Consider the following 72089-nt stretch of genomic DNA (forward strand, 5'->3'; position numbering starts at 1 on the left):
ATATATCATTCAAATAAATTGAGCAACAATTGTTCTTTATTATAAATGAAAAACCAAACTTGTCCAGACAAGAAATGGAAATAATATTCCCGCTAATTGCAGGTACATAATAACAGTTCTCTAACTGAATTATAAAACCACTAGGTAAAGTCAATACATAAGATCTTACAGCTAAAGTAGCAACCTTTGCTCCATTGCCAACTCGTAGGTCAACTTCACCTTTTGCCAAATCTCTACTCCTTTTCAGCCCCTGCACATTTGTACAAATGTGAGAACCGCATCCAGTATCTAATACCCATGATGCAGAAGTAGATAAGTTAATAACAAAAATACCTGAAGTTGAAGTCTCTACTCCATTCTTCTTATCTTCCAGGTACTTTGGGCAGTTCCTTTTCCAGTGTCCGGTCTTACCGCAATGGAAGCAGGTGCCTTCTTTTGCTATGCCTCCACTAGGCTTTAAAGCAGCAACAGTGGGTCTGGGTTTGGCAACTTCCTTACCTTTCCCTTTATCACCCTGCTTGGTGGGCCTTTTGTTCTGTCTCCTTCCATTTCCGATCATCAGAATGGACTTCCCTTTTGACTTCAGATTCTGCTCGGCAGTTCTTAACATGGCGAGCAATTCAGGAAGAGATTTGTCCATATCAATCATATTGAAATTTAGGACAAATTGACTGAAACTATCTGGCAACGATTGCAAGATCAAATCAGTCGCAAGTTCCTTTTCGGGGGGAAAACCCAATCTCTCAAGGTTTTTCACATACCCAATCATCTTGAGTACATGGGGACCTACAGGGGCTCCCTCAGCTAACTTGCTTTGAAAAAGGGCTTTTGAAACTTCAAACCTCTCATGCCTTGCTTGCTCTTGATAGAGCATCTTCAAGTGTTTGATCATATCGAACGCTGACATGTTCTCATGTTGCTTTTGCAATTCTGAGTTCATGGTAGCCAGCATGAGACAAGCAGTTTCATTGGCATCATCGACATGCTTCTTATAAGCATCTCTTTCTGCCTTAGGTGCAGAACTAGGAGGTTCCTCTTCAGGAACAGGTGTCTCCAAGACATACAACTTTTTATCATGTTTGAGGATAATCCTCAGGTTTCGGTGCCAATCCAGAAAATTTGTCCCAGACAATTTTTCCTTGTCAAGGATTGATCGCAAGATGTTGTTAGAGGTGTTTGCTGTCATGGTTATCTACATAAGGACTAAGAAAATATAAGTATCATTGACATATTTAATTAGGCCTTTAATCAAATATGCTCCCACTATTTTACTCAAAACAAATGACCCTCATCATTTGATTCGGAAAATCCCGTTGGAAGACTTTCTAGTGGGTCGAGATCCATATTTCACTTCGTTCTAAGTCCGCGTAGGCGGATTACACAAAACTAGGTTATTCAGGTAGGAACTCCTTCCAATTGTATCCCATACAACTCTCGAAAATTTCAGTTGGGTGAATAACTCCTTATTCCAATCCATCATATGGATCATTCCCAACTCTTGCTTCAAAACATATATAAGAAATTATAATTAAGTTTGACTCATCGTTTTAGCAGTTGGATATTACAATTATCCCATCGCATCTTAACTAATACAAAACATGCACCTCGCGTAGGCGAAACCTACATTATTCGATACCAGTCTTGATGAGTGCTAAAACTTGGAAAGCAAACATTTATAATATTCTCATAATTTGTTTAGTTAAGTTTGACCCATTGTTTTAACAGTTGGATATTACAATTATCCCATCGCACCTTACTAATATATAGATCATGCACCTCGCGTAGGCGAAACCTACATTATCTGATACTAGTCTTGATGAGTGCTAAAACTTGGAAAGCATAAACTTAATATTTAGTTTGAGGGAATTGCAATTGTTCTGATCTCACCGGCTTATTTATCATATAAATCGTCTCTCACATGCATCAACATATATTCACATGCATCAACATACATACACATGCATCAACATTAATAATGAAACACTTATGGCCCCTAGCGCAATTTTTCTCCCAAGCCAATGAGAGAACCTAAGCTAACCTAATAACGATCTAAGCTTCTCCAAGCAAGATCTTCAAGGTTGTCTTCCTTTGATATTGAATTCTTCTCTAAGCTTCTCCAAGCAAGATCTTCAAGGTTGTCCTCCTTTGATATTGAATTCCTCTCTTTCTTCATAACATTGTCTTCTTTTCTTTCTTCATTACATTACAGAAGAAACTCGTTTTACATACGAGGGATTGAGATGAGAAAAGAAGTTACATTAAGAGATTAAAAGGAGAGGCACGACACGCAGGTCGTATTTGAAACCCAAAACAAAATAAAGGACAACTAAGGCCATAACTGATCACCACAAGGCAATAATAACAAACACATTATTATTATTATTATTAATTTTTAATTCCTTTAATTAATTAATACCAAATTAAATTTCGGTGACCGATCACACTACGCAGAGTTAGCCGGGGGTTCCGCTGCCCTTGTTTTGAAATGGACATTGTTTTGCATCAACACAACCCTTGCGTAGTCACAAAACAGAAACCCCAAAATTTTGACTTTGTGAGTGTGACGACCGTCACAGGCATGTTACGACCGTCACATGCATGTTACGACCGTCACAGGCATGTTACGACCGTCACGCGGCCAGAAACAGAAATGCCTATAATTTTGGATTTGTGAGTGTGACGACCGTCACAGGCTTGTTACGATCGTCATGGGCTTGTTACGACCGTCACGCATCCAGCTTGTTACGCTCGTCACGAGCTTCACGCGGCCAAAATAACAGAACTTTGAAACAGTCTACAGACCTCTTCCAAAAAGCCCTAAATTCACAACTCCTTGACGGCACAACCCTTGTGCCGTCACCAACCCTAATGCGCCAATTTCAGACCGTCAAACACACCTCGATTGTTGATTCAGTGTGATTGATCAACAGGTCATTGCTTCACCATACTAATGTCGGATTCCGAAGCAAATGACCATTGATCGCTCAAAGGAAAACAACCATTTAGTGTTTGAATGAACGAAACAGAAACAGTATATCACATATACCGTACTTTGCATTAGGATTACTTATATCATATATAAGTTTATCGGTCTCAATTGCGTAACCTATGGACGATCGATGTATCGCTGCTTCACCATACTAATGTCGGTACCGAAGCATAGTCAACATCAATCATCCAACTCGTACACTCATGATGCCAAATTTAATTACCCGTTTAATTAATTGATTCATTCTGTCTTTTAATCATATTAATACAGAAATTAAACAGCTATCCGAGTCATGGTTTCGTAAGTGGCTCTGATACCACTGAAGGAGAATTGCGGTCCAAAACGCAGCGGAAATTAAAATTTTCTCCTTTAGAGATCCTTACGAATGGTCATGATCAGTGATAGAATATTTACCTCTTATGACGATTGAAACCTTTGGTGCAGATCTCTTGTGACGATCAAAACCTTTGATGTAGATCTACGAAGCGATCACGAACGTTGAACGATGACAACGTCTCTACTCAGTCCACACGAACGGATTCCTTCAATCTCAGTGCTAGCTGGTACGAGTGAATGCTTTGAGTGAGAGAGAGAGAGAGAGAAAACGAAAATAATGCAACCGTGCTCAATGTTTCTGCACAAGGGTTCTATTTATAGAACCACTTGTGTGGGCTTCAAGCTAAAAAGCCCACTTAAGTGTATTTTGGCTCATATCTTATAATATGCCCAAAATCACTTAAGCCCATGGTACCTTACCATATTTCGTATTCTCCTCAAGTACACCGTACCTTACGATGTTCTATAATTCACTTAAGGGCACCGTACCTTACGGTATTCCTTAGTTACTCTATCTCTCATCAATCCGTCATTTGTGTGTGACCCTGTAGGTTTTCGTGACGTTGGCAATTATATTAAATCACGCATTTAACATAATAAACAGTGAACGGTATTTAGCAACACATCACTGCTACCCAAGACACGAAAATGTCATGTGATCTGACAAAACCTTCTGTGATAATAATTATGTGTATAATTACCCTTTTGCCCTTATGTCTATATTGAACACAAGGCATAGACCATGTCATCCTTGTCCAGTTCAATATTGGGCCCATAGACATTTATCCTGTTATGCAGGATGGGCAAATTCCATCTAGGTCACTCATGTCCCTCAGCATGCTTCGTGGAGTACCCATCAACTGTCTTTATGGTTATCCAGTTACGGACAACGTTGGATCAACAATAAAGCACTCGACTCTACATCTAGGGTCCATAGTGGTTTCAGGTCGAAGAGTGGAATACACTATTATCACCATGAGAATAACTTATGACACTTTGCATAACTTTCTATATAGTATTCTCATAGCGGGTCAATCCGGTATAAATATTACTCATAATATTCATACATATGTTTAAGACTTGATAACTCTTTATCCATGATCCATGAGATGTGATCATCAGTCTACAAACATAATAGTCTTAATGCTTTAATGTTATCCCACTTCACACTAAAGCTCGACTACGGATACTTTAAGAATAGTGTCCTTATGTTTAATGTGTTCTCATGATTAAGTCACACTTAATACATTAAGCGGACCAGCTATTCTAGGGACTTTATTAAACAAACGTAATAAAGAAAAGCCTTTTATTATTCGATACAAGTACCAAAAGTATTGGCCTCTAGGACTTACACCAACACATATACCATATTGGACGATCGAAAAGATTTCAAGCATTGATGGGGTGAATAAATGTAGTCATCAATGTTTTTGGTTTACCAGTCGATACTGTACATGCGTGAGCTAAGATTTCCATGGTCAGTACTATAATTACATCATTACAACTGTTACAACAAAGCATATCAATACACTATCTCAATTGACACTATAAATATACCATATTTTACAATTTTCAAAACATCATTTAAAATAACACTTCTTAAACCAATATCAAATACTCTACTCTTCTCATAACTCATGGAATCAATTGGACTTCTTCTTCATTCAACTCTCATAGACAAATTTTCAATTGTTAAAATAACTATCCAGCTAAGTGTTTTACAAGATTTTACACTATTTTCATTTTTAATTCTGACTTTGTAAATTTGAACCAATACCTATTTTTAACTTATTTTTTCTCCCCGGTCATATGCTGAAATTGATCTTGCTTTTATTAATAAGTATAAAAATGAATTCAAAAAAGGGTGGACAATTTTGAACAACCAAGGACTCCATCACGTCATAATATTTAACCGAGATCATGATTATCCACTTATAATAAATGGTTGCATTGTTATTGTCAAATACTACAATTTATCGGATAATGTTGTTTCTTCAAGTAAAATATTATGGTGACAACAATTTTGAAATACAAGACGTTAATCCAGTATCATCTCTGACTAAACTACCATGGTTCATAGTCGGTATCTCTACCATCACAATATATATTCATTTGATATTGCACTAACCCCTATTCATAGTTCATTACCAAAATTAGTTGAGTATCGACTTTTTACTTTTTCTTCTGTATTGAATAAATATATTTAATTACGGTATTTATTATTTAACTAGTACTCTTGGGACACTAGTTAGAAAAAAAAATTACATGATGTTACATTATGTTTATCACACTTTGCTTAGCAGACGTGTTTAATCTTTCAATTTGTGATGATTGGCAATTACTACTAGCTACCACTATAATATGGTAATGCGTATATTAGCGAATTATTTTTAAGTGAACATTTAATAAATGGAAATAAAAGGGGAGTTTGAACATTAACTTAATAAGTTTGATAAACCAAATCAAATTTAGTTGTTGAATTTTCGATTAGCTTAATTATCTACTTAAATGATTGCAAAATCATTTGCAAAAATGGAATACAAGGAAAGATATAGGATAGATGAAAGAGGAAAATATATTGTCGTAGAATCTAATTCTTTAGTGGATTCTGATTTTTGCACCATAAAGAGGGTACACACCTTATTGTTAATTTTTATATTTTATTTTGTAAGGTTTTATGGTATCATTAGACATTATAAAGTCACTTGATTATTCGATTAAACTTTGTTAAAATTGTTTTCCACTTGAACTTCGTCTTATATGCAGCATAATTAATTATAATGATGTAAATCCAACAGGAATAATTTGAATTTTCATAGGGCCCCATTTTTAACATCATATTTAAAATAAGGTCTCATCATCAAAACTAGAATAATAATTAATTTTTTCTTTTTAATTATATTTGAGAATATAAGAGTCTCCTATCACTATCATCAGATAATATATAGTTCTAATATATCTTTATAAATGAGATAACTCGTATTTTATAAACTGGTTTTGTAGGATTGAGATAAATCCGATCACATTTTTTACCAAAATATTAGAGTTTGATTTAAAATTTATTGAGTCACCCGCTATCAGGTTTTCGCTATTAAATAGAGTTGAAATTGAGTCGAGTCGAGTTGAATTTGCCTAAGCTCGACTCGACCCGATAAGAATTGACTCAACTCAAAATCTGACTCGGATTCGACACAAATTTTTTTTAAGCTCAAACTTGACTCATTTTAAATTCATAAACAATTCGGTTCAACTCGTTATTAGGTTCAACTCATTTGTTCCCCGGCCTTATAAATATTTTTTAATATATTTAATATTTTATTTTAATAATGTTTTAAAAGAAAAATAATAAAATAAAATAAAACTTATAAGATTGAAAGAAAATAGAAATCTGAGATTTGAAATCTTCTCTTTGAGTATATATATATATATATATATATATATATATATATATATATATATATATTATAATATATATATATATAGATATATATATAGATATATATATATATATATTAGAATATATATATATATAATATAATATATATCTATATATAATATATATATATATATATATATATATTAATATATATATATATATATATATATTATATATAATATATATATATATATATAATATTAATATCTATATATATATTCTATATATATATATATAATATATATATATATATCTATATATATATATATATATATATATATATATATATATATATATTATATATATATATATATATATATATTCAACCATTTGATTTATGAATCAAGTTTAACGATTTAGTTGTCAAATTGAATTTCGAACTATTCGAGTTAGTTCGGTTCATTCACTATTACGTAAAAGTCATTTCACCACGGTTAGAAAAGGGATACCACCACGGTTGAACAACCATGGTAAGGTAGGGGTGGTTGTAAGTATGATGTTTTCCACCACGGTCGTGTGACTGTGATTATAAACTAGGTAGTGAACTACCTATCACAATGGCTATAATGAAATTCTAACACTTAAAATTATGTGATATATATACCTGAGTTTATTATAAATTATGTGAAATGTTTATTTCTCCAATATTCACTAAACATATAACTTTTCAATCTGATAGAGAAATTAATAATATGACAAATTAAGTTAAATTAATAGAAGAACAAGTTAGATTAATCAATGTTATACAAGATTTATTCATCTCATTATCCATATTTCGCTCTTTAACGATTAGATTTTGTTAGAATGCTCCTAGTTCTTCAACCTCCCATTCATCCACCTCTAATTTATTGTGCAAAATATTATTTAATTTACAAAAAAAAATTATAGGTAGAGAAATGAGCGGTAAAAGAACTAGAAGAATTAAACAAATTTCTGACCGTTAAAGAGCGAAATGCGGACAATGGACTGAAGAAATCTTGTATAACATTGATAAGTGTAATTTGTTTTATAATATAACTTATTATCTCATATTATAATTTTCTATTTCAATATGAAAAGTTATATATTCGGCAAGGGGTTGGAAAAACATTCAAACCACAAGATATCATAAATTTATTTTCTAAACAAACTTTAACAACAACATTCATCAACAACAAATTTTAAACGACATACAAGATACAACACACAATTTTTATTAACAACAAAATCATCAACAACATACTTACAATTTGTATTACTAACAACAAACAACTTTTACCAACAACAACATATCAACTTATAAAATGTTTCACGAACGTACTTGTCCCAAAATGACCTCCACAATGAAAGGATGATGAAGCTAAAGTGAGAGCTAAAAACTTGTGTTAATTTTGAATGGATGTCATTTTGCGTCTTTCACAAGTTTGCAGCGCTCATTTTAGCCTAATCCTCCTTATATTTTTTTCTTCTTAGCAACACAAACCATTTGTGAACCACACCCATAGTACAGAGTTTTTTGAGTTAATTTTTTTCATTCAACTTCCCTACCTACAAGTCAAAATGTATTAGCATGACATTGTAATTATAACAGATACAGAAAGTTCACTTCTATAACCCACACACTTCTATAATCTATAAACCAGCAGAAAGTTCACTCATCTTAAGTTATACATATCATATTATCCTACAAACAGAATGAAAGAAGCTATTGAAACATAAACAATGACACATAAACAACATAGTTCACTTTTTAGGTTATACATTCACTCATATTAAATTACTTCTAAACAAATTTGGAAACATAAACTATTGAACCATGTAAGAACCTATATATACTATATTGTGAAGACTAACCTGTAACGTAGCCATTTCCTAAGATTTGATGAAGTTAAATCACATTTCGTAAGCCTTGATGCAACAAAGGTAATCATTCGAAGAAGACGAGTTCGCTGGATGAGTTTAGTGTTTCCATTTTGCATGTTTATGAAGAAAGGTTGTTGAAACATTAATGGAGATTAGGATATATGAGAGAGACGAGTGAGATAGATGTTAGAGTTTTATTTTGAGAGAGGGGATTCTTATGTATTGAAGCGAGATAACTTCGTTATTATATATATATATATATATATATATATATATATATATATATATATATATATATATATATATATATATATATATATATATCTATATATATATATATATATATCACCACAGTTGATAGTAAGAACCGTGATAAAATGTTAGTATCTTACACCATGATTGATAAAATGAACTGTGATGATAAGGACAAATAGTTTTTGTAACAAAAAAATAGAAAATTGTTTGTATTGGGATTCAAACCCTTACATTCCAGGTAAATTTCACCGCAGTTGTTAACATTGATCGTAGTGAAATGAATTTTAGTAAATAGAAAAAATAAAAGGTGCCCAAAAAATAAGTTATTAGTACAGTTAACAGAACGATCATTATAATATGGTGTTACGAAAGATATATTTTATAGTAGTGATTGATAGTCCTACTATTACGTCACCCTTCATTTATTTCCACTATCTAGATGTTCAGTCCTGAGCATGAGAGTGTGTATTTAGAGTCTCACATCAGACAATATATGACATAAACATATATTTATAAGTGGAGACACTCTTCATTCTACAACCGGTTTTATAGTGTTGAGTTAGACTCAACCACATTTCTTAGCATAAAAATATCTAACAATAAATTTAATTACTTCTTTAATGACATTTGAATCTTAATTTGTTGTATGGTAGAACTCTAGTTTCTTCTACTATACCTAACATATGTTACTTACATTGTACTTGGAGTTTGTATAAAAATTATATGTTTGATCAATCGTTGATCAAGGATTTTTATTTTATTGTTGACTAATGGGCAAATAAACACTTGAAGGGAGATAAAAGTATAGTGATTTAAATTCAAAATTAAAATTTTAAGTAAAATATTCTCATAATTAAACCACTAGCAACAATGTTTTTTTAGGGAAAGACTTATTCATTCACGAGGAAAAAGGATCATGATGATCCAACAAAGGAAACTCCCTATCAAAGGGGAAATGTCCAAGCCAAGTTTTAGAACCTACTTCATGGCCAAGGCCTACGAGAGAATGTGCACGCATGTTAAAGGTGCGAGTAAGGTAAAAATAATTACAATCCTTAAAACTATTATAAAAAGAGAGGCAATCCAGGATAATAGGCTCTAGCTCCGCTGAGAAATCAAGACCGTTATTGCAGTCAACCACCGGGAAGCTTGGGATTTTATACTTTGGGACGAGGGTTGTGAAGGTTTTGTTCATCTCATTGGGATCATAATTGTTATTCAACACCTTAAGCACCATTTACTTAACATCAAAGCCTACCACATGCCAATATTTCTTGTAGAATAGAGCTGGAAGCCCATCTGGGCCTGGAGACTTAAGAGGATGCATCTAGTCTAGGGCTTCTTTTACTTCCTGCTCAGTGTAGATATTGGCGCACCAATTCTTGTGTTCATCAAACAACTTCCTTTCAACGGTCTCACTATGTCTCATAATGTTGGTTGTATGGGATGTGGCAAACAGATCAGAGAAATAAGAGTTGAGAATCAATCATCTCATAGTTTCCCTCCCCTCTCTTCCAACCCTCGTTAAAATCTTTGAGCTTAAGGATAATATTGGTTTTTTTTTCTTTGAGCAACTTTACCGTGAAAGAACTTGGTATTTTTGTCTCTTGCATTAAGCCAAATTGCACGACTTCTCTGCCTCCAAACAATCTCCTCAGATTGAAGAAGCTTGTTCTTCTGGTTTTCAAGAGCCTTGGGCTTCCTGATATCTTTCTTACCGGTGGACCAATTTCCTTACTCCATAAGTTTTTCTTCTATTCTAATAATCTCCTTCCTAATATCATTGGCCCTATATTCTTTAAAGAACTCCCCCATAGTTCCCAAATCTTTCATCTTTTGCTCTCCCCTTTTGTTAGGCCTGTTCCATATGTGTTTAATTGGATCCTCACATCTTTCATCCTTGGTGCGTGCCTCCTCAAACCTGAACATACGATAGTGACTTGAGTCTTTGGTCTCCTCGTTAAAACCTAGATCAATCTTGATTGCCACATGGTCAGATCCAAATTTAGCCAAGTGTTGGACTCTGATATGGTTGAAAGTCTGGATGAAGTTAGAGGTTGCAAAAGCTCTGTCAAGTCTGCATTGAATATTCGCCTTCTTCTGCCTACCATTAGTCCACATGAAAGGGTATCCCACAAAGCCTAGATCTTTAAGCCCGCAGTCCCCCCGTTACTACCCTCCCCAATATCAACTGGTTAGAAGTTCTGTCATTGCCTCATTGTTTTTCTTCTTCAGTGAGAATGTCGTTGAAATCCCCGAAACAGATCCAGGTATCTCAAACTTTTCTAGAAGGAGCTTGAAAAAATTCCATGTCTCTCGCTTGTTAACTTCTTCTGGAAAATCATATACACCTGCAAAATTCCACGAAGGTTTATCCTCTTTAGCTTGAACTGAACCAGCCACGTGGTTTAAAGAATAAGAGTTGATAATAATATATAACTATTCATTCCACAAAGGGACAATCTTCCTCTCCTACTTCCACATAGCACACATTCTTTTAATATTTTTGGACTCATGAGTTTTTAATGTGGTTTTCATGAGAAAAACCAATAAGGTATTTTCTAAACGAATGAGCCTCTGCAAGGCTCGAACTGCATGGGGGCTCCCTAAACCCCTGCAATTTCAGCTGAGGATTTTCATTGGGATAGGCAGTGTTGGTTCTCCAACACCACCTCTGGTATAATGGAATTTACTTTTTCTTCAGTACCCACCCGCTTCCTCTTCTTAATATGGTTCTCCATATCTTCCATTGGGCAATCTGTAATCAATACTTCCATCATATGACGTTTACCTTGCCCTATCCATCTTGTTTGAGTTGGATTTTTAGTGACCTTCTCACCTGATTTTTTCCTTCTCCATTTCTTCCTTGCACGTAAAACATTTGGGAGATGTTTAAGTTCTTCCTCTGCGTTCCCTGGAATGATGACGATGTTTAACAACAATATTTGTTAAAAACTTATATGAGTAAAAAAATGTTTTTTTACTTAGTTTTTGTATTAATAAAACAAAAATAATTGGATGGATGAGATAATTCAAATAATATATTAGTTGAATTAAATGAATGTAATCTATTTATTTAAGACTTAATAATTTATTTATATTAATAAATTAATATAAATAAATTATTGATATTTTGTAAATCAAGCTTTTAAAAAAAATGAAAATAATTTATTCAATATGACTTTGCATTTTATTTTTTATCCACAAGAAATATTTACTATTTCCAATTAACTATATATTTTTATATTTAACTTTAAGTCATCATAAAATTATTTATATTCTATATTCTTCTCTATTTTATTAGATTTATATCATTTGTCACTTCGTGGTACATCATTTGTCACTTCGTGGTTACTAAGGGGGACAAACTGATATGCCTATTATATTTAGGTTTGCCTTCTAATAATTTGTAAAAAAATAATATAGGATGAAATGAAACGAATATAATTAAGAGTATGGACATAAAACCTTATTTCACTATGAGACCAGCCACAATTACAAAATTTTAGGTTAATATTCACGAAAGCTTGCAAAATATAAGACAGAGTGAATCGGTTATATTAGAGAGGACAAATTTAAATCTTTAGCACATTTTAAAAAAAAAATACAGATAAAATGGATATTTTCGGTGGACCGGATTGCCACGAGCTAACTTCTCTTTTACCTATTGTTTAAACTATTAAAATTAAAAAGAAAGAAAAAAAGAAGATAGTTTTTTACAGAAAAATAAAATAAATAAATGAATAAATGTGATGAAATTGTAAAGTATAAAAGAGAAAAATAATTTTTAAAAATAAAATTAAAATTAAAAATCTAAAATAAAATCTAAAATATAATTAACCTAAAACAAAATTAATTGAAAGTAGTAAATATCACACGTAGATAAAAACAACTTATATTTGACAGAAAATAAATTTCATGTAGTTTAATTTTAATTTAATCGATGTCATCTATCTTTAAATAAATACTACCTTTAAATAAACATTAATATAAGTGAAAAAGAAATAAGTGTATTGATAATATAAAATAATATTACACAATATAATTAATAAAAATTTATAAATTTGTTATGTTATATTAATATTTTATTTGTTCTCTTACAATTTAACTTAAATAAAATATCAAAAGATAGTATTTAATTATGGTTGAACTATGTCAAATTTATTATAAAATTTTATTTAACTACACTTTAAATTTAATTCTGACAAATTTAAATTGTGTTATACTCTATCTTACCCTCTTAAAAGATAATCATGATGCTCAATAAAAAAAAACTCATCAATAATATTTAAAATTTTCAATTTTTCAATAATGTAAATGGAGTTTTATATTTAAAGATTGGTTATTAAGTTCTAAAATTTGCCACCATTAATCTACCCTTTAATAGATATCATTTCGTTAACCATTCAAAATGGGAATATATGAATATAACAAGAATCAACACAAGGGTCAATTCTTTAATATTATCCATTTGATTGATATGTAAATCGACTAAGATTTTGAAAGTTGTTTGTTCTCTGCTATTAATTGATCAAACACAATTTGGAACCTTGGACTACCCCCCTTTTGAGTCCTTGTTTGACAACTGGTTTTGTTCCAACTCAATGAATGAGAATAGGGTCTAAAAAGATAGAAAGAATGGCATGGTGGGTATTTCCATTTGTGCTAAAAATAATAAAACCTCATTAATATTTGTGAATCATTATATATTTTGTGAATTTTACAAATTTGTTGTTGGCTAGTTTTCAAATATTGAAATGAACTTTGTAATTTAACACTTAAAAAATAATTATAGTTAAAAGCCTAATTGATTAAATTTGATATTTGATGAAATGTAATTATTGAATTAATTAATGACTACATTATGGCATAAAGACTTGTTTGTATGGTTTTTATATAAGTTTTACTATAGAGATATTATTTATTTTGAATATTTATTACTTTTAATATTTTAACATTTTAATGTGTTTATCATATTAAAATTAAAATGTTAAATTTATTCTAATTTTAATTAAACTAAATGAGATGAAATAATGAAACGACAAGTTTTGATATAAACATATTTGATTTTAGTATAAAAATTGCATTAAGCATTTTTATTTTTAGATTTTTTCTTCTTCTGCACTCTGGTTCTCAGAGGGAAAGGACCATAGTAATTCATAGCTTGTGTCCGAGAGGTCATGCATGACATTGGTCAAGTATTCATCTCATCAGGAATCAAACTTGGTATTCCTTGAATCTTCATTCAAGTAACTCGTCTACCATTCGAGCCCAAGTGCTTGGTTAAAATTTATTATTACTATGCACCTACAATTATTGTAATTAAAACCTACAATATTTTAAATGAACACTCAATCCTACCCAATAATATAAATCTTTCTACATGTATCTTAGAAAATAGTACGATTATGGATGATGATGATAAAAAAACTATGTGGAAGAGGAATGTTTTGTACTTGCAATATAATAAGATGAACTTTGCTTGTGTTTTTGTGTGGGCATAATAGGGCTTATGTTATGATATTTAAAAAGTAAGTGTCTTTACTCAAATGCCTAATTGGGTATTTATAAATGCGAATCTCTGATAGAGGAGAGAGTGGAGATATCAGTTCTCATGTCTACAATACTGGTTACACGTCCATTGGGTTTAACTCGTTTTTGAAATGACTAGGGTGAGTCATCCTTTTATGTTGGAAGTGGAACCGGTTCAATGAATACTTTAGTTTTTTCCGTTGAGGAATCTCATTCAACACTCTTAACATGTAGCTTAACACATTATCCCACAAGATATATAATTGAGAAAGTGGGTCAGACTCGATCACATGATCGTCATGTGACCTTGCCATTACTGTCCAGGTATCTCTTATGTTATTTATGAGTTAAAAATTTGGTGGTCCGAACTCTTTGGGCTTTGACTAGATATCTTAGTCCACAACTTCTCAAGTACAAGGCCTCTAAGAGGAAAGTGATTAAGATGGGATATTTTGGCACACAGTCCCTCAAGCACGAAGCCTAGAAGGAAGAAGTGATTAAGCTAGGAAGTTCTAGTACACAATACCTCAAACACGAAACCTGTAAGGGTGAAGTGATTAAGCCAAGATATCCCAATACATAGTCCTTTAAGCACGAGGCATGTAAAAGATAAGTGATTAAACTAGTATACCCCTTGAGGCATATTCCAAGGCGACAACAATTGACTTTCTTACTCGACACACTTATTTGGATTTAAATGTGTCACATGAATTTGGTGGCAACTTGTTTAGGACTGACAATTAAACTTTTGATAATATGGTATACCTTGGGATTAACGGTGCAATTAACGTGGTGAAATGATTAAAATCACATTAGGAATTATTTAACGATTATGACCATTTATCTGTTGGCTTGCTTGTGATTAAGACGATTGATTTTATGTTATAGAAATGATTCATAGGACCCTATGGGTGCCTACTCGGTCTAGGAGGACATTCTCCCTTCACAAACATATGACCCTAAAATTTCCCTTTTCACCTTTTCTTTATTACTCTTCTTTTTCTTATCAGATATCACTTTTCTTTCATTAGCTCATCTAACTCCCTCAAGCGAATCTTCAATAGGTATTAAGTTGTGTTTCTCTTTATCTATTCCCATTTTTCAAATGTTTAAATAATGGTGTTCATTAGAGAATGTGACGAACACAATGGTTTAATTCATCCTGAGATGTGTGAGAAAAGATGCAGGATGCAAAATCATTGTTTATCGTGAATAGGGGGTTTATTTGAAACTGATTGAATTAGGGATGCTTAGGAGTTATGACAATAGTTCTAGTAGCTTTGATTATGAAGATATTAGTGGTAATGAACTTATTTTATCCTCTTCTTTCCCAAGACAGATGGGATTGTTAATGGAGACTACAGGGTGGGGTTAACACCATTAGTTTTGTCTTCAATGGTTCGGTCAGTGTGAATTCGTTTCGTAAAAGTTTGGAGAGGAATGCTAGAAATGCAACAAATAACTAGAGGAGGAAAGGTTGGAGATTCTTACCTTAAAAGAGACTATCAATGTTGAGACTACCTCTAAGGGTTTATTATAAACTTATTTGGAAAAATATTGTACAAATATTTTTCTTGTCTCCGACCACATGTTTGAAAAGGCAAAATCAGGTACATTTCATGTATCTCCACTTGGATTTGTGCGAGTTCGATCAGTTTAAGATCGTTCGGGATGGATATTTAGTTGAGGAAGAAGATGAGCCTGAAGAAAAAGACATGTCTCCTTCTAAGAAAGATGATCCTACTATTTTGAGGTAAGGTGTTACTCATGTTATTAATGGCAAGGACAAACTTGTTCTTGAGGAGAGTGGGCCTATCTTGCTAGAGAATTAGATTTGATTGTTTATAATTTGGATATTTATGTAATATTGACACCCCTCATGAGAGTTTTATATAAGATGCCCCCTATTTAGCATTTTTTATTCATATAACCACACCTTTTTTAGGGATTTTTGACTTAAATCAACATTGCAATTTTAGCAAGTTATATTTGGCGTTTTGTCCTTTTTTTTTTAGTTTTCTTGTCTCATTTAGATTTACTTAAGAGTTTCATAGTTCCAAGCGAGCTCATGCTTATGATATTCCATAGGAAGTAAATGCCTTTCATTCGACGAAAGGTTGCTTCTGAGAGCATGATGTCACCATGAAGGATACAATGATAATCCAAATAGTGCAACAATACATCAGAGGGAGCAACAATACCTTGGAAGGAACAACAATACCATAAAGTGCACAACTATACTCTAGATGGTGTAGCAATACCCTAGAGGGTGCAACAGTATTCCAGATGGCGCAATAATACCCCAAAGGGCGCAACCATATCTTGGAGAGCACAATAAATATTCATTTTCTTGACAAAGTATAATCTTTGTAAATAGGGAGCCTCATTAAGAAAACCATTTCCCTTGTATGGGGAAAAGAGTGCCACCATATTCCTTTTATTGATGCATTGAGTCAAAAATACAAATTGCAGCGACACGAATCATCACCTTATTAGTCCGGTAACATGAAAAACAAACTAGTTGTAATAATGCCTTAGATTAACTGAGTTATAGGACTTGGGAATTGGGTTATCATCCAATTCTTCCAACTTAGAGGTGACATGTTTTAGTGTCTCTCGTATTTTGTAAAGTCCTTCCCAATTAAGGAGATGTTTTCAATTCTAGTTGGTGCTACGATATGTATGAAGATGCGCTCTCCTCTCTTCATGTCCATCGAAAACACTCGTGAGTTGTATACTTTTTTTGCTCTTTGTTTTGATGCATATTGTTGGATATGGACGATCTCGTGTGCATCGTCGAGTATATCAGTAGCGCACTTGAGACCTGTTTCATTTTTTCTTCAACAAAATATTCTTATCACCATATGGGTGTATCAACTGCCACTAGTAACATGTAGTGGGTGTCGTATACCATCTTGAGCGGTGTTTCCTTAGTGAATGAGTGTGATGTCGTATGATACGACCATAAAACCTATGGCTTTCAACAATGATACTTATAACAATAATTTAAAAAGTGAGAATACCTCAGGTAGTTATTCTGGTCATAAGCCTTTTGCCTCATCGAGCTTATTTTTAATTCCACGGAGGATGAACTTGTTGTCAGACTAAAATTTCCCATTGTTTTTAGGATGTACGACAGAGACAAATTTTGTTTGAATTTCAAGTTGATGATAGACCTTGGCCATGGTACACTTGGAAAACAGAGTTTTATTGTCCTAAACAATGTACTTAGTTAGCCTGAACGTACAAATTATTCACTTTCAATACAAGCACCTTACCTTGTTTGCAATGATCTTAGATATCACATACGTCTCAACCCACTTGGTGAAATAATCTACGCCCACAAGAAATAATTATAGTTTCCTAGGTGCTAAAGGGAAAAGATCGAGTATGTACATGCCACACTAGTAGGTCAATGAAAGGTTATTGAATGAAGAATCTTTGTTGGGGCGTGATGTAGGTACTAGTGTCTTTGCATTTGTCACACTTGTTGACATAATCAACATAATTCTTCTTCATGCTTATCAAGTAATAGTCAGCCTTCAATAGTTTCTGAGACAATACTCTCCCTCATATGTGACACATATAGACGCCTTCGTGTACATTCATCAATACCATGGTAGTTTCACTTTCACCCAAGCATCTAAGCATTCAGGTGGCTTTTCCTATCGTATACAACTTATTTGCAATCATAGTATATTTTATTCCATTTCTCTTATCTCCGTCACTTCGTCTTCATCCGAGGATAATTATTTAATCACCAAGTATTGTACAAGGTGCATCATCCAACTCTTGGTGTCTGGGACTTTAATGGCGTACACTATTATATTTTTTGTCTTATGGATGAACAATATTTCTTGGATAACTATCTTGTTATGATTGAACTTCTTAATACTAGAGAGCTTGGAGATCAGATTGATCATATAGTTTTTCTCTCTGGGTACATAGATTATTATGATAAACTTAAAGTGTTTGGCCAAGTTCTAGATCTTCTAGAGATATTTTACAAGTTATGTCTCTTTTTTATGATAATCACATGCAAATTTCATTGTGGCCAACTAAGAGTCACTTATGGCTCTAAGACTGCTAATTTTGAACTCGAATCTCAAAGATTGCTCTATGAGGATGTCCCTAAGTCCTTCTAATACAATTCAAACTCTACTTCCTTTTAGGTTGGATGCATCATCCACTAACAGGATTTATACATGTCAGACTTCCTCACCGGTTAGGGAGATGAACTCGACTAAGAAATCAACTAGCATTTGGAATTTTATAATGCATATAAGGAGGAAGTGTATGTCTTACTATGATAACTCAACAAACCACAAGATCATTCTTCATGCCAGGTTGAGATTGGTAAAATATACACACACACACTCAATTTTATTGATGATTTCCTCACCATCACAAAGTTTTCGAACTAGAACGTCTATTAAATGTAGGTGATGGATTAAATATGCATAAAAACAATAAAACAAACAATATTTTTTTTTATGAAATTAGCAATATTGAAGTATTTTGGACTAAAATCATAATTTAATTTGATTTAATTAAGAAACAATGAACATAATTGTTAAATAATATAATTGACCTTTTGTTATAATTGCGTTAAATATAGTTTAGTTTATTTTTTTTAGTATGTAATCTCCTTGTAACATTTTTTTTCTCTACCATAAATCATGTTATTTGCATTATTGAAGCCCATATATATATTATATATTATAATATATATATATATATATATATATATATATATATATATAATATATATATATATATATATATATATATTTATTTATTTATTTATTTATTTTCTTTTCCACTATGTCATCTTGATTGTTAACCTGTTATTTAAAACTTGATTCGATCCTCCTTTAACTACTCGTCTCTTTCTCTATAGAGTTCTCAAAAGTTTTGAAATATGTTTGCTTTATTTTTTATGATCGGTTCTATTTAAAAATAAGATCCTTTAGTTGAATTTCTATTTTTTTTTTTGCATATCATTTTCTATTTTGTGTGCTTAAGATTGAGATTGGATCATATATGATTTTGGTTGATTCTATCACTATAGGTTCTTGTATTGGTCATGTATACCTTTTGTTTGTGCCTCTCTCCTTTGTGATTTGGATTTCTAGTTTGTTTGATTTTGTCTAGTTTTATTTCATTTGATTTCTCTCTATGTTGGTTTGAATTGATTTGGTTATGTTTGGATGATTTTGATTTGATTTGATTTTGTTCCGTTAGTCTGATTTAGTATGATTTGGTTTGGTTCAAACTAATTTGGTTCAATTTTGGATTAATTCTATTTTGTTTTATTTGATTATATTAGTTTGGTTTGGTTCCATTTGATTCATTATGTTTGATTTAGTTTTATTTCTTTTTATTTGAATTGGATTGATTGATTAGGTTTGATTTGGTTCCTTATGTTTGATTTGATTTCGTTCCTTTTGATTTGGATTGGATTGATTCGATTTGATTTGATTTTTCTGTCAGATGGTTCTTCTTTGAAGATTATTTCTCTCTCATTTGACTCTTCTATTTGTTTGTTACTTCTGCCTACGACTATTCTTCTTTTTGCTTATTATCTCTGTTGGTTATGATATTAATTGATTTGATTTGATATCTTATTTTTAGAGTTAATTTGTAGCAAATTTAAAGTTTAGAAAATTTTAGTTTGATGTAGACTGTTAGAATTTTAAATTTATATTGTTTGTTATTGAATATGTTTTCGTTTGTCAAACTTCCCATGAATGTATTATGAGTTTGAGGAAAGCGGTTCGACAATATATAATTAATTTTTGTTATAATTGGGATAAAAATACTATAGTCTATCTATGTTTTTTTTGTAACATTTACTTTTATAAATTATGCTAGTGATATTATTGAAACTCTAGCCTTTATTTTTTATTTTCTTGTTAACTATAGCTACTAAAAATGAGTAATTTGGGATTCATATTTTCACACAATCTTATGAATTTTAAGAGTCAAATTTAAGAAAGAGTAACTTAATTTTCACACCGCTAATGTAATATTTGAATTTAAATCACTCATGGAAGGTTTTTGAAAAGATCAAAATGGATGGACCTATCTCATCCATTATGAAACTATCTTGATGAATTATTGCTCTATTCGAATTAACATTAATGTAAAGTTAGAAAACAATAATTTTTCTAGATGTGATACTTATTTTAAGACGGAATGAGTAGTTGATTATAAAAGATCTCGATTTTTAAATGATGATGAACTCCTTTACAATGGTGTTGTATGTTAATTTCAATAATGGAGGAGTATCTGCAAACATTCTTACAATGAAGTTAGTAGAGATTGAGAGAGTAAAATTTACACTTTAATGTGTACCTAAGTATAAAACCTTCTTTAGACTTTTACATTAATAAAAATGAAAAAAAAGTTATCCGCAAGAATACTCTTACTCTTGCCTTTCATTTTCTCTCTTGTTTTTGTTAAACAAACACAATGATAACAACAGTTCCGGGTAATTTTCTAACAGTAATCCAGCGATACGGTAGAACCCACTACCTAAAAGTGACAACGATAAGTAGATAAGAACCTCACTCCTCAATACTCTCCCCTCCAAGCCGAAAGCGATCACAAACTAACCTCATTTCTCATCTCACTCTCACCATCAATTTCTTCATAATTCTCCACGCAATTGCAGAAACTAATTCTCGAATCAGACAAACTCTCCTCCAAAAACAATCATGATCATTTCACCATCAACCTCATAATTGCTGGTACTATACTAGTACTACTACTACTATTCTACTATCTCCATAAATAAATCATAAAAAACTCATTATTATTATTATTATTATTATTATTATTATTATTATTACTATTATCAACAATGGAGCATCCTTTCTTCAACGATTGCACTTTCTCTTCCGCTAACCCTTCTTTATCAGAAATTTGGCCTCACTTCCCATCCCAAAACAAACGAAACCACTCCCTCTCGGAAAATCACTCTACCACTAAGCATAGAAAACCAGCACCACCAAACAACGATCAAAACGCTGCGTTTAAACCCGAACCAAACGCAATTTCAGCAAACAAACAACAACAACAGAATCAGAAACCTTTTTCTGAACTGTCACCGTCACCGTCACCGTCACCGTCACCGCCGCCGAAGCCGAAGCCGAAGCAAGATTACATTCACGTTAGAGCCAGAAGAGGCCAAGCCACCGATAGTCACAGTCTCGCTGAAAGAGTAATAACAGTTTCATTATTAATTTTATTTTAATTTTATTTTCAACGCGTGAAAATATTTTAATACTTTTTATTGATTATTACGACAGGCGAGAAGAGAAAAGATTAGTGAGAGAATGAAAATTCTACAAGATTTAGTTCCGGGATGTAACAAGGTAGTAAAAATGAGAACAGTTTTTTATAATTTTTTGTATATTGAATAATTGAATTATTGTTTATATATTAAACTTTTTTAGGTAATTGGTAAAGCACTTGTGCTTGATGAGATAATCAATTATATTCAATCACTACAACATCAAGTTGAGGTGCTTAATTATATCTTTTATGTTTTTATTATTTTCTCTAATTTAGGTATTGTTTATCTGGAAATTAACTTAATTTCTTTTTTCAGTTCCTTTCAATGAAGCTTGAAGCAGTTAATTCAAGATTGAATATGCAACCTTCTATTGAATGTTTCCCTTTAAAAGATGTAAGTCTAACTAATTGAGCTTAATGTTAATCTATTATCAAAGCAAATTTGGGGTTGGATGAGGTAGTTTAATTGATATGTGCTAGTTGAGTTAAATGAGTATAAACCGTTCATCTAGAGTTTCAGGGTTCAATTCCATTTTTTTTGACGGATCATTGCTTAGCACTGTTAATATTTATAGTCTGATCTGTTGGTTTAGGTTGGTGCTCAGCCATTGGATCTTTCTGGAATAGTATTTGGATCGCAAGCAGGAAGGGGCTATGCTCAGGGATCACAGCCAGGATGGCTACATATGCAGCTAGCTGGTGGTTTAGATAAAACATCGTAACAAAAGGACGATTCGTCGAGTATGACACTGCAATCAGTATGGTTTGTTTTTCATTTAAAAATACGAAAATTAATAGGGGTTTGTTACCGTGCTCTATTGACGATCTAGTTATTGTGTAGAACATTGTACGACATCATTTGTAAAAAATACATATAATCTCGATTTGCATTATCAATATGGTAGCAATTGAAATAATCTTATTGTTGTTTTGATTTGAAAACTATGCTCATCTGCTGTGATCATATGTAACTGTTAGTATATGTATTCATTCGGGTATGAAAGTTACCCCTTGTTAGGAAATTTGAGTCATTGTAAGAATCAGATTATTAATAAATATGTATCAGATTTCTGTATCTTATTGTTCACGAAAAATGATTGAAATTGATGTATTTAACGATTCTGTTCATTTTGATGGAAAAGCTGTTTGTATTCATAAGAATGTGAAGTTGCAAAAAGTTAGTGAAGCATCGAGGCAGTAGTATAATTTATAGTGCTTGCATGCAAGACAGAAGTATATACTAATAAAGATATCTTGAAAATGATCATATCAACATTAAAATTCATACAAGTATCCAAATTATCCTAGAAAAGACTACTACAAGCCTAGTAATGGGAATGTTAATAAGAGCAAATAGAGAGATCAAACAGCAGAGAGATCAAATAATTTTACTTGCTGCTTCCGTTACTTGAGTGGCCCTTTCGCGAAGCATCTAGTGTTTAATAACCTAGTGTATTCGGCAAGAGCTAACTATTTGGGTTTGAACACACTCAATAAGAGAAAATAGAAATAAAGGACAATGTTACAGTATTAATGTGTTATATTCCACTCTCTGTCAAGAGAGTTGCAGTTTCCATTTTCTTCTTGCCAAGAATATATGTTCTCTCCGTTCTAAAATCTTTTAGTGACTCCTTGATTTTCCCCTCCCCATTATATGCCTTTGACGAACCAGGTTGTTGAAGATCGAGGTATTGTTCTACATCATCCTCGCATTCAATAGACTCGGTTGAAAAGCTGTTGCCACCATGAGCCTTAACATCATCTTCTGTCAAGTATCCATATGTAGCTCTGTAAATCTCTAACTCGGTATCTAATGTCTTAACTTCTTCCTCTAGTTTGAGAAGAAGCTCATTAGTTTCTTGCAGGACTTCTTCATCATGCTCTATCTGCTCCTCCATCATTCTTTGATACTGTGAAGAATCCATCTGCAAAGCTGCCTTCTCTTCATGTAAGCGGGTGATCATAGCCATAGCATTGTTGGCCGCAACAGCTGAAGCACTTCTCTCTTCATCCAGCTCCATGTACAACGCCATGAGTGACTTGCGATCCAGACGAACTTGCCTCTTCAAATTGTTTAAGACGGGATCGTCTTCTTCATTTTGAGAACTAACCTCGCTAGAGTCAGAGGCATATTCTGTCTTTTCTAGCAGTGATTTCTTGGTCGGCACAGAAGACCATCTTGGACTGTTGTTTGGAGAATCTATAAATGGAACTCCGAAAAACCTGCTGCTCCATGGTAAAGACGGGGTTTTCGGGGACTCTAAGCTTAAATCATTGGATCCTGTCAATAGAGGCATCGTGGCTTCTTTTGGTACTTCCTTGACTGCATAAAAATTGATATGTTCATTGTCAATGTTTCAATGTAGTTATGCCACATTTTGATTCATTGATAGCATGTAATAGGTTATAGCTAATTAAAAACTCAATTCATGTTTTTATATGCACTCACATTTATTGTTCTGATTTTTAAGGTTGCTGTCATCCTCATTCTGTGGAAGCTTTGAATCTTTTTTTGCAGACAGGATTTGAGGCGAATCTACACCGCAAGATTCCTCAGACTTTGGCGTCGCGGTTGGATAAGCTGGTGGCAAAGCGGCTGGAGATTGTGAAATCGAGTCTGAATTCTTACTTGAGATGGAAGATTTGAGTTTCAATGGTGCTCCACAGCATGCACACATCTGAGTACTTTTCTCGGCCTGCAAGACCTTGCCGTCCTTCAGACTCAATAGAATGTTTTGTCCATCCTCAACAAAGCACTCGAGATTCTTATTCAAAACCCCTACAAGAGACTTATAGGTATCACAATCTGATTCCTTCTGCGTTGCGAATGAAAGTAAACACCCTTCACACATCTGTCTTATATCAGAAAGCTTCTTGTGGTTGTGACAAAACGCCATAGATGAAAGGTCTTTCTTGTGAGCCACACATATGGAATTGTTGTAATAAAAATTAGGCGTATTGTGCGCCAGAACATGATTCATCTTCGCGCAGAGCCAGCACGGAATTTCCAAATCAAAGAACCTTGAAAGCTCAGTGGTGAAAAATGCTAGAAACCCATCAATGAAGAGTGAAATCAACAACACCCATTCAAGCACCATGCACAACATTAAATGTGAAAATTTCCCTAGAAGTCGCCCACCAAAACAAGTAACCAATCGACACGCCATGTTTCTTTTCTGATTTTTTTCTTTCAAGAACCAACAACAATAGAATGCAAAAGATAAGGATAAAACCAAAATCTTTTCAATCTATTGTGTTGGTGAAGATTAAAGATAAAAGCTAGCTGGTGCAATTATTTGAAAATTTGGCAATATAATGTGGAAGGAAAGATCATGACCTTGTTTGGATGAGGAGGAGATCACAATCTTAACTTCTCTGTGTGCTTCTCTGGCTTCATCTGCATGCATTTGCAAAGGATAAGAATGAGAATGTTTTGGGTGGTGGAACTCATTTGGTTATAATTAGAAGAAACAGTTGTTTGTCGTTGTTGTTGTTTTTTTGAAAAACCAAACACATTAGTTATCCTAAAATAAAGGTTTGTCTATCAACTTAATTTGTTTCATAATCTGTCATATATGTTGCATGGAATCCTACAAACTTATACGAACTTATCATGATATAATAACTTACGTGTATCTATCTATATTATTCATCATATATCTGATTGGTTAAATGTGCCAAGATTTTTCTATTAATTAACTATCAACATTCTTCATAATAATATATGTAATAAAGTAGGAATGATTAGATAATGAATTAAGGATAGTAGACTAACAAATTATTATATTTAAATTAAAAAAATCTAAGAAAATTGTAATCAATTAAACTAACTTGAAACAAAATCAAAATTATGACCCCTAAGGTATCGTGAAACCAAAAAATGCAATCTCATATTAGTAGTTCGTCGTGAAATTTATCCTTCAACGTGAAATCGTGATCGTGTTCTTGAACTTCTACTTCAACATGAGTAATCTGCTGTACATTGTCATGTATGATTGTGTCATAAGAATCATGTTTTTATTGAAATATCATTGTCTTTCTCTTCTGTGTACGAGCGGGTTTCCATTGAAACACATGTGTTTTCTTTGAAATGCTTGTGTGTTTCTTTGAAATGTCAATGTTTTCTTTGAATTGGTCTTGCCAATTTTAATTTGTCCATTTGTGTTGTGGTCCTTTCATTGAAGTGGTTTATTTGTTATGGTTCTTTTGAAAATGCTTTAGTTATTAGTGTACTCATATGACTTGGATCACTTTTGACATAGATTAATAGTTTGGGACATCTATGATTCCATATTTTAATAAGTGGTTAGACTTAGAATTCATCATAGGGGTCAACATGTATATACTTATGTGAAATGGTATGTAGATGTCATTATTTCTGAAAGGGATTGGAATTGGAATGTAAACTTAAGATCCTATATGCAAATTGAAAGAATGATAATAAAAAGGTGTGATAAGAGAAGACAAATCAATTGCAACTTCTTCGTATTTTCATTGAGTACAATTTTGGTCTTTATACATATTTAGAAACTTTTGATATTCTAGGGAACACAATTGTAAATACTATTAATTTTCCCACTGTCTATTGACCTTCCAATTCTCTCCACTAACTTATTATTAAAAACCCATTAACGGTAACATTTAAAGTTTATTCAACAAAACTCCTTTGTAAACTTAAATGTTTCTTCTATTCATCATCCCTATCAATTTCTTGCCTCTGTCGAAGATTTCTTTTGATAATGGTTTTGTGAAAATGTCTGCTGCTTGGTCCTTACTTGCTACATGCTTCAATTCGACATTTCCTTCCTTCACGTGTTCTCGAATGAAGTGGAAGCGAACGTCGATGTGTTTGCTCCTTTCATGGTTAACTGGATTCTTTGCTAACTCAATTGCTGACCTGTTGTCAACTTGTATTATTGTAGCATCTTTCTGTTCTAGCTCAATTTTGCTCATCAATCTTCTGAGCCATATTGCATGACAAACACACCAGGATGCTGCTACATATTCTGCTTCACATGTCGAAAGTGTCACTATTAGCTGCTTTTTAGAAAGCCAAGTGAATGCAGTATTTCCCATGAAAAACACATATCCAGAAGTGCTTTTTCGATCATCTATGTCTCCGCACCAATCACTGTCAGAGTAACCAACCAACTTGTATTTCTCTGACTTCGAGTAAAACATCCCAAATGACACTGTTCCTTGGATGTACCTCAGAATTCGCTTCAATGCCTTCCAATGTGTGTAAACTGGCTCCTCCATGAATCGACTTACAATGCCTACACTTAATGAGATATCTGATCTTGTACATGTGAGATAGCGAACACTTCCTACCAAACTTCGATATTTGCCTGCTTCGACACGTTCTCCTCCATCAAATTTCGACAATTTTGTTCCTGGTTCCATTGGCGTCGAAGCCGGATTGCAGCTTTCCATCTTATATTTTTTCAAGATTTCTTTTGCATATTTTTCTTGTGAGATGAAGATTCCTGTTTCTTCTTGTCGAACTTCCAGACCAAGAAAGAATCTCATCAGGCCTAAATCTGTCATCTCGAATTCACGTGTCATTGTGCTTTTGAATTCTTCTATCATCTGATCATTACTGCCCAGAAAAATAAGATCATCAACATAGAGAGCAACAAGTAATACATTCATTCCTTTTTTCTTCACATAGAGGGCATGTTCGTACGGACATTGCTCGAACCCGTTCTCCTTGAAATATGTGTCGATACGTGTGTTCCATGCCCGCGGTGCTTGCTTCAGCCCATATAGCGCTTTCTTCAATTTCAGTACCTTCTTCTCTTCTCCAGCTTTCATGTACCCGAGTGGTTGTTCGACATAGACTTCTTCTTCTAGTACACCATTCAGAAAAGCTGTTTTGACATCCATTTGAAATATTGACCATTTGAATTGAGCAACTTGAGATATGAGTAGTCGAATTGTCTCCATTCTTGCAACAGGTGCAAATACTTCGTCATAATCAATTCCTGCTTTCTGTTTGTATCCCTTCGCAACAAGTCTCGCTTTGTATCGTTCTATTTCTCCTTGAGCGTTCATCTTTTTCTTAAATACCCACTTTACACCAATGGGTTGACTACCTTTTGGCAATTCAACTAGCTCCCAAGTGTTGTTGTGGATAATCGCCCTCATCTCTTCGTCCATGGCACTTTTCCACTTCTTGTCTCGTACTGCTTCTTCAAAACTGATGTTTTCAGCATCTGCCAAGAGACATACAAGGTGCACTTCACTTGTCGAGTCATACAGATCTTGCAAACTTCGCATTCTGGGTTGTGTAGGTTCATCTTCATCGTCAGAATCTTCAAGTTTTGTCGAATTGTTTGATGGTACAGCGACAGATGATTCTTCAACTTCGACAACAGCTTCTGTCGAACTGTTCCAGTCCCACTTACTTGCTTCGTTTATTCGAACGTCTCTACTCACTATCACCTTCTTTCTTATGGGATCAAATAGCTTGTACCCTTTTGTTTTCTCATCATATCCAATGAGTATGTATTTCTGACTTTTGTCTTCAAGTTTCGTTCTTCGTTGATCTGGTACGTGTGCATAAGCAACACTTCCAAATACTTTGAGATGAGAGACTGTTGGCTTCTGTCCGCTCCACGCTTCTTGTGGTGTTTGATCTTATAACTTCGAATGTGGACATCGATTTTGAACATAAATGGCACATTGTACAGCTTCTGCCCAGAATTCCTTTGGCATGTTCTTGCTTTTAAGCATTGAACGGACCATGTCAAGGACTGTTCGATTCTTCCTTTCAGCCACCCCATTTTGTTGAGGTGAGTATGCTGCAGTTAGAAATCTCCTTATACCCTGCTCTTCACAATACTTCATAAAAGCTGTCGAAGTATACTCACCACCTCTATCAGATCGAATTGCTTTAATGTGTCTGTCAGTCTCCTTCTCCATCATTACTTTGAACCTTTTGAACACCTCGAATGCTTCAGACTTTTCTTTCAAGAAATAAACCCATGTCTTCCGTGAGTAATCGTCGATGAAGGAAATAAAGTATCTTTTGCTACTGAAAGATTCTGGCGTGATTGGCCCACATATGTCGGTGTGAATCAAGCCAAGGATATGCTTAGCTTGATATTCTGCCTTCTTTTGAAATGAAGTTCTTGTTTGTTTGCTAAGCACACATTCTTCACAAAACTTTCCTTCAGAATCCATATCTGGTAGTCCATGCACCATGTTCTTTTTCGCCAACCTTCTTAAACCAGCATGATGTAGATGACCAAAGCGTAGATGCCATAGTGACGCTTTGTCTTCGACACTTACTTGTAAACATTTTTCTCGAACGTTTATCAGATCCAGTTTGTACATTCGATTTCTCTCCATTTCGACACGAGCAATCAGATGTCCCAGCTTGTCCTTTAAATACAGTATCCGTTCTTTCATCAGTATCGAATAACCTTTTTCTGTAAGTTGTCCCAAACTCAAGATGTTGGTCTTAAGATTTGGTACATAGTAAACATATTGAACTGATCCAATCAGCCCATCCTTCTGCAGGTAACGGATCGTTCCCTTGCCTTCTACCTTCACTTTCGATGCATCTCCGAAAGACACATTGCCATCTTCAATCTTTCTCATTTCTTTGAACAAGTGTTTGTGACCACACATATGGTTACTTGCTCCTGAGTCAAGATACCAAACATTGTCATTTGTGTTGATCTCATTTCGAGCCATCAAGAGAAAGCCTTCATTTGCTTCAGCTTCCAGAGTTAGATTGGTTGTTTCTTCTACCTTCTTTTCGATTCGACAATCTTTTGCAAGATGTCCCACTTTATCACAGTTATAGCATTTGAATGAGTTACAATCCTTCGCATAATGACCATACTTCCCACACTTGTAGCATTCAAAGTTGGAATGGTTCGACCTACCACCTCTTTGACCACGTCCTCTGCCACGCCAATTTTGCTGTATCGACTGTCCTCTGTCGAAGTTGCTGCCTCTACCACTTCGACCACTGTCACGTCCTTCACGACCACGTCCTCTTCCTCGAAAGTTTTGAGAAAAGAGTACCTTTTCGTCTTTGATTTGCTCCTTGGTTTGATTTGCATCCTCTACTCCTTCTTCCTTCTTTTTCATCTTACGTTGTTCGTGTGCTTCGAGGGAACCAGCGAGCTCTTCGACTGCGAGCGTCGAAAGGTCCTTCGACTCTTCTATTGCACACACTATATTCTCAAATTTATCTGTTAAAGATCTCAAGATCTTTTCGACAACTCGTGCATCAGTGACTGTTTCGCCATTTCTGGTAAGTTGGTTCACCACCTTTTGTACACGCGTGATGTAGTCAGATACATTTTCTGACTCCTTCATCTGCATCCTCTCCAATTCGCCACGAAGTTTTTGGAGTCGAACTTGCTTTACTCGATCTGCTCCTTTGAATACTTTCTCTAGCGTGTCCCACGCCTCTATCGATGTAGTCGAACCGGCAATCTTTTCGAAGCCGGATTCATCAACAGCCCTAAACAGCATGTAAAGTGCCGTTTTATCCTTCGATCGCGTCTCTTTCAACGCCTTGTTTTGAGCTGCCGTATATCCCTCAGCATCTGTTGGTTCTTCAAACCCATCTTTGGTCACCTCCCACGCGTCTAGAGATCCGAGAAGAGCTTTCATCTGGATACTCCAGTTTTCGTAATTCAACTTCGTTAGCCGTGGCAACGGCATTTGATTCATCATATTTGCCATTAGCTCTGATGCCAATTTGTGATAAGAGAAGACAAATCAATTGCAACTTCTTCGTATTTTCATTGAGTACAATTTTGGTCTTTATACATATTTAGAAACTTTTGATATTCTAGGGAACACAATTATAAATACTATTAATTTTCCCACTGTCTATTGACCTTCCAATTCTCTCCACTAACTTATTATTAAAAACCCATTAACTGTAACATTTAAAGTTTATTCAACAAAAGGAGAGTCATGGTAATATAAAATGTCTATGGTATTGAAACACTAGACTTTTATTTGTTCGTGGACTTAGGCTAATGAATAATGATATGGATCTACTAAAATTTGTTGATGATATTAAAATATTTGAGTTGATTGATGTATATATAGAGAACAATGTGGACAGTCTGTGACCAATGAGCCTGTACTAGAAGATGATGACTTAATATATGGTGAAAAATAAAAGGTTGGACACAATGATGATGGTGGAATTAACGAGGAGCATGGAGAAGGAACTGATAAAGAGGTTGATGAGGAGGACGATGATGGCGGTGAAGAAGTCAATGTTGAAGAATGAATGGATAAGAAGGTTGATGAGGAGGTTTAACATGGTGGTGATAATGCGGGATCAAAAGTCAACGTTGGAGAGGATAGTGAAACTCGTCCTGATTATGCTATTTACAGTGAGGAAGAATAGGATGATGACAATTAATTTGATGAATATGATTTTGAATAATTTGTGACGTTGATTAGACCACAATACTCCTAAATGAAAATGGCAACATTGAGTCTACAAAATAACCCAACCACATTTTTTGATATTAAGAGTTGTGATTCTAATGAGGTTTATACTCCACCAATAAGTGGTGGTGAAGATATGATGGATGATGTTTCCAACGTTCACAGAGAGTACTAATTTTGAGTTGGGAATGGTGTTCGAGTTTAAGTTTCAAGTAAGATATGCAATTAAAGATTATGCAATTTAGAATAAAAGAATGTCTTCGTAAAAAAATGACAAGAAGAGAATAAATGTTAATTGCATGGATGGTTGTCCATTTTATATAAGACTTAGCAATAGGAGTGTAAATCAATTTTGGAAACTAGTTAGTTTCACTTACGAACATACTTTCCATAAGACAACTAATAACAAATAAGCAAAACCTGATTGACTAGCTTGAAAAATTGTGTATACATTTAGACATAATCTTGATTTGATATGAAATCTAAAGGGTTGGTTGATGAAGTTATTCAACAGTGGGGGTGTGAAATTGACGCATAATCAAGCTAGATCCAAGACATGGGAAATTGAGATGATTCAAAGTGTTGGTCATGAATAACTATTACATTACATTTAAGAAGTTATACAACAACAGCCATAATCAATATTCATTGTGTTGATTTCAATGGTGGTCATGTTTTTGAGATTATCTACATTTTTTAATGGAAAACTGTTAGTAGTTAGTATTATTTTTCTCCTTTGTCAAGGATTGAACGTATGGCCTCTAACTCCTTTAAACTTTAGCTAAACTAGCTCAAATTTTTTGAACAACCCCCTAAAGAAGAACCTAGGTATGTATAAAAACATAAAAGGAAATATTTGCATACACATGTGTATTGGTCAAAACATACAGGTGTGCATGTTCCCTTGCAATGGCAGGGAGACTTAGAGACCTTAGCAGGTTTATAACACGATATGAGGGTTAGGACTTGCCCAGTGCGGTGAGAATCATTGCACGATGATGTTTTGAGTTAGTTTTGGAGTTCTTCTCACTTGAGGTGAGAGGCTCTGCTAATGATCGATGACACTTGGGAGCAAGCGTGTGATCACGGTTAGTCGTTTGTTAAGATTGTAGTGAGTGATTTTCTCTTTAGGGTGTAGTGAATGATGTATGACTTGAGATTTGTCTTTTCCCCTTAAGAGTAGATGTATTTATAGAGGCCTCTAAGACCTAGGGTTTTTGCTCCCCTAGTGGTGTCAACCACTCCATTCTTATTAGAGGAATTTATTTGACCACCTATCTTTCAGGAGTTAGGGGAGATTTCTTATTACTTGACTCACACGTCATTAGTGCCTCTGGAAGGGTTTCCAAGTCATCGCCCGGGCGATACTATTTATGGGTGAGGGCGCTCTGGTTTAGGGTTTCCACAATTACAACACTACAACATGCAAGTCTATCAGGGGATATAACTAAATGAAATTTTATGAAAGGCGGATCGGGCCACAACAATACCATAATGGGAAAGAGCAATACATCAAATGAAAGAAACCAATGTGAAGGCTTGGAAGGATATGGGGGATGAGCTCCAACATATTAGAGTATATCTCATTTTAATACACACACTCAATGTGGCTTGAAAGTTAACAATATGCGTGAGACATTTAATATGGAAATTTTGAAGTGTAGAAACAAGCCAATCATCACACTATTATAAGGAATTAAGCACTGCATGACATTGAGAATTGAAACTCAGAAAGATATTTTAGTTAATTATAAAAGAAACATTTGTCCTAAAATTAAACAAGTGTTGGAAAAGACAATGACGACAATTGGAGAATGTGGCCCTACATGGATAAATGATGGTAGCTTTTCCATTTTTGGAGTATAAAATGATGAAGAAATATTTATTGTTAATCTATTTCAAATGAAATGTACTTATAGGAAGTAAGATCTAACTGAAACCCCATGTTGCCATATGTTATCACACACATCTGGTATAGCAAGAAAGATCTTGAAGATTATACTTTACTACATATTTTTTTAATGAATCTAAATTCTATCTTAATAGCATCTTAAGTCATGTTTGTTAATATGTTCAAAAAGTCTACCGTGTTGGAAACTTATAACCATATCATTATGTAATCAAATGATCTCAAAATGAAGCCAATTGTTAAAAATAGCCTAATAAACCTTCCAACCATGAGAACAACTATTGGTCTTCCAAAGAAGAATTAAAATAAGCCAAATGATGAGCCAAAAATACAAAAAAAAATCTAGAAATCTTCAAATAATAAAGTCAAAATATGGGACCTGACCCCTAACAAGAGGACTTGTAAAGAGAAAAGTTGCATACAAGGCAATTTATAAAGGTGGGAATAAGAAAGAAAAATCAAATGGGAATACAAACAAGATTACCAAGGGAAAGAAATCAAAGAAGGGGTAAAGGATGATGGATGCATAGCGATTGCACAAGGATTAAAAACACCACTACAAACCCATGACTCGCATGCATATGATTGTTGAAACAAGTTTGGTTCTACAACTATCCTGAAGTTTTGACGATAAAAAATTGTAAGAGAATAACTTTGTACTATAACGAATTTGTTGAGTGTGCAGAAAAATTGGAACAAATTATGATTCTGAAGATGTCTAGACTCTGAACCAAAGAAAAAAGCGTTCAAACAAGTCAACTATATATATCAAAGACAACATTTTGAATAGAAGTTCTTAAGACTGACTCTGATATATAGATATGACTATCTGCTTGTGAAGTCTCAGAACCCATCATCCAAAGACTCTGAAATCTCATCAAATATTCTGAAGACAGACCTTGAAAACGCTACTCAAGCTTCAACATCAAATATCAGAAGCCTCTGAATTGAAGTTGTCCAAAAGTTAACAAAATATTTGATGTGACAGAAGTATATAAGCAAATCTACTTTTTCCATAAAGTATTGTACTATGTGTAAAAGACATCTTCCGCGTCCAATCATCTTCACCAACTATAGGTTACAACGTCACTTTAGTGTTTTCTTGAAGTAATCACCTCCAACAGATCTATTTTGCATCTATTTAAAGAGGACATTGAAAATTAATGAACGTGACAAACATATTTGATAAGCACACAAAACTACATCGACACTCACACTCAAAAACAAATAATAAGTGTTGCTTACACTTATGCACTTAGAACAAAGATCATTGTATATTCTTGTTAAGTGTCGAACTTGATTGTAAGCTTATGTATCTGCTTTTGAGAAGCATCTGTAAACACAAAAACTGGTATTACAATTTTGATTGTAATCGTCAAGTGACTAGGTTAGATCAGACTCTTGAGAAGTCAGTAACAAGTTATTATTGAGAAATCTTCTTAAGCGACCAGGTAGGTCAGGTCTTAAGGAGTCAATGATCGTCAATTTTCTTAGCATACCAGTTGGGTCATATTCCTAAAGAAAGTCGGGGCAGGTTGTCACTGCATTTGTAATCAGGTTTGATTATTAGATTAAATCCTTGTGTAAGGAAAATCACCTAGGTGGGTGGACTAGAGGTAGCATTGTTAATGGCAAACCAAGATAAAAATCATTGTGTTATTTATCATTCTATCTGTTGTTTTAAGGTGTTGTTTTAGGTTGAAAAAAACTATCATTCTTAAACCTAATTCAACCCCCCTTACTTGTTTTTCTTGACCTTCAATTGACATTAGAACGTCGGTTCTGGTATTGACAACTTTGTGTCAAAACACTTAATCGTGCTAGATAAAGGTCCAACTTTTTAATGAAACACAAAATGGCATCTACCTTTCGTGAGAAGTCATGTACAAATAACAATGTTCACTATTCTGCCAAACCTCCAATCTTTGATGGAGAAAAGTTTGATTACTAGAAGGATATAATTGAAAGTTTTTTCCTTGGGTATGATGTTGACCTATGGGATATAGTGTTAGATGGTTACACACATCTGGTAGATTATATCAGTACTCAGATTGAAAGAAACAAAATGAGCGATCAACAAAAGAAATATCACAAGAATCATCATAGATCTAACACTATATTGCTAAATGTTGTGAGTGCACAATCCAATTAGAAATGTTTTGAATGATATAAAAACTAGGATACTTAGTATTTATGTACATTAGACCTTTATCTCTATGTCTAGATGTGCATTTTTATCATAGGATATTTAAAAATAGGCTAAAATCATATTTACAAGTTACAAATGTGTTTTATGTAAAAAAACACAGTTTTGGGTCGACACAATCGTGTTATGGGTCGATCCATACTGAAGGCAATTTTAAAAGAAAGTTGTTGCCTTATTTGGGTCAACAAACTAGACTCTTGGGTCAACACAAAGCTCGGGTGGGTCGACCCATAACCTCTTGGGGTTGACTCCAACTGATGCTTTGACAAACCAAAATGGCTTTGCCTTGTTTGGGTTAACTCTTATTTTACTTGGGTCGACACATAAAAGTTTGAATACTTCTATGGCTCGACTCCAACATCCTTGGGGTCAACATATTTTGTTCTAGTTTTTGCTAAAAATCTGTTTTATGTTATTTTTCCTTCACACGCACACACACACACACACACACACACACACACACACACACACACACACACACCACACACACACACACACACACACACACACACACACACACACACACACACACACACACACCACACACACACACACACACACACACACACACACACACACACACACACACACACACACACACACACACACACACACACACACACACACACACACACACACACACACACACATATATATATATATATATATATATATATATATATATATATATATATATATATATATATATATATATATATATATATATATATATATATATATATGCCAAAGGAAGATATTAGCATGCCTCACATCCGTCGTACTCAACGAGATCCATTTAGTTAGTCATGCGAATGAGTGTTAGCGTGAATCGTTTTCTATCTTCTAATTATTATACGAGAAGAAAGAAAAAAGAAAAGAAAGTGACTAAACCTAAATTTTCTATTATTGTGCTCGCCAAGATTTCAGAATCTTGTGCCGACTTATTCTCACGGTGTAAAGAGAAAGTCAAAGCTATATAGTTCTTTGAAAAAAGAACTGTTTGTTGGTTGCTTTGAAGGAGTGATGCTTAGATCACATTTGAGCAGTTAAACCTTTACTTACTGCTCGCTCTTGGAGGCTGAAGTCTTTGTTTGTTTCGAGTCGAAATGGATAAAGCACACACTCTTTTTAAAAAGGTTTTCAAAGTCGCGCATGTGCGAAAATAATTTTGAAGAGTTGAGACTGACATTTAGGTGAAGACGAGTATCTGGTCAGGGAGTTCTACAGCAGTATCCAAATACTCGAGAAGGAAAGAGGTCTAAACCCAATCACATTCTTTTTTATCCAAAAAGGTTATTAAAAAAATGTGTGACGAATCAAGATTCGTTTATTTATGGTGTTTTATTAGGAAGATGAATACCCGAATAGTAAGCTCTACAGTAGTATCCGAGTATTCAGGAAGGGGGAGGTTTAAACCCAATCACCTTCTTTTTCATTCTAGTTTATTATGAAAATGATTTTGAAAATGGAGGACTTGATATTGGATCATGTATTTCAAGTTGATTATGAAAAAGATTTGAAGTGATTGGAAAAATCGGCTCGATGTTAATCAAGCATTTTAATTGCTTTTGAAATTATGGAAACTTGAAGATAGTTATTATAATTTACTAACAAACTAAACTAATTATTAGAAATATAATTGATTAAAATAAATAGTAATCATAATAATAATAATAAAAAAAGGAAAAGACTATATGTTAGTAAAATGAGGGATGACATGTTAGTAATGAATTAAAAGGAAAGCCCAAGCCCACTAACTACTAAAACCCTAATTCACTAATAAGTAAATAAATACTGAAAATAAAAAACACATAAAATATTAATTCTAACACAATATGGGACGACTGAGATTCATGGAGGGAGGGAGAGAGAGAGAGAGAGAGAGAGAGAGAGAGAGAGAGAGAGAGAGAGAGAGAGAGAGAGAGAGAGAGAGAGAGAGTTATATAAGCATCCAATTAGACTCCAACATGTGGAAATACTAATGAAAGTAAAAAATACAAATCTTCGTCTTCCTCTTCCCAATTGTGAATTGCATAATAGAGGAAAAGAAAAACCAAAGTTCTTTCTTTTTTAAAACTTAAGTCATCTATCTCTCTTTTGTTATGAAAAATTAATCAATCCCTCTTTCACTCTTTCTCATGTCAGTTCCATGTAAAAGATGCAGAGAGAAAAGATAACAACAAACTTCTCATATTGTTCTCATATCCTCTTTCTACTCACTTTGCAAACAACACAAAAATTCATCCCTAAAAAATAAACAAGTACAAAAAATAGAATATTGTCAAAGCAAGAAAAATGGAAATAAACATAGCTACCCAAAGCGACAGAGACGGAGAAGATGCTGGCGTACGAGGTCGTGATTGGAGGGAAGTGGTGGTGACTTCGCCAACATCGAAAAGGGAGTGTGTGGGTGCGGTTATCCAGATGTGCAGTGATGGTGGAGTGTTAGATGCAGGGAAAACTTCACATGATGGAGCTTCATGGACGGGGAGCAGATTTGTGGTCCAAAAAAAGAGGTTGGTTTTGTTTGTGAAACTCGTTCAATTTTTGGCGTGGGTGATTCGGTTGCATGAACGGTTTTCGACGATTTCGTCGAGGATGGTGGTCGCCGGAGTGGTATGAATTTGCATGTGTGTTGCAATAGTGACAAATTCACGGCGGGAGTGGCAGAAACATGGTGGCCGAAGACGAGATGTATGATTATGCGTGAAACTTTTATGACCGAAAATAGGGTGTCAATGATGTTACCTTCTTTTCAGTTCTCTAATTCACTTCTTTGGTTGATGTGTTTCTATGTATCTATGATCACTCAAATATTTATAGACCAATGTTGTTGATTTTATCCATAGAGGAATGATCTTTGAAGTTATCCTTTTCCTTAATATATTGACTTAGTAAACTACAAGTTTTAGAGAAAGTTTTTGTTTCCGGTGCCTTTGTTGGCTCCAAAAGAATAAGAAATAATTAAGGTCATGAACATGATTATTGATGATGATTATGTAAGGAAATAGAGAGAGATTGAGAGGTTAGTTTAGAGAAGAATTAATGTTGTGTAATACGGTTCCATGTAGATGAAGATGGCGTGTTAATGGTTGTAGTGTAGTGTTATTGATAATGATTATGATAATGATGAGTAGTGATTGTTGAACATCCACCATAACCTATGGAGAATTTCTATCAATCTCGATGAACACAATTGTTATTAATCATACAATTACAAATGAAAAGAAAAAAACGATTGGGAAAGAAAGAATAAAATGCTGGAGAAGAAGAATATTTTCTATAGAGTTTTCTCGCTGCCCATAACCTATGGAAAACTTATTTATTCACTTTGCAACTGCAAAATTATGTGAATACAATGTTATGAGTTCTTTCTTCTCTTCATACAAGAATAAAGGTTACTCCCTCTATTTATATATTTAGGTTAGCTTACTCCCTAAGCCAAAATCCAAAACTATAAAAGCCCGAAATAGTTAACACTACTAAAAATAGGACTAAGTCGAAATCCTGTATGTAGTAACATGCTTAGATACTTCGACACACTAATAAAACTCGACACACTAGGTGATTCGACACATCCTTGCTTCTGTCGAGCAACCTACTTTGACATAAGGAATTAGAATTCAACACACCACCTAATTCATTGTGTCTAAGCTATCTACATTCATCATAGTTCTTAGTCTTTTGAACACTTCAACCTGCATTCCCTTTGTCATGATGTCTGCAATCTGATTCTCAGTTCTGCAGTGTTCCAAATTCATCTTCCTATCTGCTACCTGCTCTCAAAGATAATGGAACCTCATTTCGATGTGCTTGCTTCGACCATGTGCTATCGTATTCTTTTCCATATTGATAGCTGACATGTTGTCGATCTTCATAGTAATTGCTCCATGACTCTTCATTGTTATCTCTTAGACCAAATTCACTATCCATGTTGCTTGACATGCACAAAGGGAAGCGGCTATGTATTCTGCTTCGCACAATGATAATGCCACTATTGGCTCCTTTCTCGAACTCCAAGCAACTAGTGCACCACCTAGCATAACACATAGCCAGCTGTAGATTTTTTATCCTCAGCATCACTACACCAACTTGAGTCGGTATATCCCACTAGTTTGCATTCTTTTCCTTCATCAGTTGCAGGAAACAAATGCCATTGTCGAGAGTTCCTCTCATATGCCTTAGTATCCTCTTTGTTGCTGCTAGATGTGATACCTTTGGCTTCTGTATGAATCTACTCACCATACCTATAATGTATGTTAAGTCAGGCCTTGTGTGACAAAGGTATCGAAGTGACCCAATAAGTCTTCTATATTGGGTTGGATCGACATCATCTAAATCTGAATCTTTCAACAGTTGTAATCTGGGCTCAGCTGGAGTCGTAGTTGGGTTGCAATCTTGCATCTCTAATATCTTGAGTATTTCGCCTGCATACCTTCTTTGATGCATCATCAAACCTCTACCACTCTTGTAGAATTTGATGTTAAGGAAATATGAAACGTCACCCAAATATGACATTTCGAATTCCTTGTTGAGATCACCTTTGAAGTCTTCAATCTCTTCCTTGCAGCTACCTGTTATCAACAAGTCATCGGTATAGAGACATAGTATAAGCAATTCACTCTTGCTTATTCTTACATATAATTCATGTTCAGCTTTCCACTTTACAAATTCATTATGCCTTAGAAATCCATTTATCTTCTTGTTCCAAGCTCTTCGAGCTTATTTAAGTCCGTACAGGGCTTTATGCAACCTGTACACCTTTCTTTCTTCACCTTGTTTCACAAATCCAGCTGGTTGTGCAACATAAACTTCTTCTTTTAAGGGGACATTCAAGAATGCACATTTCACATCCATTTGACACATCTGCCAGTTGTTCATCTTTGCTAGACCAACAACCAACCTGATTGTTTTGATCCTAGTAATAGGTGCAAAAACCTCGTCGAAGTTGATTCCTTCTTTCTAGAGAAATCCTTTCGTCATAAGTCTCGCCTTGTTTCGAGTCACTTCTCCTTTTCAACTTCACCTTGTATACCCACTTCACATCGATTACCTTCTTGTCTTGGGGAAATTCGACAAGTGACCAAGTATTGTTGACTTCGATTGACTTCAGTTCTTCGTTAATTGCTTTCACCCACTTTAAATCTTTCAATGCCTCAGTTGCATTGACTGGTTCGACATATGCGTAGAAAGCATAGTGTACCAACTTACCTTCTTTATTGACCACATCATCTGATGTAATCATACATGTTTGCAACCTTGCAGGCATGTGTCTTATTCTTTGAGGTCCACTTGGGCTTGCTTTTGTTCTGACTTCTTGTCGAACTTCTCTTTCGACTTCACTGGATGGTTCATTACAAAAGATTCTCACCAAATCCTTCTTAACATTCTCAATCCAATCCCATTCCTTAAGCTCATTTATGACCACGTCCCTACTGATCACCACTTGCTTATTCACTAGGTCGAACAACTTGTATCCTCTAGTCAAATGATATTATATCAGGATTATCTAACTCGACTTGTCATTAATTTTTCTTCTCAACTGATCTGGCACATGTCTATGTGCGATAGATCCAAACACCTTCAGATGACTCAAGTTAGGCTTGACAGCATACCAACATTCTTCTGGCCTGATTCCTTCTAGCTTCTTCGTCAGACATCTGTTCAGGATATATGTTGCAGTCGACACAACTTCTCCCCATAATTATTTAGGTAGATTCTTGCCTTTCAACATACTTCTCACCATATTCATGATGGTTCTATTCTTCCTTTATGCGACTCCATTCTGCTATGGAGTGTAGGGTGGCACCACCTCATGCACAATCCCTTCTTTCACACATAATGCATCGAAGTATTTTGACACATAATCTCCACCACCATCAGTCCTCAGAATCTTAAGCTTTTGACCGCTTTGTCTTTCGACCATAGATTTAAATTTGGAAAATACCTCGATCACTTCACTTTTCTTCTTGATCAGGTAAGCCTATAATTTTAGATTGAAATCATCTATGACAAAGTGTCTGTTACCTCCAATCGAATCCACCTGGATAAGACCACACCCATCAAAGTATATGACTTCAAGAATTTCCTTTGACCTGCTTCCTGCATCTTTACTGAAGATGTTCTTATGTTGCTTCTCCTGCACACATTCTTCACACACTTTGTTTGGAATGTCGATTTCTGGTAATCCTGAAACCATATTTCTTCTCTTCAAATCTCTTATGTCTTTAAAATTTAGATGGCCAAGTCTATAATTCCATATCCATTTATCTTTGCTGGCTTCTGTTGCAAGGCACTTATGCTCCATCACATTAAGCTCAATCTTGAAGATTCTATTATGAGACATTGAAGCCTTCAAGATCAACCTTCCATTTGAGTCGAGAACTCTCATCATCTTGTCTTTGATCGATACCTTATAGTTATTTTCGACTAACTTCCCTATGCCGAGGAAACTTCTCTTTATGCCTGGTATGTACAACACATTTGAAATTACTGATCTTTTACCATCTTTCCTTATAATCAGAACATCACCAACACCTTCAGCTGCTAGAGTATTGTCATTTGCAAATTTCACCATGTTCTTCATTGAGGGCTTTATGTTGACAAACCAATATTTCCTTCCAGACATGTGTGATAAGCATCATGAGTCCAAGTACCATTGGTCCTTGAATCTCTCTTCATCTCACGTTGTAACCATCAGCAACATCTCTTCTTCTTCATGTTTCACCAGCTTTACATCAATTTCTTGATTCTTCTGCTTTTATGGACAATTACTAGAATAGTGACCATGCTTCTGACAATTGTAACACTGAATGTGACTATTGTCTGGATTTTGACCATCACCTTTTCCTCTACCTGCAGCACCACCTCTTCAGTTTCCTTGGCTCTAGGGTTTTCTCTGATTCGACCAGTTTCCTTCTTGCTAATTTTGACCAGTCGAATTGTTGTAGCCTCCTCTGGCTTTGTTTCCATTCCAACTTCTTTGCCTTTCCTTTCTTTTGTTGATTGTGCCTACAAAGCCATATCACTCTTCGACTTTCCTGCAGCTCTTTCAGCCATTCTTTGTTCATGAGATTCAAGCGCCCCTTGAAGCTCTTCTTTTGTTAGTTTTGACAAATACTATGACTCTTCTATGGCTACTACCATGTGGTCAAACTTTGGAGCCAACGACCTCAAGATCTTCCAACAACAGATCTTGATGTCAACACTTCTCCATATACCTTGATTTGATTCACCAGTTTTGTAACCTTAGCGAAGAAATCAGTTATGCTTTCATTGTCTTCCATCTGAAGTAATTCGTACGTCCTTTTGTGAGTTTGTAACCTCACCTCTTTCACCTTTTTTGCGCCTCCAAACGACTTCTCGAGAATTTCCCATGCTTCTTTTGCTGATTGTACATCACTAACATTTTAAAAGTTATTCGGATCAACACATTGATGAATTATAAAGAGAGCTTTATAATCTTTCTTTTTAAATTCTTTATGTGCAACCTTTTCTTGATCCTTCGCGTTTTCTGCAAGAGTTGTTACTCTTCCCCTCACAAGATCCCAAAGATCTTGATAATAGAACACCACTTTCATTTGCTTGCACCAACTCTCATCATTATTGTTCTTGAGAATCGGAAGATTTTATGGAAAATGCTTGTTTGGATGATTCATTGCCATCGTGAATTTATTCCCACTAATCACTTAAACCAGAGCTCTTGATACCATATGTTGGAAATCCACCACAACCTATGAAGAATTTCTATCAATCTTGATGAACAAGATTGTTATCAACCACACAATGACAAATGAAAAGAAAAGAACGATTGGGAAAGAAAGAAAAAAAGATTGGAGAAGAAGAAGAATATTTTTTGCAGAGTTTTCTCTCTTCCCACAACTTATGAAAAACTTATTTATTCACTTTCAACTGCAAAATTATGTGAATACAATGTTATGAGTTCTTTCTTCTCTTCATACAAGAATAAGGGTTACTCCCTCAATTTATAGATTTAGGTTAGCTTACTCCCTAAGCCAAAGCCCCAAATAGTTAATACTACTAAAAATAGGCCTAAGTCGAAATCCTATGTGAAGCAACATGCTTTGACACTTCGACACACTAATACAACTCGACACACTAGGTGATTCGAAACTTCCTTACTTCTGTCGAGCAACCTGCTTCGACATAAGGAATTATAATTCAATAGTGATGTTGTAGAATGGTCGTAGATTGCAAAGTTTGGTAGTTTTATTGTTTGATGTTGAAAGAGTATTGCTAAGAGAAATGAGAGAGAGTTGTTGAGAGCTTTATAAAGGTGAGGAAAAATTCTTTTTTATGGTGGGAAGTATGGAGAGTCTTCCTTGTAAATATGAGAAGAGAAGGATTCACGGGTTGTCCGTTTATTATGGGAAGAGAGAGTAGGTCAAATGTGTGAGTCAAAATGACGTGTGAGAGAAGAGTATATTGAGTGACTCATTCTAATTGATTAGTTTTATTTATTTTAAAATGACCAAAATCCCCTTTGATGATTTTGTTAACAAAACTGAAACAAGAAATTAAACTATAATTAAAAATATTTTAATTTTAATTTTTTTGAATAAAAAAAGTGATCGGAATAAACTGAAAATGAATGAATTCAAACACGTGCATGACCAAAAAAAATAAAATCAATGCATCAAAATGATCTTTACACGACAAAGTTTAGTAAAACAGCCTGAAAATGATCAAAATCACAACTAAAAATACTCAGATAAACAAGCTCTGACTGTATTAGCTGCGATTGAAAATGGAGTCCAAAAATTAAAACGAGCACAACAACATGACCTACGCGAAACGTAGCTTCGTAAAACAATCTGATACATGGAAAAACTCGAAATATTTTACCCGCTAATTTTATGCATAATGCCAAATAGGTTTTACCAGTCTGCCTGTTGAACCGAAATTTTATTCTAATGACCTTGGATTGACTTAAAACAATGCATGAGGCGATGAAAATGCATGAAATGCAATTGAATTAATTTTTTAATTTAAAACAAAGTGAAAGTCGATCGAATGTCGACTTTTATTAAACTAATGAATGACTGACTGAACTATGATGAAAATGATTTAATGAATGAATGTTTGGAGCAAAAATGAGGTATGACAGCTGCCCCTATTTGAACATCTTTAACCGGAGGATATGAAGAACTTTTGTCTTCAAATGTTCATGGTGAAAGATAGTTTAAATATTAAACATACCCAAATTTTTCCATCTGATGCAAGGGATATGATTCAGATGAACTATGAATGAATTGAACTGTGATTAGGAAATACCCATGACTTTTTAACCATGAACTAAAATGAATGCACTGAGACCAAGAAATACTCTTGATTAATTACTCCTCAAATGCAATGAATGAATTAATAAATACTCTGATTTCTTAACCATGAAATGGATGAAATGGGATAAGGAAATACTTTTGACTCCTTAATACTCAGGTGTTGTGCAAATACTCTAGGGAAACAAATTCAGTTGCTCTTGGCTGAGAATGGACTCCTCAAAGGATTATAAGATCATGTTCAATTTCTCTTGACTGATAATAGACTCTTTTGGGGTTTAGAAAATATTGTCTAGTGCTCTTGATTGACACAAATATTTTTAATGTTTACGGATCATGCTCTTTTACTTCTTGTTGACGGTAGATCGCAACAAACATGTAAACATGTTATGCAACTCTGCAGAGGATGGATAAAGATATCCAAATGTGATTGTTGGGGATGTAATCATATCCAAACACTTTCTTAGTGAAAATATAATATTAGTAACATCATATTCAAACGCCCTTCATTGAAGATAGATCTACTCATCAAAGTTAAGTTCAGTCGTTCTTTGCTTAAGGTAGACTCTCTCTGGGAAGAAATGATCATATTCAACTGCTTTTGGCTGAAGATGTCATATTCAACTACTTCTGGCTAAAATTATCGCATCCAATTATTCCTGGTTGAATTTATTGCATCCATCTACTCTTGGTTAAAGCTATTGCATCCAACTACTCTTGGCTGAAAGAAAATCTGTTAGGGATGTACAGAAGACTCTCTGGGGACTAAACGCGCAAGAGAATCTCATGAAGAGATGTCTATCTTAGACAAATACTTCGAAAAGTCTTGTTGAGGATAATGTTGTGGATACCATTCTAGGAATCCTGCTAAAATGAACTTCGCATGGGAAGCTCATGAAGCCTTACTGGAGAAAAATTCCAGAGGAAACTCCGTGGGGAGAATATATACTAGGGAAACCAAGCAAAAATTTAGTTGACACTAGAGCTTACTTGGGGAAATATGAATAATTTCACCGGGGGAAAACCTCATCTTGAAGATCAACACCACTTATTGATTGACTTATGAAAGCAACTTGTATTGAAGAAAATTGCTTCCTCTTACTAACACTCTTGTAGTTAGAGGAACGAGCCTTGTAGTCCTTATCATAAATCTTACACTTGCTCATTAGAGTAGGAAACCTATGAATCTCTTGGTAGTCAATACCCTGCTTAATCTCAGGTCGTAGTCCATTCTTAAACTTAATGCACTTTGATACCTCCACATTTGCACCATTGTAGTGGGGAAAGAACTTCACTAGTTCTTCAAACTTGGAGGCTACTCAACAACTGTTATGTTTCCTTGCTTAAGCTTAAGAAATTCAATTTCCTTCTTGCTACACACATCTTCAAGAAAATAATTCTCAAGGAATCGCACCCTGAACACATCCCAAGTGATCTCAGCACCAACAACTTTTAATCTCTGGCGAGCATTATCCTACCAGTCTTCAGCTTCCTCAGACAACATGTGAGTAGCAAACAAAACCTTTTGTTCTTTAGTACATTCCAGCACTCAAAAAAATTTCTCGATCTCTCGGAGCCACACCTGAGCACCCTTTAGATCATACCCGCCCTTGAACATCGGCGGATTATTTCTCTGAAATTTTCCCAAACCACATAACTTATCACCTGCCTAATTCAGATGTATGTGTAGTGCCTGAGCCACTGGCTCCAAAGCATTATCAATAATGTAATCAGTTCTTCCAGCCATTATGCCCATCATCAAACCAACATTAGAAGAAACAATGCATCGACAATGTTCACACACATGCCGTATACCAGGGACTCGATCACATTACAAAATTTGGTTGAACGGACTGACCTGCTCTGATACCACTATTTAATACCCTAAACCATGAAACAAATCAATCATAAAATAATTCAAATACTGAACATAATGCACACGTTTATGATGTCACTCATCATAAACCAACACCCGTCATCGCATGCTCACCTTCACTTAGGGTATCATCGCAACATAAATCATCAAATAAGCATGCTTTATAATAATTAAGTCTCATGAAAATAGCGTATTTGAATTAAAACAATGTGGCAAAATTCTCCAGTATAACATAAGCTCAAAACGTGAAGAGTATAACATACGACTCTCAATTAGCAAAAATACAAACTGAATAAAATAATCAAACGTTTCCAACCTCGATGTTACAGGATCAGAGCAAGACTTATGATTAACGATGAACTAAACGAAGTAACTTTGAGAGCTAACTTCCGCTTACTGCAACAAACTCTACTCTTGAGTATCTACAAGATGTCCATGGTGGACAACATCAAAGAAAATAGGGTGATAAATAGTAAACCAATATAAATAGTGTAAAGAATGCTAAGATAGAGAATACACAACAAGTACACATTCATTACACATCCATCATGACAACATTTACATAATTAAATCCAATTATCAACATCATGAACAATCAACTATATATGCAATCATGTATGCAAATGTACTCCACTATTGACTCATTTTGCATATAATATCATTCATGAATACTCAGGTTCATCTCGCTCCCGATCCCCATCATAGGACCAGAGCACACCAAATCGTTACCATCACCATAGGTAACGCTTCACCAATTCCCATATAGAACCAAGTACTCGCTTCTGAATCCCACCATAGGACCATATCACACAAAAACTGGACTGAAGATCGTACACCGTGATGCATGACTCTTAAAAACATTCATTATCACAAAAATGATTCACCAAAAGGATCCCATACACATCTCATCATTTATGCATTACATCATTCATAGTACACAATAATTAATCCATGTCACGATATCACTAAACAGCCACAAACAACAACAACTCAACAAATGTAACTTCATAGACATTCATTCATGTTACTTCACCAAAACAACAACACATTATCGTACCTCAAAAAATGAGAACACGATCTCGCAGAGAGAAATCGCACGCTCGCAGGATGGACTAAACAGATTCACCATCAACTTTTATTTATTCCCAAAGAGAGAAAGGGAAAATATCGATAAAACCCCTAAAAGAAAGGATAAGGTATGGTCATCGCAATCAATGTCAGGGTTCAAGAGTCGGTTATGCAAGGGGAAGATATTAGCACCCCTCATGTCCGTTGTACTCAACGAGAACCATTTAGCTAGTTTCAAATGAATGTTAGCTTATGGTAGCTTCTAATATTCTACTTATTTAGGATAGAAAAAGAGAGAAGAGAAATGTTCGAATTTTATTAATGATAAATGACTTAAAAAGATTTTTATTATTAGGGGGTAGAGAGGAACTAAACCTAAATTTTTTATTAACGGGCCTGACAAGATTTCACAATCCTACTCCTACGTATCTCCAGGTGAAATAGCGAATTCAAGGCTTACGTAGTTATGGGTAGAAAATGTTTGTTTATTGGTCGATTTTAGCGAAAGTTATCTTGTATTATCGACGAGAAACATTGTTTTACCCAAAACAGATGAGAGCGGACGTATACATCACATCAAATGAATTTACAAATCAATATTCGGAAAAAGGTCACTTATCTCAACTCAATAATTATGGATGAAACATTGCTTTGCATCATCTTAAGACAAAATGTATTTCGTTTTTGAAAATGTTTTTGATTATCGCACGACGGCGAGAATAAAAAATTCGATTGTTTGGATGTATTTTATAGGTGAATGACGAATGCTCGATGAGAACAAGACATAAGCCTTAGGATCAATCATTCGGGGTTCCACCGGAATGCTAGATTCCAACGGTCCTTTTTCATTCGAATTATTTAAGAAAATTGTTTGATGGACAACGAGCGCTTGATAAGAATCAATTGTTCAAAGAGTTACATCAGAATGCTTGATCCCAACGATCCTTATTTTATCCAAGTTAATTAAAGTGTTTTTGGGACAAAAGAAAATAATGAACGGTTAACCTAAAATGCGAGGCTTGGGACCGATCATTCGAGGGTTCCCACCGGAATGCTAGATTTCAATGGTCCTCTTCTTTCGAGTTATTTAGAAAAAGAACTTGATATTGCATTTGATTTGTGAAATGGTTGAATATGAATTGTATTTATTTTGAAATTAATTTTGAAATTGTGGAAAGTTGGAATTTATTTTGAAATTGCACGAAATATTAGTAGAGTTATTTACATGTGTCCGATGAAGCTTCACAAAGTGGTCTCGGCTTGAAGTTAAATGGAGGTTGGGGGTAGTTTGGCTCGTCGAAAAATTGATGGTGGTTCAAGGTGGAAGATGGTGGTTGGGTAGAGGAGGAAGGAGAAGTTGTTTAAGGGAGAGAGGAAAGGGTTGTCGGACCGGTAATGGTGGTTAGGGAGGAAAGTGGAGAGTAGCGGATGTTGATTCGCGTACGGTGGGTGGAGGTTTTGTGAGTATCGCCAGTGACGAGTGAGTCTATGAGCGGCCAGAAACAGAACGGCGGGGGATTAGCCAGAAAATAGTTTTGTGGTGGATGAGTGTGGTTAGCAAGAATGAAGAGAAGGTTCTTTGTGAGATGAAAAGGATAATAAACAAATAGAAAGAAAAAAAAATATGTTTTTTTGAGATGAAAAATTTGAGAAATGGATTGCTATCTTGAGAGGATCCTTGCTGAAAGTTTTATATTTTTCTTCTTCTTTTAAACTGCTCTGCTCTAATGAGTTATATCCGTGTGGAATCGGCATGATGGTTCTTTCCTCTTACTTCTCCATGCATCTGAGTAAAGAGGGTCTTCCCTCATGTGTGTTTCATTGGATTTTCTTTTTGGTGATATGTCAAAGGGTCATTGGTTGAGAAGGATAATTGAGGATAGGGATCCATGTGTTTTCCAATTGGGATCATTGATTAACTTGATTCAAAGGTTAGGGTTGAAACAAAGAAACCAACATTGTTAACCAAATTAGAAATACCTAGAATACCCCTTCTAAAAGCTTTAATCAATTTAAATCAATTAAATTAAATAATATTCACATTTTTCTAAATAAACATGATAAAATTAAAATGAAAGTATGATTATCCCTATTTAATTTTTTTGAATCTTCTGACAAAAGAATAAAAATAATAAGACTCAAAATAAATAAAAATTGGACACAAAAGTGCCCAAAAAAATTAAAATGAATGCACTAAAATGATCGGTGCGAAATAAACTTCTCGGAAACGTACAGTTTTTGATCAAGTTTTGAAGTAAAAAATATCAGTTAAAAGGCCCAGACTGATCAAATTTGACTGAATAATTAGCCGAAAAATATATCGAGCACACCAGATTAAACTAAGTAAAACGTAGATTAAAAAAATGATGTTTGCAAGCTTGATTTGGAAATTTTTCATCCGCTACTTTGATGCACATTTGATAATTGATTCAACCGGTTTGCCTGTAGATCCGAAAATTTATTTTGAGTGACATTCTAGACATTATGCGGTAGAGAATGCATGTTATGCTATGCATAGGTGCAACAACTATGATGAATATATTAAATCGAGATTCAGGGTCAAAATCAAGGTGTGACACACATCATCGAATAAACATAACAACTTATAAAGTTATCCATTTATTCCACAACATATATTCACACATAATCTCAACAAGTTAATTAATCATATTGAACATTACTAAACAATAACCAATCGCCGCTAACATCAGAAATAAACTGACAAGTTGACACAAAAGAACAATTCAACATTATCCTTGTCACATTCGCTTCAGCGAACACGATAGCTCATTGAGCAAACACTCGCTAAGCAAATTCACCCCCGCTAAGCGAACACGTTCAGACCTGTAAAAATGCAAAACATGATTAGCCTTTGCAGCAACACCAAAATTTCCCTAATTCTATCTGAAACATCCCAAACTCCCAGGAAATTATATCACATGTTAGTACCATTAGGACATGTTGAATCACTGAATTACATAATTTAATTCATTCAATCTCATTAATTCATGTTTACCCAAACATGGTGGAAAACATAAATATCTCAAAACAAAAAACAGTACACATATAGACACGCGGACTTCATCATTAAAACAACCAACAATATCAAAACTTCATAGGAAATTCATAATCAATCATATCCTAATTATCCTATGTATGCAAATAAATCTTAGGCCAAGAGCCAAATAAAAATGAAAAAAAGGAGACCAAATTTTGGGGTATGACAACTTCCCCTATTTAATCTTCTTAAACCTGAATACATAGTATTCAAGGTAGAAGATGATTAAATACAAAAATATCTGAAAATTTGACCATGCACGTATGAATGTACTGGGAATATGGATTGGTAGTTAAACTTTTGGTGGTTCAAGCTGTTGGGGAATTGACTGAAATATTCTGCTGGGGAGATAAATCAGCTGCAAATGAAAATGCATGATGTATGTAATGAAACTGCGTATGCTATGTAGCAAAGGGATTATAGGCAATATCTGGTTTTTGTATGGTAGTGAATTTCAAGATTGAATATTTTCTGATGTAGCCCATCAGTACAACGATTGGAAACAAAGCAACAACCATAGAGGTTGGAGACAGGTTAACAACCTTGAAGGTTGGCAAAAAAGGTCAACAACCATAGAGGTTGGAGACAGGTTAACAACCTTATGACAGTTTTGAAACCCAAGTATGTTTACTAAGATTATGACATATGATGAATGAATCACTAATTAGAATTCCATATTAGTACCAATAAAAATAACAAGAAAATCTTTAGGAGTTAGCTTTGGCGCAATCCTACTGCAGTATGCTTTCAAAATAAACCCTGCTTCAATTAGGTTGTTTGATGGTTGTAAGGTGGTCTGGTTCATGGTTTTTAGAAAGAAAAGATATAAAGCTCAAAACCTATTCTAACCCACCCACTCTCCTTGATGTTCTCCAGTCCTATGTTCAATTAGCTTGACACAAGCGTTCTCCTTTCAAAAAGGATTTGGAATGATAGGAGCGATGGTTAAAGAAATAATGAGGTTTTAGAGTGGCAGTCACTCACCTTTTGCCTTTGTTTGCATCCACACAAATGTGTCTTTGTTGAGGATATTTTCTTTGATCCTTCTATTTTTGTTTTTTTGTTTTTTCTTTCCCTAACTCTTGCTTGGACTGGTTTTTGGATTTGCAGTCCATCGGGATGCCTTAACTTTTGCCTAAGCCGTTTGTTTTCAAGTTAGACTTAGCGGGCTTTTCTTTTTCTTTTTTTGGAACAAATCGTGTGACATTCACTTGATTGACTTGTGAGGGTTGTGACTACCCCAATTCCTTTTGCTGATGAAGGATAACCATTTATGGATTTGTGATTCTCAAACTCACATGAGGTATATGATGTGGTTGATCCTCATATGGGATGCCTGCATTTTTGAAATTCGATCGCAAGGTCAGACTAACTAAATACTACTGTGCCCCTGGTTAAAATTAAAGGATTTTATATACAGAAAGAAACTCCTACTTCAAGGCCTAAATGGGTTGACTAGGGATCATCTTCCTTATACCTTTGGTGTTTGGGGATTGAAATAATGCCTTACATCGTCAATGGAGTTTTATTCAAAGCATACAGACAAAGATCTCGTGTCTTTTTTATTTCATCAATCTCTTTTTATTTTGCTCGATCAAATGTTTGATATTGATAAAGAAAAGTATGAGTGAACACGAAAGGGTTTATTCAAGACATGCATAATCATTTCATTATTATTCATATTCAAAAAACAAACAAATTCATAGTTGAAAAATGCATTGCCAAACAAGAAATGAATACAAATGAAAAGCTTAAATGATCGTTGGCGTGGTGAGCCTCATTCATCCACATATGAAGCCTCTTTGAACCCATCTTTGCTTCTGCCTACACTGGTCCTGGTATTGTAGATGTGTCGTGGAGTATAGTAACTTCTGATTAATGAGCTCTTGGACTTTGTTCTTGAAAACATGACAAGCCTCAGTGGAATGCCCCACGTGTCCTACATGATATTCGCATACGACATTAGGATCATGCTTAGAATGTCGAGGAAACTTGGAAGGTCGATCTCTTTAGGCACAATTTCCCTAACATTAATTAGTATAGACATCAAATGAGTGTAAGACACCGGGATTGGATCATATCAAGGACCTCTCCCTTCTTGATCATTAGTCCCTTGTTGGTTTGCTTTTTCTTCCTTCTATGATTACCTTGATCGAGTCTCTAATGTGGTAAGAGATACTGTTCTTAGGGAGGAAGTGGCAGAATACCTGCAACTGCATTCTGGATTACATCCACCTTAAGCTCATTCTCAGTCCGCTCATCAGTCGCAACTTGATATGAGAAGTTCATTGTAAAGCTGTCCAGGAATATCTCCAAAGTCATGCCAGCCCTGCCTTGAACAAAATTCAAACTCTTCTTGCACATGGTGCTCTCATGTATACCCTGATCCATGGTTCTTTAGCAATCGGTGTCAGAGAATCATTGTCTTTTTGGTCAAGGAAAGGACATGGCGAACTTTTTCCTGGTTGGTATGTATGAAATGCAGATGCATGAATGCATATGTTGCAGATGGAATGCAAATAATGATGCAACACCCATAGATTCAAAGATTGAATGGTGCAAAAATTCAACTTCAATAGTCTGGTATGTACACGAGGATTCAAATAATTATGCAAAAGAATGTAAGTACAACACAATAGTTCAAAAATGTATGCACAAAAGAACAAATTCTAGATAGTCTGCATGTATTTCTCGACACAGGTTCAAAGGTCTGACGTTACATGAGAATAAAGGTATGTAGGGTTTTGGTTTCCTGCAGAAAAACCCAATATTCCCCTCACAGGTGTGTACTAGTCTTCAAAGGTAATCCCTAAAAGGCTTCCCAGAGTCATGGATACAAATGAAAATACTTTGTCGTAGTGAATTCTCACAGGACAAAAGTACTCCCAAGTGAATCTAGTATGGGTGTGGGTCTCGTGTCAACCTAACGTGCGAAACGCATGTCAACACAACTATCCACGAGTTTATCCTGTGTGTATACTCAAGCTCGGGCGTAGAGCTTCTCTCAAGTAACATTAGCCCAACCCAACAACAACAAAATACAAATATCCATAATGGGTTAGCAAATAAATATCTAAAACAATAAAATAAATGCAATAAACAAACATGATGATAAAAGTAGGCAAAACATAAAAATAAACACCCAAGCAAACAAAACTAGACTCGACTCCTTGTTGCAACTAGGTCAATCCCCAGCAGAGTCGCCAGTTGAGGCTAGCCGAAAATATACTCGAACGCGTCGCACGATCGATCATACAACAAAGTTGTCACCAACCTTTATTTATCCCAAAAGAGGGAAGGGAAATATCGAGAAAACCCAAGGGAAAAGAGAAACGAGTAAGGAAGTCAGTTATGCAAGGGGAAGGTATTAGCACCCATCACATCCATGGTACCCCATGGGAACCGTTTTGATTTCTCTTTTCTTGGATGGGTGTTACTAATCCGCTGTCGCACACGGGTCAAAAACAAGTTTAAGACAAAACATAGTAAAAAGGGAAGTGACATTCGAATATCGTATCTCAAGGACTCTTGGATTATTATTAACCTATTGAAATTAATTTGGGGGGGGGGGTATATTTGATTCAGAATAAGTGATTATAAAAATAAGTTGATATACTGATTTGGTTCCTACCTATCATCAATTTTTATAACTTCATTGCCCTAAGCGAATTTTATCCATGTTCGACACAATATCAATCAACAAGCACAGATGAAATTCTAAGAATCATGTTTCCTATTTTCCGAATTAAGTAATCGGTTAAGAATAAAGTGAATTAACAGATTAAGCATACGGTAACACGCAATTAAAATTAGGGAACAATAAATCAATCGAACCATGCAAAACTACTCTATGATAAATCAGATTAAGCGAACGATAAACACATAGCATAATTGAAAGGAATAGAAATTAAATTGCAAAGTTATATTAATCTCAAGTATCGAAACCTGAATACAGCAGATCAATAAAAGTGATTAGTTCTTCATAGTTTTTCGTATAAAGATTCAGAAATATTTCGTGAACAGTGAATCCCGTGAACAATAGCAGCGACCACTAGGTATAGGAAAAACATAGCATTCAGGTTCTAACCCAACCGGGTCGAAAAACATAAAAAACCCGGACCAAAACTAAATATTTCTTAAGTATGAAACTTCAATGATTCATTCGACCCTGCTTCACTCTGAATCAGTTTTCGACTTTAACATGAAACTTGTATCTCTTTCTCTTCGCTTTCCAACACCTATTAGAACGTGTTAATCTAATTCTCATAGCTCAAGTTATGGTCTGCACAGTGAATAGGTATCAAATAACTATTAATGCTGAAAATAAAATACGAAATTAAAATAAAGGCAAAAATAAACTTAAATCTAAAAACACAATAAAGTAGTAAAATTAATAAAACTAACTAGAGAAATGTCTAAGTATAATAATAGAATAATATGCATCAAAATGCACTGATCAGTTACTATCTTCGTGTACCTGCAAAACAGAAAATAGGTTAGAGAGAGTGCTCGAGGAGGATTAGGGCTCTCATGCCTACGTATTCTCATAGTGCAATGAGAAAGTCAAAGCCTCGTAGTTACTAGAACACTTTCTCTTCCCTTTATTAAAGCTTAATCAAGTAACCCAACAATGTCAATTTGATCCATCATCCCACGCTACTTCTTTGCAAGAACCTTCCGTTATTCAAAGCATTCACTATATCGGATCCAAATTTCTAATTGTTGTAACCTAAGATTTACCAATATGATCCATTGTCCTACGCTACTCCTTTGCAAGAAACCCCCGTTCTTCAAAGCTATCACTCGATTGGATCTAAATTGTGTGATGTTGTCAAAAACCTTCAAATACCAAATTGATCTTGAAGGAAAACACTAGCTTGGTTTTCTTATCTGAAACCCTCAAAGATATTTCAAGCCAATTGATTACGACCTAATTCTAATTGGACCTTATCAAACTATCTCTTGATCACACAATAAAAAATATTATGTGTAGTTATTATATGAATGGAATGAGAGAGGATGAAGATGATTAAAAGCTCTTTTAATCTTTCAAGTTTCTTATCATGTATCTAGAAATGATGCATGAATGACTATATATAGGTAAGTGTGTATGAAGTAGAAAACAGAACATGAATGGGTTGCGAAATTACAAAATTGGACATTTTGAACAGTGGGAGTCAACCCATTCGAGGAGGGAGTCGACCCGTACTGTCTGGGAGTTGAGCAGTCCTAGACAGGGATTTAAATTTTAAAAAATAGCTTTCAGAGGGAGTCGACCCACGATTTGAGGGAGTTGACTCCTTATTGTTGTGTGTCGACTCCCAAACCCCAGCGTATCGACTCCAATTGGACATGGAATTTTCTTTTCAATATGCTTCAGAGGGAGTCAACCCTTAGCACGGGTGTGTCTACTCCAAACATGATTTTTTACAAAAATGCATATTTTTGACCTTTTTAACATGTCCAAATGCTTATGACTCTCGGTCTAAAAATGTCCTAAGATGAAAATGCAACAGAAACATAGAGAGATAAGATCCAATGTACAAATACTCCCACACAAACCTACGTGATGATACTGATAAAAAAAAGGACAAAAATTCTCTTTTATTATTATTTTTATTTTAATATATTAGATATTATTATAAAAACTCCTTTTAAATCTAAAACAAAAAAATTATATTCTACTCATAAATTTTTTTGATTGAATATTTTACTCAATATTTACAATCTTGAGGATAAGAGTGATTTTGAAAGAGTAAATAATGATAGAGAGTGATTTATATTTAATTGATTAGATATTTTAATTGGTAATTTTAATATATTAGTATTATATTTTAATTTTTATTTTATTTTAGAATTATACCACATGACTATGATATACTTGTAGTTCTATTAAGTGTAATAAGTTATTTGAAGAAACAATTAATGAAATTAAGGTAATGTTAATTTGTCTCCTAGAGACACAAGTTAAGAACTAAAAAAATAATATTGTGTTGGAAATTATGCAATAATTTTAATAAAAATATAAATAATTTTTTAATTGTTTTTTTTCAATACAAACCGTCCTTAAAGGCACAAGTTTGTATTATCCATGAAATTAATATACTTTTAATTTTATAGTTCTATTAAGTGTAATAAATTATTTGGAGAAACAATGAATGAAATTAAATCAATCCCTATCGGTTCATGTTCCATCTTCTCCTTCACATCATATAATATTTATCCTCTGCATTTTATCTTGCATTCATATTCTTTAAACTATTTAAACTATCATATCTATATAATGCTATTTTAAATATTCCATGTGTGCAAAATATATGTCATATTTGTAGTCTTTGATCAGAGCTCTCCCCTGAAAGTGTGCATCTTCCCTTAATCATTTTCCAACTAGACTTTGCTACTTTTCTACTTTGCTCTTGAAATATCTTATTCCCCTTTAACAACATCAAAAATAAGAAAAGAAATCCACGAGAAGTATCTTATATCACACATATACCAATATAACACACATATGCGTTTGTAAAGATAAGACCATCAATAAAACAACACTCACATAGAATGATGTAAATATTGAGAAAAAAAATTCCTAAACATAAATAGAAGCATTTAAAGCAAAAATATAACATGATTTCCACAACTCATGCTCAATAATATATAAAAAAAACATGAAAGATGAAGGATATAATGCAATCAAAAACTCTTGATATGCTACAAAAGCGACACGATTATGTGACATATACTTTTGGTGCTCACGAAATACTACACATGTATATGCTATAGCAAGGCAATATATAGATTTACTCCCACTCAAACCAAAAATAGAGATGTTATCATAACAATGACACACTACAAGAATTTTGAAGTATACAAAAATGAAATACTCTACCTGACTAGCCAATTTGGTACTGGCAAGTGTCGCATCGCAAAAAATACGAGTGTTCGCGTGCTCGCGGATGATTGAACAGAGTCGCCATTAAAATTTATTTATTCCAAATAAGAAAAGGGAAAATATCTATAAAACCCTTAAAAGAAAAAGCTTTTGGTGGGTTAGTATTTTATATCGACTCCACAAGGTATTAACACCCCTCACATTCGTTGTACTTGTTGAAACAGCTTTTGGTGGGTAAGTATTTTATATCGACTCCACAAGGATTAGTGTGATATTACTACCGTTCTACAGTTAACAATATTTTAAGTAGGGGTTGCAAAGGGTTTTCGATTTTAAAAAGTAGCATTCACTAGATTTTGTAACAATGGTAAAAGATTTGGACTTTAACGGTTTAAAAAACATGTCAAGATTATAATTCATTAACCTATTTCATATGTATTTGATTAATCTAGCATGTGAACTTCATTAATAATCAGTATAATCATATATCACTCATCAACGTCGCTTATGTCTAACTGGTTTTGCATTTTTTTACTGTATTGTTTAATCGACGATCTTTCAGCCTATTAATCAATACAATAACATCAAAACTTGATACAAGTGAATATCAAACTCCAAATCTATGTCTAGACTCTGGTCTTTGATAGATTAAAACTTAGGTCAAGACTTGAAAGATATTTATCAATAATGATTTAAACCACAAATATACATAAAAGCAAAGATAATCATCTATATTGATCAATAACTAGTTCGCATGTAAAGTATCAAACGAAGAACCCTAAATGTTGCAACGAAAATTAAATGACAATCTCACACAGAACTAAGCAATCTGATGAGGGCTTTGGATCTCCAGGAGATGTTTTTCACCCTGGTAACTTTAGTTGATGCAATGGTGGAAGCAAGGGGTACCTCCAACGTGGTGGCTCTGATGAGGATGAGTTGAAGATGATTCTCTATATCAAAGGCATAAAAAAAGGGAGGTATGATGTTATGATGTGCTCCTTTAATCTATAAATGGCTTATTTCTCACCTATCCAAGGATATAACTGAGGTTGAAGGAATGAGTGTATATAAGTGGGCCCAATACTTGGTCTCACTCACTCATAAAGACATATTGTGGTTCCCATAAAGACATGATCTTAAGTTGTGGAAGCTTTCCTAATGTGCCTCTTATAGGATCAAGAGGATGCATAACTTACAATGCAATATTAGATACAAGGAAATTGGGGAATCCTTTGACTTATAAGCCCGAGGATAAATTGTTGGAAGGCTTCATCTTACAAGAAGTAACTAGGAACCCTCTTAATGTCCAGAAGGTTATTCATGCTAGGGGGCAACTCAACTAGGGAAAAGGAATCCTAAAAATACCTAGGGAGGAATCCACTATGCCATATGTTCAATGGATGAGAGAAAGGGTATGCATAATAAAGTTACCATTTTTTCTAGAGGGTCCAATTGAACTGAGAGTTACTATACCAATTTTGATCTCTATGGAGGAGGGGAACAACCTCAAGGACACCATCCTTCAAATAAAGAAATAAAGGGGGGAATTGAAATAACCTATTTACCAAACTACATGTGAGAAGAATCAATTGGACATAAAATTTAATCTAGCACCAGAGTAACTCAAGAAGAGTGACAAGATGACCAGAGTGGAAGAGGATAAAAAAAGAGCAAGTTTATGCTGACCTTAGGGTTATTAGTTCGAGCCTCAGCATACATAAATATGAATTAGACAAAGCCTAGCCAAAGGGATGAATGGAAATATATTTGGCTAAATTCAACCAAGACCCAGAAAGAAGTGAAAGAAGAATATGAAGCTTGTATCCAAGCTTTGGAAGCTTAAGTCCAAAGTTTAGTCAATGCTCTTCGTGAAGCCAGAAGCCAAGCTATGGATTCAATACAGCAAATAAGAGCTTTAGAAGGACTTCTTGCTATATGTCATTCTAAATGGACTAAATCCTACGAAGAGGTAGTGGATCTTAAGATACATACGAATCTCCTAGAATAAGGTTATGATGAGATGAGGAAATGGGGCACCTATGTAGAGGGGCATAATAAAGCAACGACTGACACCATCGAGGAAGACAAGGCCATTATGTTAAAACTTCAAGAGAAGGTTGGATATTATAGGGAAAAATACCCGAAGTTAGTCATACTATCTAATGACCTAATTGAGGAGATACCCCGAAGTCTGAAGGAAGCTGAGTACATGACGGACATAGTCAAGCCTCATAAGAAGATCTGTGACTTCCTCAAGATATGTCATTACCTAGTGGATGAATTTAGAGCTAGGATTAAGGAACGTTGTTAGAAGTTTTTTTTATTGTAATGATTTTTAATTTTGTGTGTTTCCCTTTCCTTCAAGTTATGAACAATCTTAGGGTTTTCTTTATTACCGTTTTTGAATTATGGAATAAATAAAGTACTTTGGATTTCTAATATCTTTATCTTACTTGAAATCAATGATTGGTTAAGACTCCCCTAAAAATATTTTTACATACATACTCATGCATTCATTCATATATACACATGCATAAAAAGAAACAAAAATCATATTCTCTCATATTTTTGTAGAATCATCGCTCAAGACAACCTGACTCTCCGAACGTCTTACCAAACTCGAGCTTGCCAAAATAAGATTATGGAGCAAATCGGGAAAAATCAGATCGCGCTTAGAGAGGACACTGACTCAGTAAAAGGGAATGTCGAGCAAATGAAAGATAAGATCGACCAACTCACACACGCCATCACTAATATGATGGCAAGAGAAGCTGAAGCTGACAAAAGGAAGGCTGCTCCCACATCTACCTCTCCACCTATGGACGATAACCCCTGCAAGGATTCATTTATGATATCTAAAGTAAAGCTAGCGGAAATATACCCGAACGTATCAAGATATAATTCATAGTATTTAGATCTACATAGAAAAAAAACTTTTGTAAGAAGGAAGATCATACAAGGGTGGACTCTAGAGAATTCATATTTTTTGTCATTACATCTTTCAATTTTATCTCTCTCCAAACCATTTCAGTTATTAATTACACTGAACGCATTAATGAAAACACAAATTTGTCTATTTTTTTCTCATATTTTTAATCATACATATTTGTTTTATTTGTCCCATTTTCTAATAAGTTAAATTATTTTTTTCAAAATAAAATATAACATATAATTCAATATATTTAGATCTACATAGAAAAAAAACTTTCATAAGAAATGAGAAAATCTATTTTGAGGGAGACAAAAGTATTCTTGATTTGATTCAAAGAGTTGTTAATTTTTGAGAAAATATATAATTATTTTAAATAGTTTTACAAGAGTATTTATTTTCGTTGTAGTGCTTTATTTTTGAATTTGAATATCAACTAGAAAAGACATAGTTGGAATTAGGATCATACAATTATTACTGGACTGCAAGGAATTCTTATTTTTTGTCATTACATCTTTCAATTTTATCTCTAATACATTTCTACTGAAGACTGGATCTTATTGTCATTGGAAGGTTCTATTTGTGAGACAAACGCCATACTCAAGCATGCATATTTAAGATTGAATCTTGTTGCAACGCCTTGACTTATATCACCAATGATCATTAACTTGTTGAGTCGGTTCTTCTGAGTGTTCTGTTTGATTATAATTGTTGACATTGGAAGTATCATCCTTAGGAGCTTTTAAAAAATCATCATCATCACACAAAACAATATCCTCCTTAGAGGGGTTAGTTTCATCAAAGGAAACATGCATAGATTCTTCAATAGTTAAAGTTCTTTTTATTATACATTATATATGCTATACTAGAGAGAGAATAGCCACGAGAAATACCTTCATCGGATTTTTCATCAAACTTACCGAGATTATCTTTGTCATTATTTAAGACAAAGCATTTACATCCAAATGTATGAAAATGAGAAATATTTGATTTTCTTCCCTTGAAGAGTTCATAGGGGTCTTTTTCAAGATAGGTATAATAATAACTCTACTACTTACATAACATGTCGTGCTTACCGCATCCGTCCAAAAATATTTTGGAAGATTTGAATCACTAAGCATCGTTCTCGCAAGTTCTACTAGAGACCTATTCTTCCTTTCCACCGCCCCATTTTGTTGAGGAGCCCATGGTGCTGAAAAGTTATGAAAGATTCCACGTTCTTCACAAAATTCTTCAAAATAAGCATTTTGGAACTATCCGCCATGATCGCTTCTTATGGAGGCAATTTTTAGTGATTTTTCATTTTGAATTTGCTTTGCATACTTCTTGAATGCCTTGAATGCATCACTTTTCTGTACTGGGGAGAATGTCCAAGAATATTTTGAAAAAACATTACCAATAACTAATGCATATACATTACCTTCAAAGCTTCTTGTTCTTGATGGACCAAATAAGTCCATATCAAACAATTGTAGTGGCCTTGAACTGGACACAACATTCTTAAGTTTGAAATTTGATTTGGTCTATTTTCCCTTTTGACAAGCATCACATGATTTATCTTTGACAAACTTTATCTTAGGTAAATCAATGACAAGATCATGCTTGACTAGTTTATTTAAATGATCCATGTGAATATGAGCAATTATTTTATGCCATAGCCATGAGTCATTATTGTTTACCATGAGACATTTTACTTTCAGAGATACGTCATCTAGGGAAATCATAAAAATATTATTAATTCTCTTACCCTTGAGTTTTACCTCATGAGTGGTTTCATCTTCAATCAAAACATTAATCCTTGATGAACTTGATCTTGGAGCCTTTGTCGCAAAGTTGGCTTATACTAAGAAGATTGTGCTTTAGTCCTTCAACATAAAGAACATCTTCAATGGATATGAAAGGTGGTGCTCCAACTTTTCCTATGCCAAGAATCTTTCCTTTGTTTTTGTCACCATAAATGACATATCCATTGGTCTTAAGCACTAGATTTGAAAATTTGTTGATATCTCTTGGCATATTCTTAGAACAACTACTACCGAGATATCATATATTTGTAGTGGTCTTTAAGTATACCTACAAAAAAAATTAAGTTTTGTTAGGTACCAAAATTGCTTTGGTTCCTTCATAATTAGTTCCTTTCTTAACCCACACATAATGCCCACTTGTCATACTATAATTTCTCACATAGAAAGCATTAGGTCAATGACCACTTATACCACAATAGAAACAAGTAGGAACAAAATTACTGTTACATCTAGGAACACAGTATTTCTTCTTGACAAATATTTTCTTTTTAGGATAATGATAAACATTGTTAGATTTGTTCACTCTTTCTTTATTGGATTTGTCACTAGCATTAACAAAGATACTTTTACTAGAACTTGGTTTATTAAATTTAGGGTATCCAAGTCCACTTTTATCATTTGCATATCTTTGTTGACTAAGGACATCATCCAATTCAGTTTGTCCTTTCTCATATCTTTCAATGACTCTTTTCAATTGGATAACTTGGAAGGAGATAGATTCACATTCTTTGCATACAAAATTATGTTTTTATTCATAAACAGGTTTTATTTTTCAACTTCAAAATCCTTTTTCGTGGTGTCAATCTTTTCTTCAAGAGATAAAATTTATTTCTTTTGATTGGACATCGTTTTATACAGAATTTTGCATTCATTAATAAGTTCATATATGGCACCTTGTGCATCATTATCATAAATAGAAAATTCATTACTAACCTCTTTATCTTCATTCTTGGAGTGATATGAAGCCATCAAGGAAAGGTATGCTCATCCGTCACTTTATGAGTCGGATGATGAACTTACTTTTCATTATATTCCCACGCAATTTAGGTTCTTTTAGATTTTGAGTCCTTTCTACTTTTGAAGTCATTCTTCTTGGTGAGTTTTGGATAATCCGTCTTTATGTGTCACTACTTTCCACATTCATAGCAAGATATTTAATGTTGACATAGAAGTATCATTTTTCCTGATTTTTTTTTTCTTTTTGCATAATTCAAGATTTGTTCATTATTACCAAAAAACTTACCAAGCCTTTTTACAAGGATCATGAAATTCTCATCTTCTTTAGGAGCATCATTTTTTTGTTCTTCTTTTGAGATAACTTTTAAAGTGATGCCTTTTGATTTCTTTTCTTGATTTTTACGCTTTTTAAGTCTCCCGAGTTCAAGTTCATGTTCTTGTGGTTTTCCAAACAATGATGTAGAAGTCATGGTAGAAAGACTTTTATTTTCCGATATTGCTGTTACTTTTGGTTTTCATTCTTTGGTTAACGATCTGAGTACTTTAAGATTAAGATCATCATTAGTAAAGGTCTTACCAAGATGAATCAATTGATTTGTCAAGTGTACAAATCTTTTTTGTAATGCGATGATGGATTCTATGAGTTGCATTATGAACATCTCGTACTCTTGACTTAAGGTATTTAATATAGACCTTTTAACTTCAGCAGTTCCTTCATGTGTTTCAACAAGAGTATCCCAAATTTCCTTTGCGGTTGCACACTGAGAAACATGGAAAAATTCATCCATGCTAAGAGCGCTTTGAAGTATATTGATTGCCTTTTTGTTGTATAGAACCTTTTTCTTATCATCATCGTCCCATCCAATCTTAATCTTTATTGTCCCTACATTGTTGGCAACACTCATGGGAACAAATGGACCATTTTCAACGACATCCCAAATTTCTTCTCCTTGTGCTTCTAAATGTGCCTTCATGCGTATTTTCCAGAAGTCAAAATATTCATCAGAAAATAGTGGTGGTTGGTTTCTACTTCCAGGATCTTTAAAAACTAGATTTGCACTTGTGAGTGCCATCTTCTGGATCTAAGGAGCAAGTTACCAGTAACTCGCTCTGATATCAATTATAAGTTTATGCACGGTCTCTAAGAGGGTTGAATTAGATTTATTGGACTTTTCTCAATTTGAAGCGTTTGCACTAATTTTGTTATTTTTCAGAAATGATATGAAAGTAAATATGCCGAAAAATAAATGCATAAAATAAATGACACAATGATATATCCTGGTTCCACTTACAATCCGAGAGTACTCCAGTCCACTCACTCCCTGTGAGAGATTTTCCGTTATGCCAAATCTTTATACAAGTCTTCCACTAAGACCTATCCTACAATATTCTAACATAAGCAACGCAATCAATAAGGACAATCCCCTTATGATCTTTATAAAGTGAAACAAGAGAACAATCCTCTCTTATTCACTCTCTTGCTTCCAGCAATCCCGAACAACAAGGAAATCATAATAATCTAAATTTTTACAAGTGTTTGAAGTTGTATAATAACGTATATTAATTTCTAGAATTGATTTTCTCTATTAAGTAGGCAATTTACAATATGTAATACAACTGCTCAATAATTATAGTGTTGAAACTTTCAGAAATGTAATGCAAATGTATGCAGTAAGTTTCAAACAAAAAGTTAAGTCACAAGGCACTTGTTTAGAAAATGAGAGAGTAATGAGTTTGAATTTCTATCAAAGAGAGACGAGTTTCAAATTCTGAAATGCATGGTATATATAGTGCCTTAACGCATCTCTAAAAGTGTTTGTATGCATGAGAAGATGCCATGGTTGATAATAGCATTCAAAAAAAAATTTGGATCAGAAAATGAGTGAACCATTATCACTGCATCAGTGGTAACCTATTACCATATATGGTGTAACCAGTTACACCTGAACTGGTGCCTAAATTTTTTGAAAATTGCATACATGTAACCGGTTACATGATTTTGGGTAACCGGTTACACACTTTGAAAAATGCCAAAGAACATACCGCTTCAATGTGGTAACCAGTTATAGGAAAAATGGTAATCGTTCACCAATGCTATTGGCAGTGAAAAAAATATTTGTAAAAATATTTTAATTAATTTTAATGTAATATGCCATGATTAAGTATGGATTTTTTTGAGCACTTATATTCAACATAGAGAGAATGTAATTTTGTACCTTATGATGTCATGATCAATCCAAGATATCATCCAAGGCTTGATCTTTAACACTTTAAGTCTTTACTTTAATGCACTAGCTCATGTTATGATTCGTGATTCATTCTTTTTAACACAAGCATATTCTTGTAGTTTGTCTTCATCTATATAATCACTTGAGAAACTTGTTTTCACATGGTATCAAAAAGCTCGGATAACCGAACCGCTATCAAAAAGCTCGGATATGCGTAATTGTAATCAAAGTATGATAATGAACACAAATTTGATCAACAATCTATAAACCATAATCAATTGAATGCAATGCTAAAATTAGAGACTATTTCCAATGATAAATCACACAAAAATACTATTGAGATAAATTATCGAACACCTTGTGAGCAATCAGTTTTGTTTAGAAATTTGTATGGTTTTATTGATCTTCAAATCCAATCACAATCTAAAGGATTGTGACCAACTCAACAAAACCTCTTTCAAAAGGTTATAAAAAATAATGACCAAACATAATGATCACTGTCGCTACGCGAAAAATATAGAGTTGCCGTCAATTTTTATTTATTCCAAAGGAAAGGGAAAATATCGAGAAAACCCCAAAGAATGGTCATCACAACCACGAACGGGTTCGGAAGTCGGTTATGCAAGGGGAAGATATTAACATCCCTCACATCCATGGTACTCCATGGGAACCATCTAGGATGTTTGTGCTTATGTTTCCTTATGGTACAGTGGCCAAATGGTTAAATGGATATAATTGTGGGGTATGGACATGATGTGGATTGAATGGATTTGGTTATGGGTTAATGGGTTAAAGAATGAATAATGGGCTAAGAAATGGATATGAATTAATTGGTTAATTAGTGTTGTGATATTGGATATCTGGATATGGTTTATTGAAATTGGATTTTGAATTAAAATGGGCTTAATTTGAATGAGTACATGGATTATGGATTAAAATGGTTTAATGGATTAATGAAAGATGGATTTAATTGGATATGGTTAATGAAAAAATAAAATTGGAATTTGATAACAATTGGATTTAGAGATGGGCCCCAAAAAATGGTTAAACAAATGGCTCATAAAGAAATTGACCCATAAAGAAAAAGAAGACTAAAAAAAAACCGATTTGACTCTAAAATTAGTATGAATTATCACAAGCCGACTTAAAATTAAAAAAAATGACTTCTAAAAATCAATTTGGCGAATGCGGGTAAAATGATATCCAAAATTAATTTGAACTTCGAAAATCAACTTTAACCTCCAAAATCACCCTTGAATTGTTGTAATCAATACGGACTTCAAAAATTGATTTGAACTTCTAGAACTAATTTGGAGTTAAAATCAATTTGACATTAAAATCAATATGGATAATGATTATGATGCCATGATAAAATGATGAATGCATATGCAACAGATTGATGAATCAAATTGACGCGACTTATAAATCGGATTGAACCATGCTTATTCAAATGAAATGAATGGATGAAGATGATATGCAAATGTTTGGGGTTAGTGACCTATATGACTATGTGAAGGGTAGGGCGAATTTTGGGGTATGACAATTGCCCCTATTTAATCTTCTCGGACCTGAATGTATGGATAGTAACAGCTTGTAGACAATCAAAGTAGGAGAGGATTAAATACTAGAATACTTGGAAATTTGCCCACGCGGAACAAATGGGATGGAATGTGAAGATAGGCAGGACATAAAGAAATCTTTACTGAGATATGGGATGAACAGGCTAGTCTTTATGTAGGACAGATGTTGGGAATTGGAATGTTATGTGGTAGACGGGTATATGAGCGGTTAGATATGTGTGACGTATGTAGTATGCTAATGCAAAATGATTGATTTTTTTTCATTTTATCTCTACTAACAAGTTTTTTTTTAGGCAACGAGAAATAATTTTCCGCTTGGGGGATATACGGTGAGTGTTTTGTGGGACTATGAAATGGTTCGCCAGGAAAATCCTGGGATTCGGGATGGCAGATGACCTTACTGGGGACGACAGTAGGGAATTGGAAGATAAATAATTGGTCAACAACTCTGAGGTTGGGGACAGAAGCAAGAGTAACACTGATTTCTGGGGATTAAAAACATCCTGACCTCAATACTGCGACTGGGGTAAAACTAGACATTCTCCACTCTACAGTAGGAAATAAATGGTGATCAACATCGGTTCTGAGATTGGACAAATGATAGGCGTCAATTATGGGGTTGGGTACAATAGGATGGACATCGACTCTAAGGTCAGGAACAAAGGTAGGCGTCAACTCTGAGGTTGGTTGGATTCGTAGATATCTTCTCTAGGGCTGGAGGATAAGAAAACCATACCGCAACTCGCGAGTTAAGAAAAAGGTAGATATTCAGCTCTAAGGCTATGGGAAAAAAGGTTCATCAACTACAAAGTTGGAAGAAGATAGACGTTTAGCTCTGAGGCTGGAAAAAGGTATAACAATCATCAACTCTAAGGTTGGAAAAAGGTAGTTGTTCAATTCTGAGGTTGAAAAAGATAGATGTTCAGCTCTGAGGCCAGGGAAAGATAGACATTCAACTCTAAGGCTGGGGGTACCACGGTACATCCACTCTAAAATGGAAAAAAGGCAGATGCTCAACTCTGAGGCCGGAAAAAATGGTAATCGTCAACTCTAAGGTTGGAAAAAGTAGGGTCTAAGCTCTGAGGCTAGAAAGAGATACACCGACTCTGAAGTTGGAAAAATGTAGTTGCTTAGCTCTGAGGCTGTGAGAAAAAAATAGTAAATGTCAACTTCGAGCTTGGAAACAAGCAGATACTCGACTCTGAGGTTGGGAAAAGAATGGTAAACGTCAATGTTGAGGTTGGAGGCAAGCAGATACTCGACTTTGAGGTTGGGAAAAGAATGGTAAACGTCAACGTTGAGGTTGGAGGCAAGCAGATACTCAACTATGAGGTTGGGAGAATAAACGGTAAACAATAACTATGGGGATGGAAAAGGGACAACAACTCTGAGGCTGGAAAAGGGGTAAAAACTCTGAGGTTGGGGTTAGGAAATGGCAACAACTCTGAGCCTGGATATAAGAGAAAGCGACAACAACTCTGAGGCTATAAAAAGGGCGGCAACTCTGAGGTTGGGATAAGGAAAGGTGAACGCACAACTCTGAGGTTGGATATGAAAGGAATAGATAGCAACTCTCAGGTTGGAAAAGGGGCAGCAACACTGAGGTTGGAAAAGGGGCGACAACACTGAGGCTACTGAGGTTGGAAATAGGGAGGTAGCAACATACAACTCTGAGGTCGGATAAGAAAGGAGGACAACAACTCTGAGGTTGGGAATAAGAAACATACGACTCCGAGGTTAGCTATAAGAGAAAGACAACAACTCTGAGGTTGGGAATAAGAGAAATGGACAACAACTCTGAGGCTGGAGTATGAACTAACATCAACTCTGAGGTCAGGTGAAAGAGAAAGACAACAACTCTGAGGTTGGGGATAAGAGGGATATACAACAACTCTGAGGCTGGAGTATGAACTGACATTAACTCTGAGGTCGGGTGAAAGAGAAAGACAACAACTCTGAGGTTGGGAGTAAGAGAAATAGACAACAACTCTGAGGCTGGAGAGAACTGACATCAACTCTGAGGTTGGAGTAGGAATTGGTATCAACTCTGAGGTCGGGTATAGAATGGTCTCTCAACTCTAAGGTTGGAGGTAATAATATTATCAAGTCTGAAAATGAGAAAGGGGATCATTTACAACTTCGCGGTTTGGAAAAAAAGAGATATCAATACCGAAGGGTATCGTAAAAAGGTGATAGACGCCGACGATTTCTTGATCAGTCCTTCGAATTTGAGAGATACGGGTTTTGCCAACGAGAATTGGACTTTGCGAGAGGTTTGCCAACGAAAATGGACTGTTGAATAACGGCAAGAGGGTTTGGGGCTTGATTCTTCCTTGTTAGAGAGATTTGTGCTATACTAGATAATATGCATGAATGAAATTATATGAATTAAGCATGACAGGCTGATGCAATGATATGAGGATCTACGGATGCCCCAATCTTGGGTACGGTGAATATTGAGAAAATTTGCTTGGGTTGCAAGGCTTTTGATTTATGGAGTGCGGGTTGAGTCTCCCGTGACTTCCCAACATCTGACTTCTTGATGTTGCTGGAGGATGGATCTGACGTATACCTTTAGATGCCCCAGGCTAGATCTGAAATGCTTCCACGAGCGAGGAGAGGTCCTTCATCCCTTTGGACCGTCTTGCCCCAGCCTGTTGGGTATCTGCACGGACTGTCCCAATCACTAGTTACGCACCAGCTTCGTCATAAATTATCTCAATCGGATCTACCCCAGTGTCTTGGAACCGCATTCCTCTGATTAACCATTTTAGGGAGATTGACTTCTTGTGCTCTTGGGGTGGCCTGCCCCAGTATGAGCCTTGAAGTAACTTTGCCTCTGGTTGGCTGATCTTTGACGGAATGCCCCTGACTAACTGATCTTCAGAGAGATTTATTGAATCTCGACTTGACTACCTCAGATTGACTGAATCTTGTAGAGATTTCTCGATGCAACTTCTTATGATCGAAGGGATCTCGAAGCGGTTTGTCTTTCTGCTCGATAGAGTCCTCAAACATTTCGACTGATGTGATCAAGATAAGTGACTTGCCCCTGCTCAACGGAGTTCTCAGGCATTCTACACTTTTGAATCATCTAGTTCCTCAATTCATGTTCATTGTGGTAGATCCCTTGATGTCAGATGCTTACTCACGAGTAAGACAAGTTCATTTTGGAGATGATAATGCAATGTCATTTTTATGCAGTTTTGAAATCCAAGCATGTCCACTGAAATTATGACATACAATGAATGCATCAATGATAACGAATGTCATATCAATATCAACACATATGAGCAAAGTGATGAGGAGTCAGTTTTAACACGATTGTTCTGACTATAACACACTTTCGAAATAAACCCTGCTTCAATTAGGTCTTTTGAGGGTTGAAATGTGGCTTGTTTCACGGTTTTAGAAAGAAAGGATATAAGGCTCGAACCTATACTAACCCACCGCTCTTCGTGATGTTCTCCAGTCCTATGTTTAGCTAGTTTGATATAAGCACACATTTTTCAAAAGGGATTTTGAAGTTATGGTTAATGAACCAACGAGGTTTTCGGTGTGGCAGTTATCCTTCTTTTTGGTTTGTAGCCACGCGATTTTGTTCTTGTTGAGGATTTTCTTTCGATTCCTCTTTTGTAGATTTGTTTTTTTTTTCATCTCCCTATTTTTGTTGGATTGGTTCAGATTTACAATCCATAGGGATGCCCTAATTTTTGCCTAAGTCACTTGTTTTCAAGTTTTCGACTTAGCGGGCTTTCTCTTTTTTTGTTTTTATTTTCTTGTTTTTCCTGTTTCTTTTTGTTGAAATAAATCGTGTGACGTCTATCCGTTTGATTTGGAAAGGGTTGTGAACGCCTCATGCCTCTGTAGGTCAGGGACAGCCGTTTGGAATTTGGTGGTTTCCGACCTCTTGTGACGGATAAGATATGGTTGATCCTCAGATAGGACGCTCCTCTTTCGAAGTTTGAACGCTTGGTCAAATTGACTGACGACTACCCTTCCCCGGTCTGAGATTGAGGGTTTTATATTTAGAAAAAAACTCCTACACCTTGGTTTGAAGCGGTTGACTAGGGATTATCTTCCTTATATCTCCGGTGTTTGGGATTTGAAACAATGCCTTGCATCATCAGCAAGGTTTTATTCAAAAGCGTACAAGCAATGGTTTTGCATTCTTAGTTTCATCCTCCTCTTCTTAAAACCAACATTTGAATATTGACAAGATAAAGTATGAGTGGCCGCGAATGGATTCATTCAAAACATGAATGTTCATTTCAATGTCATTATTATTCAAAAACAAACGAGTTTATTACAAATGAATGTTACAAATGACAATCAAGAAAATCACACATGAACATGATTGAACCAATGATTGCTGGAGTGATCATCTTTATTCTCCCATAGCTTGGGGTCTTGATTCTGGAAGAGGATGACGAGACATTCCCATAGATACAAATTCTTCAGATCTATTGTTGCTCTGACTACGACACTGCAGATGTGCTTGCCTACACGGGGGTGCTTGGAATAACTGGTGCGAACGATATGGCTTTTGAGTCAATCAAGTCTTGTACTTTGTGCTTGAAGACATTGCAATTCTCGATTGAGTTCCCTGGCGTCCCAAAGTGATACTCACAACTGACGTTCATGTCATACCCAAGAGGAAGAGGTACTGGAGGAGCCTTAGCTTCCCTTAGCTTGACCAACGAATCCTTGAGCAAATGAGCTAGCAGACGACCATACGGCACGGGAATTGTATCAAACCTTCTGGGAGGCTTCCTTGGTCCTTGTCTACCCTTCTGATAGTGGTTCTATTGTTGCGGAGCAAAAGGTTGTTGAGGAACATAGGGTTGCTGATATTGCATGGCCGAAGGACCAGTAGGAATAACATACGCTGGCTGCTGATACGGGTTAGGTGTTACTGATGCCACCAGACATTATGGAATTTGGTGAACTCCATATCCCCCTTTATAAATTGTGGTAGCATTGGTCTCCCCTTCCTTCTTCTTCGAGAATCCAGAATGAGACTTCTTTGCTCCATTAGCCACAACTGCGGTATCTTGTATTTTGCCGATCTTTAAGCCATTCTCGATTCGCTCGCCGGTAATGACCAAGTATGAGAATCCCGAGGAGGTGCTTCCAATCATCCTTTCAAAATATGGCCCTT

General features: G+C 34.7%; 2 protein-coding genes across 4 annotated transcripts; one reads left to right on the forward strand and one right to left on the reverse strand.

Moving 5' to 3' along the window:
• Window positions 1–20872: 20872 nt before the first annotated feature.
• LOC127073864 (transcription factor BHLH089) lies at window positions 20873–23585 on the forward strand. 3 transcript variants are annotated; one of them, XR_007785884.1, is made up of 7 exons: window positions 20876–21615; window positions 21704–21769; window positions 21851–21919; window positions 22006–22083; window positions 22283–22447; window positions 23362–23479; window positions 23555–23585. XR_007785884.1 is itself a non-coding variant. In XM_051015106.1 (5 exons), exons 1-5 carry the CDS (start codon window positions 21256–21258, stop codon window positions 22409–22411), a joined length of 702 nt encoding a protein of 233 aa, XP_050871063.1. In that variant the 5' UTR covers window positions 20879–21255; the 3' UTR covers window positions 22412–22764. The 3 variants fall into 3 exon arrangements, 2 of the variants coding, with proteins under 2 accessions (XP_050871064.1, XP_050871063.1); XM_051015106.1 differs by lacking the exons at window positions 23362–23479; window positions 23555–23585 and having other exon boundaries at window positions 20879–21615; window positions 22283–22764; XM_051015107.1 differs by lacking the exons at window positions 21851–21919; window positions 23362–23479; window positions 23555–23585 and having other exon boundaries at window positions 20873–21615; window positions 22283–22764.
• On the reverse strand, window positions 22944–25323 carry LOC127073863 (probable myosin-binding protein 5). The gene is made up of 2 exons (XM_051015105.1): window positions 24139–25323; window positions 22944–24012 (listed from the first exon to the last, which is right to left on the reverse strand). The coding sequence occupies exons 1-2, from the start codon at window positions 24854–24856 to the stop codon at window positions 23228–23230; spliced, it is 1503 nt and encodes a 500-aa protein (XP_050871062.1). The 5' UTR covers window positions 24857–25323; the 3' UTR covers window positions 22944–23227.
• Between the last annotated feature and the right edge of the window lie 46766 nt (window positions 25324–72089).

The sequence above is a fragment of the Lathyrus oleraceus genome, chromosome 4 (genome assembly GCF_024323335.1).
Source record: "Lathyrus oleraceus cultivar Zhongwan6 chromosome 4, CAAS_Psat_ZW6_1.0, whole genome shotgun sequence".
Classification (NCBI taxonomy): Eukaryota; Viridiplantae; Streptophyta; class Magnoliopsida; order Fabales; family Fabaceae; genus Lathyrus; species Lathyrus oleraceus.

Coding starts and splice junctions, on each gene's coding strand:
- LOC127073864 (XM_051015106.1), top strand. CDS start 21,256: ATGGAGCATCCTTTCTTCAACGATTGCACTTTCTCTTCCGCTAACCCT. Junction 21,616..21,703: donor GTCACAGTCTCGCTGAAAGA/GTAATAACAGTT, acceptor TTATTACGACAG/GCGAGAAGAGAAAAGATTAG. Junction 22,084..22,282: donor AATGTTTCCCTTTAAAAGAT/GTAAGTCTAACT, acceptor CTGTTGGTTTAG/GTTGGTGCTCAGCCATTGGA.
- LOC127073863 (XM_051015105.1), bottom strand. CDS start 24,856: ATGGCGTGTCGATTGGTTACTTGTTTTGGTGGGCGACTTCTAGGGAAA. Junction 24,013..24,138: donor TAAAAATCAGAACAATAAAT/GTGAGTGCATAT, acceptor ATTTTTATGCAG/TCAAGGAAGTACCAAAAGAA.